Here is a 72089-nt window from a genome sequence, read left to right on the forward strand (position 1 = left end):
AACCACACACTTCACCAGTTCACATATACCAACATACTAAATGTCTAGGTTAGAAAAATCTCCAATCTCCAACCTACTAGGACACCACTACAGGATATCTAAGAGGTGTCTAGACCACAAAACTCCTCTGAAATACATGTTACCTGAACAGAAAAAACCAAACCCCTTATTTATAAAATATCTGACAAAGAGCACAAAAAAGAGGGAGAAAACCTCTAATATCAAGGAATTACTGAATTCCTGCAATCTGCATTCTTTATATAATTTTTAGAGAGCCTGAGTTTGGTGGAAAGAAGTAGCATGAAAAATAGTCATGTTGTTTGATGAGAATTTTTAGCCAAAGAATTCTCCAAAAGAATTGAATGCCTATATTACAACATTTTGAGCTTGATTAAGGTGCCTAAACATAAATGTCTAGGTTTCTTCAGAAGCCTTGGGATATAGAAAATATATGTGGGATCTGCACATATGGCAGAAACATAGATGAAACCAAGAAATACTTCTCAACCAGCAGCTGGAGGATGTGTAGGACACTACGAATGATATATAATAGATATTAAGTTACATTTAGGGTAATTATATTCTATCTATCTATCTGTCTATCTATACACACCATACTAGGTATAACTGAAAAATGTAATGAGTCTGTCTTGGGTTTTGTAACCAAAAATAAAAGTGTTTATTCTGTTTATTCTATTCCATTGGTTGAAACCCGATTGGGGAGATTTTTCTTTATCTGTTGTAACTCCAGCAGGGAGGGGGTAACTGCCTTCTCTGAAACAAGCCAGCTGTTAAAACCATGTGGGGCATTGTTGCTTATCTCTGCACAGTCTTCCACTACCCCCATGGGGATATCTTCTGTTAATGGGCCATTAAAGCTCACCAATGACATGACACATTACATCATCCTACTGTAAGGTGCTCTACCCAGGGAGGAGGAGCCAAACCATCTTCACCTAGATAAAAAGGAGTCACAAGTGTCACCAGACACGCAGTGTTCCCATGGGACTCCCAGAGGAAGACTGGACCCATCTCTGGACCCTTGTTTCCACAGGATCATCGCTGCTTCCATGAGGACCACATCAGCCATTCCAGGAGGGCTTCCTTTTGGACTGTTTCCAACACCCTGACCAACAGGGTGTCAGATTGTATGTCTGACTCTGTCAGAGTTTTCTAGGATTTCTTGTTTGTTTGTGTGTTTGCTTATTCTTTTGTACCACAACATTTGTATTTTTTATATCCCTAGTAAAGAACTGCTATACCTATTCCCCAAATCCTTGCCTGACAGCCTTTTAATTGCAAATTTATAATAATTTGGAAAAGGAGAGGAGGGTGCTTACATTCCAAGGGCGAGTCCAATCTTTCCTGGCAGATACCTGTCTACCTAAATCAAGACAGAGTCCTTTGTGTCCTGCTATACCTTTTGGTAAAATGAGGAAAACAAAAATATACAGATATGAAAGAAATATATATCTTTATAGACCTGTGGCTGAAACAAATTGAATTACTTCCTCAGATTTCAAAAAAAACCTTAGTCAGCCTCTAACATGGTTGAACAAATAATAAGTAGCATAAGTGGTTCTCTAGCCTTCTTTAACCATGCAGAATATCCATGTTTAAAATAAAAAAAAAAAATTACTGTGATTTTATTTAGCTAATGATAATTCATTTTAGCAACATAATTTTGATGTATGACATTGATGCTGGATATTCAGAACTTAACCTTCCCTGTGATGGGAAGAGCTGGATGACGTGTAGAGAAGTCAGCTAAGATATTAATCTTTTAGGCAAAGATTGGGGAGAGTAAATGCAGCAGAGAGGACTGGAGAATTTGAGCAGTATTTTTTTGCTTTCAGCTGTGAAGTGTGTTCAGAGACATGGTATTATGAATAGCTATGAATAGAAGGCTGGTTTAGAAAATAGTAAGAAAGTGTTGCCCAAGCAACAATAATCACCATTAAGTCCGAAAGAACTTTCCAGGTAGTTTAATTTAACTTTCTGAGGTCTGTGGTTGGGCTTGAGATGGTGTTTATTCCTGACAACTAAAACCTGAGCTGGCTCCTTTTCCCCTTTAGCAAAAGGACTACATATATATAATTTTTAAAATAAATACAGTACATGAGATACACTGTTAAAAGGGCTCTGGTTAGGAGGGGAAAATAAAAGAACTGTCTCCATATTCCTGTCCTGGCAAATGCACTCTGGGCCTGGTGGAAGCCTCTGAAGGAGGAAAGAGGAGGCAATTTCTTCTGGAAAAGAGCCCAGAGAAAGATCTGACAAAATCTTCTGCATCTGAAATGTGGATACAGGCTGAATATATGTGCAAAACAGCAGTCTTGGGAATTGGATTGTTTTGAACTTAGTGTTAAGATCTTAGCGCAGTGCCTGGCATGGTTTAATAGTTAGTCTGAGCCGGACACCACTCCAAACAAGCAGTTTATGTGTGGAAACTTTCCAATTTACAGACCAGGAGAAATGAGCCGAGCTGGGGTAGACCATAAGAAATGCTGAGTTTAGGCTGGGAATCCATCTTGTATGGTTTGTGGAATGGCCTCTTTTATGTTGATTCAACAAAGACAAGTCGACAAGGGATAAAAACTGATAAAAAGCAAGTAGCTATCACACCTTTCACAGAATGTGTGAGAGCTTGGGGTAGGGAGAGAAGAGTATATATGGTTATGTCTCTGCTTGTTTAATGAAAAATCCACAGAGTATAATAAACCTCATTTCCATGAAATTAGCATACGGGTAAGGCTTTGTAGGATCTAAGAAAGGCACTTTGTTTGAACACATAGGGTATCAAAATTCTCATTTTAAATCTTTAATTAACTTTTCCTCCTCTTCATTATCAATCACTTATTTCAACTATTCATAGCCTCAATAAGCTTCCTCTGGTGGCTAAGAGATAAGACATTTAAGAAATAAAAAGTCAAAGTCTGTGTTGCTTTTATTTGTATTGCATTTGAATTTGACCAGAATGCTTTGGGGTTTTTATCAAAGATTTGAGTGAAGGGAGTACTAAAGCTGATTTGGTTATATACTTCCTGGGGATGAGGAATATCAGTGTTCACATGTAGTCTCCTAATGAATGCTAGATAAACATGCGTACACTGAGATTTTAATGTCATACAATGCACATGAAATTTCTCTGGGTATTATTTTAACAGATTCACATGAAATCTCTCAGGGTCTTCTATTAACAGATACAGTCTTGGAATGAGATTTACTAAACGGGGGAATTTGTCATATGACTATCAGCGAATAGCAGTACCTGAAAAGACCCCAATGTTTGTGTTTAGTTTGGTAACTCATGCACACTCTATTAGCAAGTAAATATTGTAATCTTTTGTATGCAACCCCCCTCTTTCTCACTATATGATATTGTTAATTTATTTGTTCCGTGTCTATCACAATTTGATTTACTAGCTTACAGTGCAGACATGTAATATTTTTGGTCTTGAAAATCTTGAAGACCCCTTGGAGAACTGAACAAAACTGTAAATGTCAGAGTTAGACAACACCAAATATTTTGCCTTGGTAAAATCCTAGAAGACTACTGTAGTTTGATGGAGAAAAATGCAAGTACAGCAGCTGACTTCAGGGAGGTTAGGCATAAAGTGAGATATAGGATATGTCAGGAAAAATAATTCCAGGAAAAACTGAGAAGCATTTTTACCAGTGTAGTATTCATCATACACTGCAATTATGCAAATAAATTAAAGAGGACCTAGACATGGGCCAGTCAGAAATGCATGGTTATCTCTACTTTAAACTGCTATTGCAGCCCTTGCCTGGTTTTGGTTTAGGCCAATTAGGACTTTGCAGGCAGTGCCTGACCACAGCCTGGGGAAGGATGTGGCCTGGGAATGATTCTCAGGACAGCACTGAAACCCAGGGGAGTGTTTGCCTGTGCAGAAGTGAGTTATGTCACATCAACTAAAGCACCTTGCATACAGCTTATTTACCAATACACACGTGGCCATATCATGGAAATTCTTTCATGAATTTAAAATAAATGCTTCTGATTGTTACAGTCAGGAAAGTAGCATTCAGACACCCTGCAGATAAGAGACACTGGGATGACCAAGGAATTTCAGAATTTAGGGTTTTTTTTAAAAAAAAGACTAAAGGAGCTTGGATAGTCTAACTTCACAAGAGGTTTGCCTAAAAATAATGCATAGCAGAGAAGTAAAATATTCAAATTTCCATTTGAAATAGTAGACAGAAGGTAAACATTGGGTTCAAAACAGTAAAATCATGGCTAGGATCACACAGTTAATCTTGGTACTTGCAAAACATGTCTGGATTAAGTTGACTGAATGAGTTCTTTCAGTTTTCAGCTCCATGGTATTGGATATTAAAACAATTGGTCAGCATATGAATTTTTAAGGCTAATTTGTGAGGGAATATGTTGAATAATCTTTCACATTTAGACTCAAACCATCAGTTTAAATTTTGACTGCAGTTAAGTTTATAGTACCATGTAATTATTTTGGAAATGCAGTTACAATTTATGTAAACAAGATTTTTTAATTCTGCTTAACAATAAATTCTTTCCTTGTTTTAGTGACTGCTGAGAATTCAGTGTTCACCAAGTAAAACACACCAATAAAATTGCAACTGGCAATCTCTACACAATTTAAAAGTATCTATCTAAAAATCTCTTCCTTTTCAGTTTTGAATTCTGACTTAACAATCGATTTTGATTTACAGTGCAGACAGATATTGTAACCATGGATTATGGATTAATGAAATGGGATGAAAAGTAATTTTTAAAGTAAAATTCTTTGCCATGGCCTCCTCTTCCCTCAGATTTGAAGCACTGTTCATGACCAGAAAGTTTATTTATTTATTTGTTTGTTTATTTATTTATTTATTTATTCATAGGAGATTTTTAGGTAGTCAATTTACTCTCTGAGCTTGAACCTTAGGATAAACTCTACAGCACTATGAGATATGCAACAAAATTGTTCTAGACTGCAACCCACTTGTCTTGCAGTAACTTGGTGTAGGCATGGTAGATCACCTTAAGCCTCAGCAAATTTATTAGAACACGACTTTTCAGCTCAAATTCAGACATTCAGGAGAACATCTTTGCTTTGGAGGAAACCTCAGTTGAATCTGTTTCTTACAGACCTGTTATTGGAATGGAAGGACAATTTTGGCAAAGGGATAAATGATCACAGCTTTAAATTCAGATGAATAATGTATAGTTCTAGTCACAATTACCAAACGTGCTGATTGTTACAAAACAGAGAGTGCAATAATCCCTTGTTTATGGAAAATTGGCACATGCAGTGTATAGCTCACGACATAATTTATAGAGTTTTCTGTGGAGTCCTGGTAATTATTACTGAACTATTCATTATCGATCTCATTTGGAATGTTAATGAATTTAAGTCCAGCTTGTTGAAATGCAAAAACAACCACAAAAAAATCTATTGGTTTTTGGCAATTCTGTACTCACTGAAGCCAATGGAAATGTTCCCACTAATGTCAAGAAATGCTAGATCTATCTGAATGTGGCTCTGTGGTAGGTTTTATGCCTGCTGTGTTACTGTTTAACTCCGTGGTGTCTTTAGTAGCTTGTATGTGACATGGTCTGTGGCAGCATCCCTAGGCCTGCCCCATCCATAGGTCATACCTGAAAAAAGGATGCAACAAAAGGTGGAGAAACACTATTTACAAGGGCATGTAGTGCCAGGACAGGGGGGAATGGCTTCACACTGAAAGAGACTAGGCTCAGATTAGATACTAGAAAGAAATCCTTGACTGTGAGAGTGGTGAGGCAATGGCACAAGTTACCCAGAGAAGCTGTGGATGCTCCATCCCTGGAGACTTTCAAGGTCAGGTTGGATGGTGCTCTGAGCAACCTGGCCTAGTGGAAGGTGTCTCTGCCCACAGCAAAGAAGTGGAACTAAATCATCTTTAAGGTCCCTTTCAGCCCAAGCCATTCTGTGATTCTATGACTGTCAAAGCTTTAATAATGCAAACAATAGTGCTGACCCTTTTGGTCACTCTCAGAAGGGTCTCAAGTCCAGATGCTGGGGACAATGTAACAAGGGTATGGAGAATATCTCAATTTCTTAATCTCCCCCAAAATTAAAAGTATTGGTGATTTCTACAGCAACATTAAGTTAAGCTGGAGCATGTGAATGAAGTTATGGTCTAACACCTTAAATGGGTGGTATACATGCAGGTTTTTCAGTGGGTCTAGAGAACATGACAACTCTAGCAGCATAGTGAAAACCACGGTGGTTTTTTGTTTGTTTGTTTGGGTTTTGAGGGAGTGGGGTGTTATTATTATTAGTTTTGTTAATTTTGTTGGTTTTGTTAGCATCATCCTTGGATGCATAATGATAAAGTTTTAATGAAGGGCCCTGAGATGATAGAATAACAGGAGCTAAGCAAAATATTGATGACTGTAATATATTGCTGTTCTATCCTGCTTTCAATTCATTGCTGTAAAGAAAATATATTTTTAAAAGGCAATTCCTGTTCTCAATAAAAGACAAAAATATTTTATGGTAAAAATCCCTCCATTTATTTAGCTTGCACAAGAGGTATTTAAGAGGCAATTAATTACAAATACAAAGGGCCTCCATGAGGATAGGGTATCAGTTAGTAGGAGGCTGTTTGACCCTGCAGTCACAGAGAGTAAAATGTACTCTAAACAGATGAAAATTAGAAGTAAAGTAATTCAGGCTGAAAATAATGTGCATATTTTTAAATCAAGAATGTGCTTAACTATCAGGGCAGCTTGCCAATGGACAAGTAGATTTTTTCTTTCTTCATGTTGTCAAGTAAGGTGGCACATGTCCAAACACACATGCTAATTCAAGTTGCATATAGCTGGCACTGAACATGGAAATTGCTGAATGAGGTTTTATGGATTGTTTTACTCAGAATGACAGATCCTGTTGTGCTTTTTGCCCTTAACTCTAACACTCTGAGAATAAGCTTTTTTCATAATCTGGCTGATAACATTAGTCACATTTAGATCATTTGTCATAACGATCATCATACTTTTATAGCTTTGTAATAATGGAACTTGCCAAACAGATAAAAAAGGTAAGTAGCAAGAATACTCTTTCCTTCTCATTTTCTTTGTTACTCTGGGCTCAGCACTAAAGTATTCATATATTTTCCAGTGCAGTGAAAAACATGGCTGTCAGCCTTTAAACATCTGTTCTGAGCAGTTTATATTTATATTCTCTCTGCACCAGGAGAAGTGTGTTCAGAGTCTTGTTTTGTTAAGTAGTTTTTTTTTTAGTGGAAGGGGAGAGAAAGCGGAAGTTTCTTAGAGAGGAGGTGTTTTGAGGGCTTTTTGATTCTCTCAGCATTCCTGTTTCTTAACACTGGTGTGATGAATAATTTGAGGCTTATGCTTCACATGCTGAATAAAGCAGTTAGGTTTATAAAAGCCTAGACTTTGGCACTAAATGCCATCATCTCGGATTACTCCCTTCCCAAGAAAACTTGACTCTGACACAGAATTGCCTGCGTAATAAATTGAGACCTGGTATGAGTGGGATACATACCCCAGATCAGATGGGACACATTAGATAAAGAAATTTTGTAGAAACGGAGTGGTGGGCAAGAAGTGGAACATACGTCAGGGTGAGTGTTGTAGAACTTAAGGAAGACAGTGCATGGGCTGCACTAGAGAGAACACAGGCAGCCAGTCCAGGATGGTTATTATGCTCTTTTGTCTATCCGGTGTGTATGAGGTTGCACCTGAATTTACTTTGTCTGGTTTGGGGCTGCCTATCATAAGATGCTGAAGGAGCAAGAGGGTTTGACCCACTGAGAGAAGAATATGGGAGAAACATAACTGTGTTGTGTTTAGCTAAACTAATTGGGTGGGTACAGAAGTCAAATTTCTCAGAGACTTACACAATGAAAGGATGAGACTCAGCAGTTAAAAATTTCAAGAATTTAGGTACTATCTAATGATAACAAAAAATCACCTTGAGTGCTCAGAGACTCAACTAGGCAGCACAGAAGGGTTTTGCGATACTTGTTCTTGGAGAGACACAAAATTTGGCTGGACAAGAGGTGAGCCATGGACACAAATTTGAACCTGGATAAACTTTGACTTGAAGTCCCACTAGATGACCTTCTCAAGTATCTTCCAGCTTAAACCATTCTACAAATGTAAATGCAACAATGTCCAAACAAAGTAATAAGGTGAATCACAGTGGGCTGCAGTCTTTTTAGGGTAGGAGCATGTACAGAAGCAGCTTGGTCTGGCCCATAAAATGTCAGTTAGATATAGTTATAGGCAAGGGATAGGAACTCCATTATATTAGAGAAAACTGGTTTTCATCATAAAACTTTATGAAGATCTTTTAATTTCTGAGCTTCAGCTATGGTGTATCCTAAGGAAAAGAATCAGGACCTTGAACTTCTTCAGGTAGCCTATGGAAAGGTGAGAAAAAGCCTGGCAGATGTATCTGATATGTTGCCAGTGGACCGCACTTTTGAAATGAGATGTAGCCCTCTTTAAGAGCTGAATTTCTGAAAGCACTGAAACAGTATGACCATTTATACTGAACGCTGAATCACTGCAGCCTAAATGAGAAATGACAAAAGCATGAATAACTGAGGCCAGGTCATTGCCTTCCAGGAAAAACTCTTTTAGCCAGCTGGAAAGAAAGCTTTTTTACTGATGGTTGCTGTTATGTAAGCCCTGAGAATCAGTGAATAATTTCATGTGCTTGCAAAGATTTAAGGCCAGAGTGAGCCATCAGATCAAGTATTTTGAACTGCTACTGGCAGTTTTCCTCATAAAATTTGTTTGGGTATTTTAGTTTGCTTTTTATTATTATTATTTTATTTTATTATTTTAGAATGGCACAATATATTTAATTGAAAATATTAGGAAAAGTATTTAAACAATCCATCACAATAGTTGGCCCATTATCCATCCTATCCATTTTTATCGTCCACTCTTCAACCTCAGATTTCAATTTGTCTAACAGCAATTGTTTTACATCTTTCTTTGTTACAATCGAGAGCCACGTAATATTCATAATGGCCTTCTAACGTTACTTCCTCAAGTATTCTCTCAATCTTCTTTTCTTGAATCTTTCAACAGGACACTGTTTCTACAGTTCTCAAAAATATTCATAGCTTTTTTTGAACACTCTTCAGCTTTAAAAATCCTGTGATTATGGATATGAGATTATCTCATCTACTGATTGTATCTACTACCAATTTTACTCTAAACACTGTGTTTGCATAGTTTAAGTATCTCACTCACAGAAATAAAGTGTTCATAATTTCCACTTTTCATGACTCATGTCTATTTATGATGATAACATTTTAAGTATCATTTGCGTTGGATTGCTAATCTCAAATACTTTCTGTCTCATGAGACACCAGGTTGGAGCCCCTTATTCTGTGATTTCTCCGTGTTGCTTTATGACTTTGATTTCTATTAAAAAAAAGAAAATTGTTATGAAGGCAATTCCCCAAGAAATTCATTTAGCTCCACCTTTAGCATCTTGCCCATGTCATTTACAGAAATTTGTAAAAAAAAAAAAAAAGGAAATTTTCAACATATTTTTATAAACAAATATTTCAATGTCTTTGAGACCTTTACTGAAGGGGATCCTTAGTGTCCTCCATACTCCAGGTGGTGCCTTGTTGAAGTAAAAGCTTTTAATGGCTGTTTCTTGCCCACAACTGTGTGCTGACACTTCTCAACAATTAATGCTAAATGAATAAAATATTAATTAATTTAGCAGGTGTTACTGGTGTTATTCTGCATCATGTTAATATTTTGACTGAATGACATACATTCCAAAATGGCTACAAAACCTAAATGAGTGCTACTGGAGTGTGATGGGGTAGGGACCTCCTTAATCCAGCACTGAACAAGCAGGCTTCAGGGAAAAAAAGGCAGACTGCTGCTGTTCCTTGGCTGGTTTGTGTTTCTGAGAGGGAAGCTGATCTGCATGGCTGTGTAGCTGTACACAGGTACATTCCTGCAACTCTGGGGCATTAATGACTCACTGGCAATTCGGGATAAGCAAGGACATAATCTCTGCATGTGGCTTTTATCAATCAAAGTTTTAATACTATATAAGTTGGATAAATTGGAAAGAGGGTTTTGTTTTTGTTTTTTTCACACAGTCAGTTTAATCTGTTAAATCCTCAGTCAGATATTTTGGGATTTCTGCTGAGACTGAAGACCAACCAATTAATCAGGTTTTAATTATATCACTCTTCATTATTATTTGTTGTAATTGTCTTAGCTATTTTGAGGTTTCCTGGCATTTTATGAATGTAGGTATGAATAGATATATATGCAATCTTTATTATAATTTAATACGAATGAGCCACCAATTTTATTAAACAACATTTTTATGACCTTTTGATGCAAATGTTTTTGGCCTCCTGACTCAAAAGTGTTTATCCTAAGTAGATGTTGTCCAACTTCTTCTTAAGGCTTATTAATAGCTTCAAAATTGTCCCCCTGTCCTCATATGATATGAATGCAGCACTCTGCTCCTTTCCAAATATAGAGACACAGTATTTATTAAAAACTTTTGTTATTTCGATGTCATCATTGACAATTACACAATCTGCATTTGTTAATAGACCTTTCTATAATTTATTTTGTTCCCAATACACTTTCAATATTTTTTAGAATGCCTTTAATTCTGATAGACTGTATGACTGCTGCTCTAAGCTACTTTTGGCAATACATAGCTCCTATTTCGTTCATGATTTCACATTTTTTCCACCTACTGTCCTTAAAATGTTGTTCTTTTGTCCTTGCCAGTGAATGAAGACAAGATTCTAGCTAAGGTCATTGCCATTCTTCACAGTGACACTTGGACACTCCAGGGGTTTTAATTAATTTCTTTGTCTGTCAGCATTTTCCCTTATAATCAGTGTTTTCATTAGTTTATTCAGATTTTCAATATAAGCTAGTTTGCAATACTATGCATTTTCTTTATATATCTATGTTTGAGGCAGGGTTTGGTCTTACTAAATATGAGGTCATGACCTGCAGTTTCTAGGCAACTGCTAACTCCCAATACCATGGTCATTCTGCTTTATCTGGCAGAATTAAGTCCAAAATTATCATTTTTTTTCTGTAATTCCTTGTGCATTATAAAACCATCACACATATTTCTAGGGATTGTTTAGAAGTTTTATCACCAGCTATATGAAATCATCAATCTGCATTTCTCAATTTCAACTTCCTGTAAGAGCTTGATTTTTCTTGCACATAATCAACAGATACTTAGGAAGAAACACATTCTCATAATTCAGAGGCCGGTTAAATCAGTGGCAGGTTCTCTTTGTAAGCCATGTTAAGTAGAACATTGATCTATGTACCCATGTGATCTCTGGGTTTTGAATCATCAATAAAACTTAAACACATAACAGCACTTTTAATGGAGAGTTCAGCTCCTATAATCCCATTATCCATTATACCATTAGAAAACAAAATGTGTGAGTTTCATGTGCCATTTATGTGATGCATCTCAACAAATTGTGACAATGTCAGTTGTATCAAATTTCTTCTTCATCACCAAGTGCTTATAATTCCCTTACAGCATCCATTCTTATGTGGAGTCGGTAATAATAATTTCCAACTCAATTGTCAAAATTTGGAAACAAACAAATTTGTTTCCATATATGTTGCACCAGAGCAGAAAATTAGGCACCTATGTCACATACTTTGCTTTCCATTATGCCCATCCAGCTTGCCTTAGTGCTGAAAATGTCTAAAGCCAGATCATGGAAAGAATTTACTCATCATGTACATCTTCAAACATATTTAGAGTCAAGTCTAAATAGAGTCAAGTCTATGAGTCTCATATTTTTCCTGCTGCCAAGATTCAGCTACTTTGCTTTCAAACCCAGGATCCATTGCGCATGCCTGGATCTTCCATTTCCTTTCTGAGTGTCCTTTTCTATTTCAAAGTAGAGTTCTGATTTGTCTTTTATGGCTGAGCATCCATATTTCTCAGTGAATTTTCCCTTTTGGGGGAGTAGCTTAGGTACAAACTTGAGGCTGTGAAAACAGTCTTGAAAGGCCCAATCATCATTCTAGCCTATATATACCATCTGACTCTACTTGTTGCTGAATACTGCCATGATGAAACATTGTGAATCTACAATTCTAGGGTAAGGTTAGCACCGCAATGTATAACTAACACTTCAGCAGAGGCCTCCATGCAGGACTTCTGATCAGATGGACTGCCCATGTGGGGTGGGATGCTTATACACCATTAGCTACTGCAGTCCACCAAAATTGGTGAAATAATTGGTTGATTTCAAGAGGAGTGTGTTGAACACGACAGAGGATTTTAGTCAGAGATCAAATCATCAGCAAGGCTTTCTTGAAATAGTGCAGCTTGTACTACATTGAATAACACAGGAGTAAACTTGCAGCACACTTGTTGCTACTAATGACACAGAAATCTAACTACATTATTTGTAATGAGGACCCCAAACCAGTATTAACACTGAGAGATGGTGACTTGCCACAGATAGTAATAATTATTAAAAAGGAGAAACGAAAATCAATAGTTATGTTGCATTAAAGCACAGAAGATGGCACTGCAGACTAAATGCTTAAAATGTTCTATTTCTTCTGCCTTATAGCAATCACTGATGTTATGAAACCACAAGAATATCTTATTATTTCTCATTTCTAACCCACTGTTCATACAGAAGTGAATACCCCTACTCTGCACTTTTAGTAGATGCAGTCCTGAAAGGCAGGACTGGAACCTGTGAAGGTCTGGCACGATGGTTTTTGCTGCTAGTTGAAACTGAACAGCTATAAATAGTTGCGAGATAGTAGCTCATTTAAATAAATTTTATGCAAATGTTCATATGAAGTGTATTAATAATTTTTTCACTGTCCAGATCAATCTGAAAATGACTACAGTTTCTTTTAGCTGGATGACTTTTTCCTACAGAAAAATGATCAAAGGCTTCTTTGGAAATTAAAATTTGCTTCAGCAATATTATTGATAAATAATAATCTAGAATAAGTTGCTATTGAATGCTAGAATGAAAGCTGATTCTTTAATATAATATTAAAAGTTAATTTCCTGAGGGTATGAAGGAAGAAGTTTACACAATCACTAAATGAAGAAATTATAAAATCATCACATGGAACCAGTCTAATGATAGATGTAGTACATTAATGCAAAATGTCTTGATTAAAACCATCTCTGAAGTTTAATGAACATAAGATTTTAATCCTGTCTTTTCTGCTGGACATTTGGCTAAAAGAGTCCTTGAATTAAATGCTGATTGTGATATGGAGCACTTTTAAAAATATAAGTGCGCATTCTGTGAGAGGTGGGTAAATAAAGTGCATAATATAAAGATAGTAAATGTTGAGGAGTGTAATGGTATTGGATCCTATTGTCTTGCTGCCCTGAACTGTTTTTACTCTGATATAGAAACTCAGCCTACCATAGTGAAAAACCAATGATGGACAGTTACAGGGAAAAGAGTAGTTCTCTAATTTTTTAATACATTCCAATCTTGTGTAAATGTCATAATATAGAACAAAAATGGCAAGAATGTCTTACTGTAATCAGCCCCTGCAGATTTCTCCTCCAACAGCATGACTTGTGTTTCTTTGGAAGAGAAGACAAGACACTTTTATTCTCAAAGGGTTTTTTTTTCACACCCCACCTATAGCACTTGCACTCTGTGTTTCCCTCTGACTTGCACTCCTCTGCCACCCTCCATCTGTGCAGCCAGCAACCACAGCCTGGAGCTCCCTACTGTTGTGCCATTTCCATGGCCATGCTGGCTTCACTGTTCAGCAATGTAGGCAGTAGTCACACCACTTAAAGCTCACCTCATTTTCATGATTCACTAATGCTTTTTGTCCTGAAGATCACAGGTCTCACTTTCTTGGTTGAAAGATGGATGCCATAAGCATTGCTAGGTAATAGAAATCAGAACTGCTTTCAAAAGCCTCTCTGAAAGGTGAGGGTGAAGAGGCTGAGAACCAAAACAGTGATCTGAAACATTTCCAAGGCAATAATAAAACCCAGGGGAAAGCAATGCACAAAAGTTGTGCAGGTACTTGTCACCCTCCTTTCTCCATTACTGAAAGTCTGCTCATTTTCTGCATGAGATGATGTATTTATTGCTAACTATCTGTCAGACTGCAGCATAAAAATATCAGCCATAATTACATTCATGCTACCAGCCTTGACATTAAAGTTAATCTGAAAAACACTCATTTTCCTATACCACCTTATGTAACCAGGACTCAGATGCAGCAATGGTTCACTGTCAGGTTTTATTCTACTGTGTTTCAATGCAGAGAGTTACTTGACAGCTGTGAAAATGTTGGCTTGCCCTTTGTCTTACAAAGGGAAGTATTAGAAGAGCCTGACATTTGTCAAATGAAACTCTTATCGGTGTGACCTATTTTTAGGTACCCTTTGAAACCTCTTGATAAGTACCTGAAAACTAATGATCCTTTTGTTCAGGAGAGAACATTTAGGAATGGCTTATTAGAAGAGATAGACACAAGGCTAGAGAGACACTGGCAGGGTGTTGTGCTAGCTGTAAGCTCAAGATTCTATAAATTGGTTTCATTTTAGGAACAGTTTATCAAAAAAGATGCTGTAGGCTGATGGTAGACTGGTCAGGCTGCAGACTGGGAACTGGGTGAGTGGGGAAAATCTTGCCCTACAACTCAGTTTAGGTAAGCTTCTCAATAAATTTAAATTTATCTTCTATAGAAGCAATTAATTATTTTAATTACACAAACATTTGACTGTAGACATACAACTCCTAGATTTTGGGAGCCTGTAGATTAGGCAAGGAATCCAGCAGGGTGTTTTCACAGAACACCTCTGAGGAGGAGGTTCATATAAATTATCATAGCAATTCAATTACAAGCATATATAAAGACATATATATACATATAAAATAGTCAAGCTCACGTCATTCTGGGGAATGAGCAGCGTTGGATGTACAGTATTCTCCCTTTCCTGCTACCTGAGACCATGGCACCTTGTATATAGGATCAACAGGGGGAAAAGGATTTATTTTGTCAAAAGGAGTGGATAGCAGGGAGCAATTTACTAGGAGATAATCCAGGTTTAGTGCTAAGTACCAATACTCAGGGTGTCAGACCACTGTATGTACACTTGGGGAACTCCTGCTTCAGAGATCCCAAAACATACCAAATCGTGATCGGAGATCAGTGATCAGTTATATAAAGCAAACTGGAAATGTATGGTGTGCATGGTGCTGGTCACAGAATCACAAAACGGTTTGGGTCGGAAGGGACCTTAAAGATGATCCAGTTCCAACCCCCCTGCCATGAACAGGGACAGCTGCAGGACTTCAGGTGGGAATCACAAGGGCAGAGCAGTGGGGGATCAAAGAATCATGCAGTCAGGGAGACACCTGGTTGCTACACTGCAAATACCTAAGGTGCATACACCTTTTGAATAGAAGTAAGGCATTGAAGTCAGGTTCTGGGATTCAGTAAGACTTATACACAGACCATGTTATTTTTGGCAGGTCAGAATTTGCACTTGGCAGGAGATGGGGATTCTCTCCTGGCTTTACTTCCTCTCAGTGGAATATTCCTACTCACAAAAATACACTGATTTGATTTGATTTGATTTGAAGAGGCTGCACAAAGTCAGCTGAGTGTCACCTTGGAGTTTATGGGTAAACCTGTAATTTACAAAGTATGAGAAATGTGGCTACAAATAAGTAATAATTGTCCATAAATAGAAGAAAAGCTGAAGTTGTCTCACATTTGCAATGAGTATGATTTGTGATTCTCTCCATCCACTACAAGGCAGATGGGAACAAACTTCCAAAATATCTAGGTACAAATTTACATCCTGACAGGTGCATATTTCAAAGATAGATCCAATGTAGCCATGAAATGCCTCAAGGTTTCTCAGATATTCAGGCAAGATTCTGCTCTGATATCATGGATGATGGAATAGTTGTCTAGGGAGGAAAAAGTTTATGGGGGAGTTGCTGAAACTTTGGAGGAAATGTAGAGGAAGGCAATGGATGGAGACACTTGGTTCGTATAGCTGGCGGTTGTCAGAATGTAGTGGTAAGTTTGGTGTTATGGTTACAACAGAGAAAAAGGTTCTGCTTGGTGGGAGTGGGAAGGATCCTCAAGGGGAAGGGCTAGGTTGCAAAATAAATTCTCCCTGGAGAAGGTTACTATCTAGGCCACTGAGAGGAACCTGTGGAAAAGGCCATGGCTTAGTTTTGGAGTCGAGTTTTGGAAGACAAGGAAAGCCTAGAGACCCAGCTGAAGTGTGGTAGGAAAGGGCTTCCACAGGAAGGTGTAGACTGCAGATCTTGCAGTAAATCTCTTCTCCTATGAATTCCCCAGCTTCATCATACTTTCCCCTGGAATCAGGAATCATTTTCTTATTTTTTTCTTCCTTCTTCCTTCAGCCTTTCTTATTCACCTTCAGTGTTTTCTGGACTCTTAGAGGGCAGAATATTGGGGGGTGATTGCTGATGCTCCCTATTGCTGTCCACAACCCTATGGCCATCCCCTGGTTGCTCCTACCTATCCTGCTGCAATAACATCAAGAATGGAGAGCATCAGCAAGAAAGAAGGCTAGAACATTCTGTTTGTCTTTCTTTTACTAGACAGTTTCTACTTAGCTGTCTAATTTGTCTGTGCCTTGAGACAGCTCCCTTCTAGTCAGTTCAGACTGAGAAGCAAAATGTAGAAATAGCTGAGCTTGGTTTTCAGCCAGTCATTGGAAGAAGTCTGAACATGCAGTAAAGAGTCCCTGTGGGCCATTTTTTTCCTGTGTTTCAGATAACTTGCTGTGTCTAAAAGATTGCAGCAAACAAATGAACCTTCTTGTATATATATTCATTTTGGTTGTTCCAACTGTAATCCATACTCAGTGTGATCATACTTACCAGGTCGGTTTGCAATCTCAATTTAAAACATAAATTTATCAGGAAATTATGTCACATGCAAGTTCAAAATAATATTTGATCACAATTAATTCCCAAAGTAGGTACATCAACTCCTCTAGCTGTGATATGATATGGTTCATGCCATCAATACACATCTGAGATTAATGAGTCAAATCACAGACCATACAAAAGTAATTTGTCACCCCAGATGGCAATCTAATCAGTTGTAAAACTGACCAAGTGAACTTCCAGCATATGGAGGCCTTATTAGAATGATTTTCAAAGTATGACCTGAAGTTACAGAGTTTTAAATAAAACTTGTTTTCAGCCAGGTAATCTATTTAGGTCCTCTGTGGATGCACGAGGTACTTACTCTACTACAGACAAGGTGGATGCAATAGTATAGGATCCTCTGCCAATAATGTGCCATGCTTAGAATAATTTTCTTCTCTCTCTTTTATTGTTTGCCTTTCAACAAATAGGTTACTGAAAATTCCAACAGAAGATTGCTTTGGAAAGTTTTAAGTTTCTGTCAGGTTGACTAAACAGTAAATGATATTCCTGAAAATGATCCAGGTTATCCAGGGTGCTTAATTTCTACAATGGAAGAATTGTAGTGCCTTCAGGTGTGTTGGCTGGTTACATTTGGCTTGCTTTGCAGGTGCATAGGACTGAAGTAGAGCAAAGAGTCCTGTCCCCAGGCAGTATTTGCTCTGGTGAAACTATGTCCCATGTGGAGAAAATGACATTCATTCCACTCCACTTTGGCTATTACTACTGGTAGGACTGCTAGGGTCTCAGAAAATGGGAGCATAGCTGATTTTAAATTATAATAATACATTCACAATGATGTGGTAAACCTCATCAGTATCTCAAAAAAGTCTAGCTCAAAGTTTTGTAGTCTCTTGAAATATTTCCCGTTTAAACATAAGCAAAAGAAAGCTATACTGGAAAATTTTAGAAAGCAGGGCTATTTTTATAAAGCTTGTCAATTAATAGAAATTATTCACATACAACAGTATGTGAATAATTAGGGGTCTTCCCAGCACCAGAATAACTCTGAAATGGAATCTGAATCTCCTGTTCTAAAATTGCAACAATATTAGCCTCCTCAGCTCCCAAGGCTGTATTTCAGGAGGTTATGGTTTCATCCTCAATAGTGCTATACCTTCTAGTAATGGTTTGGACTCTTTTCTGTAGAGTGTTTGCATTAAATTGTTAGTATTTTAAGCCATGGTTATTGTGCTGGATTCTAGATTAATTTCACAGAAATGAGAGTAGCATGAGATGAAAATTAACAAAAATAACTTATGTGGTTGGATAGTCATTTTGACAACTGGTTGGAAACAAAACCACTAATCACAAGAGATTGTGAGGATGATCTGCTATGTTTCTGGGTTTTTTTTTTTATGGACTGGCTTTGTAGCCCCTCTAGGAAAGTTAAGTTTAAAATGACAAATGGACAGGAGTGCGATACGGTTTTGTACTTTACCCAGATTGTGGTACAGTCAGTAACACAAAGCTCTGACTACCTTGCCAGAGAGATGGACTGTTTATTGCCTGAAGAAAGAATGGCTTACATGGATAGCAATTCCTATTGCTTCTAAATGTTTCTGGCCATCTTTCCAGGCTCAAATAGAGCTACCTCAGATCTGTCTGCCCAGATAAAGGGGTACTATGTTGTATGAACCATTAGTGATTTATGAGTCATTTCAAGTTAGCAAGACCCAGGTTGTCAGTGAGTGCTGTTGCCACCCCTGGTAGTGGAAACCAGTTGCCATTGCTAGTGCTGCTTTTATTCATAGAAAGAAAGAAAGAAAAAAAAAAACCCACAAAAACAAAAACAAAAAACAACAACAACAACAAAAAAACCACCACAAAAAATCACCTCCAATAAAACAAACAAAACTCCAGGAAATCCTGAGCTACAGACTTCTACTCTAAGAGGAGAGGATAGGCTATGGTACTATACAGTACTCTATGATATTCAAACTTTTTAGTTTATATTGTGTTGTATTGTGATGCCTGACTTTGACCCCTGTATGACATGGATTAAACTGCCTTTGCATGTCACCTATATCACATTCTGCCCTGGGGCTGATTCACATACATCAGTCACCCACATAGCCTAAATGAAATTGCATATACATGTACTACATGTACATGCATATATACATGTAGTATATTTGCATATACTACAAATTCATATTGCTTAACCAGCCTTAGAAACAAAGATTTCATATCCATTCTATATAACATGTTCCTGTGCTAATCTGTCATTAAGGCCAGAAGTTTATCATACAACCTGTATCTTATCTACTAAATCTTAACCCATTTGGATAATAGTCAAGTCTGGTGGGTATGTCAATAGTTGATCGTCTTTAAGACACCTTTATGTATATTGTAAAACTTATACCCTGTGCAGTCTTGGAGGACTACATAATTTCAGCAAAAAATCTTACTTCAGGTTTTTTTACCTTGACTAGCCATTCCTACTTTGTGCTCAATGCTGACATACTGTTTGTATCATAAACACCAAAACCCCTCACGAAAAATTAAACCAATAGGGAAGTACAGATGCAAGGAAACAAAGGCTTTGACCTGGGAAAGCTAGTACTTCAGCCAAGAAAAGTCATGGAGAAAAAAGAGTGCATATTGCATTTTCTGGACTAATTGGATTTTTCAAGCTTTCCTCATTCTTTTCTCTAGGTATAAGTTTTTAGAACTTTCATTATGTGGGAATTTTAAATGATGACACAGTTCTCTAGGTGTGGCTCCACAATGAGCAGTTACTTCTTCTGTTTATTAAATATCACATGCCAGTCAATACAACCAAGAATAACTTAATTATTGTAACAGCACCAGCTGGTTGACTTAGTAATAAGGTTGTAACATATTAAGACTTTTTTGCAGTCTCCTGTCTACTCTTCCATTTTTCACTTAATGTTTAGGCATTTCTCTCACCTAAGAAAACATTTTATACTTCATTTAATTTCATTTATTGCATACTGTTCAAGCATTTCAAATTTTCATCTTCTCTGAAGTATTCATAATCCACCAAAACTTGTGTCATGTGCAGCTCAGTATTGGTGCTGGGTTAGAAGTTTTAATTGAGCATTTTCCCCTGGTTTTGTTCAGAAGTGAATAACTAGCAAGAACATTCGAGCTTTTCTGTACTGGCAGGGAAGTGGTGGCTCCACTGAAACTTCTGGTCTGGTTTCACATGAGTCTCATAGTTCTGATGCAGAGCTGTGCCAGAAGACAGTGCTCTCGTCCTGCTCCCTCGGATGCATGGAGTTACTAACGCTCTGTAGCTCATTGGTTGGCTTTTAAAAGTCTTTAATTATCTCCACCAAGAATAGTATTAACTTTAGAAAGCCTCCTTCAGCCCATTCTTTGTCTGCTACCAGCTGCTATAGATCTGTCTGTCCTACTGAATTAAATTAACACATCCAAAGCAATGTCTCTCAAGCGATTGACAAAAATTCTGTTGTTACTCATAAGGGAAATAGGAGTAGAAAAAAGGCTAAAAGCAGCCTTCAGTGACTGTATTTGTGAGACATGGAGACTGTACAGATCCTCAGCTGTTACATACTGTTATAACTTACTGAATATAAATATAATTGAGCAACACTAATGTTAAATCATTGAGAGCCTGGCCTGCAACAAAATTAAATATATTGAGGCTGGAGTAATTGGTCCACCACAAACCATTAATATAGTGGTTTACTTTTACCATGGGCTGCTCACTTGTACTAAGCCACTATAATTGTGTTCTTATTTAACCCTCATATCTCTGTCATCTATATAACTATTTTTTCAGACACTGTTAGGCAACCAGAGGTAGCTGGGTTTAATTTCTGGGTCTGCTTGCAAGAAGCCCAGTCAAAAGACAAACATTTTAAAATTTTAGTTAACACCAGTTTTAGCATCCACCTCCAGCCTTGGCAAACTTATACATTGTCTGAATCATGGTGCATTAGCTGTACATTTGCAATTTCAGGCAAAGACTTTAAACAGCAGGATTAAATCAAGGATTAATTTTACTGTGCTGTAACCAGCCAAATGTTAGCTTTAGGAACTGGAGATGAGGAGGCAGGATTTCTTAGGATGCCCTGTTAGCAGTGCAGGTTCACTAGAGGAAGATGCTATGTTCTGCTAGACAGTTACAACCTAGTTAATTGTCCTTGTGGTGTGAAGGGGTGTGCTAAACAAACCATTCTCTCATGCCCAAGGCATGGAGAGTTTGGGAAAGCTCTGCTTCCTATTACAGTGCTGTTTCATTTTGAATGGGGAATCAAGTGGTTTTGACTCCAGGACGCTGACATGAGGCTCATTGCCCACTGACTGCTCACATGTTTTCAGGGTTACTGAATAGTAGAGCCCTGTCTGCAGCCTGGACCATGGGGAAGTTGTTTCTGAGTTCCCCAGCAGTGGCAGCACTGGGATGTCTGCAGCACTCTGTATGCCTTGCTAGATATGTGTGCTCTTAGGTAAAGTACTAGCTGGGCCGTGAATTGAAAAACTGCAGCCCAAAAGGGTACTAGTGACCATCCCTCAGCTGTTGATGCCTGGTGTAGCATTTCAGCTCCCCTGGGACTCTCTCTGAATCTGTCCTGTGCCTCTGAGCACCTCACCTTCCCAAAGCAGTTTGAAGTGCTGACTTCATGCACTGTGAGCCTGTCATTTCCTTGCCTGTATCTTTGTACATGTGCTTTGACCTCCAATATGTGCTTCTCAGACGACTCCTTTCTGCAGTTTCCAGGACTCTGAAGAGCCTAAGGTTTCATAGTAAAATAACTTGATTTTCCTGATGGGTTTTGGAGAAAACCCAAGCTGTTTGGCATGCAAAGGTTGACATAAGTGGGTCATAGCCAGGGATTCCCCAGCTGTAGGGGAGACATGCAGAGGGGTTATGAGATTTTAGCAAACCTTCTGTTTCGGATGCAGAGACGTTGAAGGAATATGAGTGCAGCCCTCAGAGAAAAGAGAATCAAGAACTTTTTGGGGACCAGAGCAAGCCACAGGGGCTGCAGTGGGGATTTCTGAGGAAGGAAGCTGTTGCCTGACTATTTTTTTTCTGTTCAGAGAAACAGGACTGAGCAAAGACTGCGCAAACAAGACAATTACACAGAGAATATATTTGTCTTCTTATTCTAAGAGTTTTTGACTACAATGAGAATTATGAGTTGCATTCCTTTAAACATTATTAACCTGTGTGAGTATATCAGTGGTTATTTCTTGGAGATGGAAGGTGTTGTGCAGAAGTGTCAGGTGAGTGTTTTAGCATTGTATGTACCATTTTTGGCTCATTTAAGATGCACTGCTTTTTGTTATGGGATTGGATTACAATTAAAAACATTGGGCTTTCATGTAACAGGACATTTTAAGTTGAGAAAAGAGGTGAATCCCTTCTAAGCTGATCAAATAAAAACTTTTGTTGCAGATGAGCAGGAGCTGAAGATTTAGAAAGCAATAAGCTGTATCACATCCCAGTTTCAAATTCCTTTCACACATGCTGCAAGGAAACATTATAGATACTGAAAGAGAAGTAATGAGAATAATTTACAATAATGCATGCTTGTTTAGATCCTACTTATCTAATTATCTTTTCCTCCTGTCACATATCTGTAATGTAATGACACCTCTCCTGCCCTAAATATGTTATTTTAAACACTGTGGAAAGAACCAGTGAGAGCAACCATCTCTCCTATCTCGTGTGATTTAGTCACCTGCAATAGTCTCTCTGGTTCAGGTCATTAATGGAATCTCAGTGTAAGAAAATCAGGAAAAAATTGATTGGAATAGGAATTTTCAAAATGCTATCAGAAAGCAAGTTCTTGTGGTTTAGAAGCCTTGAAAGTGAAAAGAGAAAGGTTGAAGCACAGCAATGAGAGCCCATGAAAGCTGCTGGTGGAGCAGGAATGCCAGGCAGGGGATGAGAGAGAGCCATGCTGCTGGCACTGACACACAGCAGAAGGGCTCACCAGTCAGTCATGTCCTGTATGGAATCCAATAACCTGCTGGGTTAGACTGCTTAATATTTATACAGTTGAATTATGCTTGCTGCTCCTTTGGCAATCCACAGGTTTGACCAAAAATGAGTGCAGAGGATCTTGTGCTGTTTTAGTGTAAGCTTTTGGCCTAACACCTTCTATTTACTCAGTGTTTTCTGCAATTTATATGCATTTGTTTCCTGAATCTGTTAATAGTTAAAAGCCTCACTCAGCCAAGGACTGTAGGAAGAAACAAAATATTATCTTGTCTCATCTACCTGCACACAATTTCTTCTTCAGGCCAACATGTGTATGTATATGTATATGTATATGCATATGTTTATGTAGCTATTTTTAATATTCTTAGTTTGCTGACAAATGGCCCTCTCCTGTTTGTGCACTTATAACATCTCTGTTTTAGGAAAGGTGCTCCTCTGTATCTCTGCTGTGTGCTTTGAACTGTTCTGAATTTCTTCATAAGGCTTGTCTCCTCTAATGGATCATTTCATTTTCTGACAGGTTGGCTGGCAGGGTTTATGTATGCTAAAGGAAAAAGTACGTCTGGTAAGTGAGTCAATGTATGCCTGACTGGAAGTCCTTCAGTGGAAGAAATGCCCTTAATTAGTATTTGAAGTATTGACTTGTTTTTACCCTAACAATATGATTTTTTTGGTAGTTCATGCATGAAGAACTGTGTTTCCCAGTATTTCTTATGACGAGTGATTTCAAAACTATTTGAAACCCGTGTTTCAAATAGTATTTTTCCATTTTATAGGCATTATTTTTACACTAATTCATTATTATGTCAATTGGACATAAAATGCCATTTAACAGTGAAGTAGCTAAAATACTCTTTTCTGTTTTGCATTGAACATTTTATAAACAGTTAACCTTACCCTGAGACCAGACACACTGTAATACTTTGGTATGACATCACAGTGAGCACTACTATGTGTCATGAAATACAAAAAAGTAATCATCAGAGAAACATCAAGAGAATACCTTGAATCCAACCATATTCTATATTTTTTCTACTAAGCTCATATGAAAATAATTCACTACTTGAAATTATTAGAAATAAAATATTTTTATAAAATCGTGTGTTCTAAATTAGAAATTAAAATGCCAAATATTTTGTAAGGTGAACATTTATAACTTTGTTCCATCTCTCTTTAATAGCATTGATGGCCTTGGAAAAGTTGACAAGCTTAACATGAAACCAATACCATTAATAGACTTGCCTGTTAAAAGTCAATACATTGAGTAAGCAATATAGGTTTCAAATATCTTAAACAGAGAGAACTGAAAACCATACTTTGTCTGCTGCAAATTATGCATTATCAAAGACCTGCTCTTTCTTCTTACCTTTTTTTTTTATTTTATTTTATTTTTCCTAGAACTGCAAAGTTAAAAGGATAATAAAAAGTGTTCTCTCGGGGAGAGCTTATCCTGCTGTGAAGGAGCATGTCCAGATTTGGGGAATGCCTCACTGAAAGGCATTAGGGATCAGAAGAGGGACTAGCAAACATGCATCACAGCTGTGTTAGGAAAAAATTCCATTTCTTTCAGCTGTGCAGCTAAGGAGAGCCACTCATGTAATGAGGTCCTGACCAACTCTAGTTAAGACAGTCTGGCATTTGCTCTTCTTCCTTTTAACACCATTTTATGTAGGGAAACCTTTCACGGACTAAAATTCTTTAACTCTGAAATGCGTTTTACTTTGCTCACTACACATGAGATTTAAAGTTCTTGTCTGTGTGAACAGAAACTTTTACCAGGGTAATGGTAACAATGGTGTTTCTTGTCTTTAGCATGGTTTGAAACTCTAGACTGTGGGAACCTGTGAGTAAGAGACAAGGAATTTCCTATGAGACTGCATTGGGTTTGCATGGCAAGGTTTTGGTAGCAGGGTGGTTACAGGGGTGGCTTCCTTGAGAAGCTTCCAAAAGCTTCCCCATGTCCAACAGAGCCAATACCATCCACTTCCAAGATGAACCCACCACTGGCCAAGGGTGAGCCCATCAGCAGGGGTGGCAGCACCTTCTGAATAGTTTTGAAGGGAGAGTAAATCCAGCACAGTAGCAGTCGGAAGAGATAAATGAGAATATTGAGAGGAACAACCCTACTGGCAGTGAGGGGGAGGTGTCCCAGGTGTGGGAGCAGAGATTCCTCTGCAGCCCCTGGTGCAGCCCAAGGTGAGGCAGCTGAGCCCAGGGAGGGCACAGGGGAGCAGAGATCCACCTGCAGCCTGTGGGGGACTCCTCACTGGAACAGGGGGATACCCAAAGGAGAATGTGAGACCTTGCAGAAGGATTTTGGCAGGACCTGTGGCCTCATGGAGAGGGGAGCACATGATGGAACAGGTTTGCTGGCAGGACTCATGAACTTGTGGGGCACCCACACTGGAGAAGGGAAAGAGTGTGAAGGATTCGGCTCCTGAGAAGGAAGGAGCAGCAGAGAGCACGTGTGATGGACTGACAGCAGCCCCTGCTCCCCATCCCCTGCACTGCTTGGGGAAAGAAGGTACAGCAAATTGAGAGTGAAGTTAAGTCCTTAACCTGACCTATGAGCCTTTGCTCTATTTCCTCTGCCCCACTCAGCTGAGGAGGCCAGTGATAGAGCAGCTTTGGTGAGCACCTGGCATCCTGTCAGGGTAAACCCAGCAGAGAGACATCAAAGATACGTGTTTATCACAAAGCTTTCTTTAATGTGATGAAGGAGCTGAATGAAGAAACGTGACTGTTCATTTCTAGCAGAACATGAGGACCAGACAGGGGCCCTGTTGTCAGTGCTGTGTACTATGCCACCCAAAAGAAATCAGATGTGATAGCAACAGAAAACTAAGCAAAGCAGGTGGTAGGAATTCCAGTCATGGTCTCCCAGGACCTATTGGAGAAGGAGATGCCAGAGGAAATAAACATTGTGTTCCTCAGACTCTTTTCACATTGCCTTGGCTTTGCTCTGACAGTGAAGTCATTCTTGACAAATAAACTAGAAGCTTGTGGGCAAAATGTTTGTCTATTTCTGAACCTAACTTGAACCATGTGGGACACTTACTGCTCTGGGTTCACATCCCACTTTAATGTAAATGTGGAAAGACAGCTGTAGACCAGAAATTGATAAACAAGGGGATAGGAGAGAGACTTGGACAAGGGGAGAAGTCGAATTTACAAAAAAGGAATGCAGTATAAACTGGTATGTTATCTATAGGCCACCCATTTGTGCCAGCCAATTTTTTAACAAATAACACATGCTTCCTTTAGCAAGTAGGAAACACATCTTATTCTTAATTGAATTATACTCAGAGGATGAAGAAAAAAGAGGAGTGAGGTGGGGGAGGAACATGGTCTTGGTTACAGGGGAAATATGTTCAGAAATGGAGCCTACACATCCCCCCCACACACACACCCTTTGAAACAGCCGAAGACATTTGGAAAAACTTCGGGCGCTACTATGTTCTCACAGCTGTGTCATAACAGTTGTTAAACACCTTCTTGCCCTGATATTACATTGTCTCAGGCACCTGCCCCCTGCTCCCTGCAGGAAGCGCCAGCTCTGGTTTCGCTCGCGGTCGCACGTCCGCGGTTACCTTGCGGGATTGGGCTCTACAGAAGACGTGTGACAGTACACACTTGTCAATTAGGGCTGTGCAAACCCATTAAGACACTCCCAGCGGTCTAATGGTGTGGGGTAACAGGCCATCATCCCTTATATTTTCTGGAAATGAAAATTGTTGTATTTAAAATGGTTTTTAAATTAAATATAGTTTATTTGAACTGCTTCTGCATCTGTGCTATTTCTTGGTGGACATATTCCAAAGAAATATTTTGCCTTGAGGACTTGTATTGATGTAAAATGAAATTTTACATCTCATTCATTTTGGAGCAATTTTCCCCATCTTATTTCACGTTTCTTTCATCATTACCTTTGTTACTGGTGAAACATTTTTTTAAGATGGAATCTACTTCCCAACCTCTAAGCAAAGCCAGTATAAAACCTTCAAAATTTTGTTTTAAAATTTCATGAGGAAATCAGTTTTCTCCTGCGATAAAAATGTAACATAGAAATGTAATCATTATTGAAGAAATCTTTCTCACTCTACATTACTTTTTGTTAAGGATTCTGTAGAGGGCACCAGCAATGTACCAAGAAACTGTGGCAAGAGAATAAAGAAACCTAGCTGACTGTGCCCTATCTTTTGAATCAATTGGCAGCTACATGCAAAAAATAAACCTAAGGAAACACAAAGTATATGGAATAATATAAGTTAATTTTTAAAATAGTTCAGAAGCATGCTAAGATTTATTTTACTGTGACAAATATGTTTGTGCTGCAGTTGGAGAAAGGAGATTAGCTGTTTGGAAACAATTAACCAAATAGGAAGAGCCACTGAAAGAAAGACAGGAGAGCCAACAGAACAGGATGAGAGGGAGCCAGATGTGTCAGTGGCCAGAGTGGGCACCCCAAGGGAGAGGCAGCAAGTATCCAGCTGGCCTGGGGAGAGGGTACCCAGCAGACGCTACACAGTGCAACCAAAGTTCTGCCTTCAAAGTTCTCTGTGCTGTTGTACCACTGCTCTAGTTAAACACTTCTTCACAACCCATGTGTTAATAGCAAATGCAGCTTTCTGTATTGTCTGTTTTTGATAAGTTGGAAACAAAAAGATTTTTTTATAAGCTGCATTTATTTATGAAGTGTGACTTTCTTAATAGACAAAGTGGGAAGCAAGGGACTATTCCAACATTCAGCTAATACAGGATCTCTTACCTCAGAATAATAGAAATGTTTTTAAGAAAAAACAGACCCTAAGAGCAGTTTTTGGTTGTATTGTGACATAACAGCTGTATAAATCACGGAGAAAATAAATGGCAAACTATCTCCTTGCTGTATAACAGCTTATTTTTTTTTTATTTCATGCCATATATTGTTGCAATTAGAAACCTACTCATTTTTGCACTTTTAAAAAAAAACCCATGAGAGATATACTCATGTTACTTAACAAAAGTGCAATAGACATATCAAATATGTGACAGAATATATAATTTTTTTTTTCACCTGGAAAAGATTTAAAATAGATTTTTAATTTAATTTCTTACATTAAAAATAGAGTGACAACAGTCACTCTATTTTTAATGTAAAGAAATTAAGTGAATATTGAGCATATTTCACTTTGGAGAATGTTCATAATTCTACTTTTATTTATTTATAAGCAGTCAATAATTTATTATGTAAGTGACCAATTTAATTTATATTGATTATAACTGATTTTTAAAAAACCCTGAAAATTTATGGTTTTATATATACATACATATATATATATATATATACACATATTATATAAATATGTTCTTTCCTAAGTGGGTATATGGTTGCCTTTTTTCAGGACTGGAATTTTCATTATGTAGACAAATAATGGTCATGTGAAAGTTCAGTTACTATGGTTATGGTAAAGTTTAGCTTTGAGAAATATAACATCATATTTCTGAATGTAACAAGTGTCTGAAGACAATAGAAGGGCATCTTAATCTTTTGATGCTTTAGTAGAAATCACTGTGGTGCTGATGAAAAGTCCAGCACTGACTACAGCTGCCAATAGATGTTTTCCTGGCCTTTGCATAATCCTTACTCTTTGGGTGATTCTTGCATTTTCTACTTGTTATAAATTTTAAAGGCCAAATTTACCTCTACTGCTGCTCTAAATCAAGTCAGGATCAAAACTCCTATTGTTCTCAATGGTTCAAAAATTTCTTAGGGCTCTGTTTTGCAACTGTCTGATTTCATCTTGCAGAGATTCATGTGAATAATTTTAACAGGCTTGGGTGGGTTTACGGCCAATCATTTTGATTTGAATAAACCTCAAAGTCCAATAGAAATTTCATCTCAAACCTTAAGAACTGACTCAAGACTATGCATAATCCATTGTAAACCATATGTCAGCCTACTCTCCCTGCAAACCTCTCCTAGCATTGTGAGAAGATTTGGGAAGCTCAGCAAACCTTGAGCAGAATCTAGTTTCTTGGCTTGTGACCAAACCTCAAACCTTAGAAATTGATTTTCTTTTCCTTGCAAAGGTTTTACACAGTTGCTGTTGCCTTGCAATTGTGTTTAAGGCAATTCTTTGCTTTTCTGTGCCTGACTCCTGTGCTGCTTCTGAAGGGAAGAAAAACCCTCCCTGCAGTGAACAGAAAACTACCTCCTTCACGATTAGATATCTTCCCTAGAACAGTATCCATAAAACAGAACAAATTGTGGGGACAGATCTTTAAATGTATAATGTGTATAAATCTCACTATAAAGTTGTTTTAAGTTTTATACCTTGCCTTTATCTCTTCATATATCACTTATGATGACTTCAAGTTGCCTTCAAAGTAGACTGTATCTTTGCGTGCATGTAGTCCAAAACACAGCTGGAACATGATCCTGTGTGGGGCCTCTGGGTACCTCTGCAATATAAATAAATAGTAAAAATAATAATAGTAAAAATAGTCTCTTGTATAATTTATGTGAATTACAGCTATGGAGTAAACCTTCTATGAACAAAGTTTCTTGGTTCCAGACTAACTTTTGTTGGTCAGGAGCCTGCTCTTGCTCCAACAGCTCACATTGTGGGAGCAATTCCTCATGCCAGCCATCCCTCTTTGGGCTGTAAATTCTCCTCTTTGAACCTTATAAATCCATTGACCTCTATAACTTGGCACTTTGCATCAGAGTAAATGACCCACCTGCTAATGAATTTATTGAAACAAAGCATACATTTTGCTGACATGACCCCACATTTTTTCCAAATGCTGACTTAGAAATCTTTAGGGAAAGTCATCTGCTTAAAAAAAAAGAGGCTTTCTAAACTAATTCCTTGGCTTTATTTAAACATTTGAAATATATGTTGAAGTGCTGTATGAAATAGTGCCAAAAAGTGAATAATAGTGGATATTATTTTTAAATGCTCATCTGTAACTACATCTCTCTAAACCTAAAATTTATGTTTCGTGAGAGTTTTTTTTTCAGGGAGGAATGCATTATATTTTAAAAAGAAATTAATGACCTTAGGTAAAAGTAGAGATGGCTGGCAACTCTGCTTTGTGTGTAGTAATAAAAATGGTTTATTGGCCTAACACAGTTAAACACAGGAGCCAAATTATACTCGGGCTCAACTTCATATCTCCTGTGACTCTGGAGGCATCATTTCCAGACCTGGATTCCTCCCCTTCTCCAATCCCACTTCTTCTTCTGCCTGAAAGCAAAGCTTAGATGAAGGAAAGTAAATAGCTTTTCTTTCATTTAGCTGTATTTGTTTTCCATTGGCTCCTTTAAAGCAGCACCAGTAATGTCCCCAGAGCTCCCAAACCCATTTATTTTCTATCTACTACCTGCCAACTTGAAGCCGAAGCTAATTCACCCCAGAAGGTTTAACTCCTGTCAGCTGCAGCATCAGGGGCATATCAGTGCCACTGTGTAGATGAGGATCAATAGGCTCAGTAAGTGTAGAAAGGACATGACTGGAGCAAAACAGGGTTTAGAGGCTGATCATGAAGAAATCAGAGGGACCTGGTATCTGGATTTGGCAGGGGACCTTATTTGAAATAAAAAGGAATATTCCACAAGGAAAAAGGGAAACTCAAGCCTATGGTAAAAATTGAGCTGCACTTCAGTAGCTTTCTCTTTTCACTTGCAGCACTGTTAAGAAGTACACTGCACAGTCAGGTTTCAGAAGGATTTTCTTGGTTCTGATTGACTGAAACCGTAATTTTCAAAGTGCACCTTAGCATCTTGAAGCTTCTCTTCCTCAGTCTCTTTCATGGAAATAATCAATGTGTACAGGCACTTCACTCTATGGACTCTAGACTGAACACTCATGTAATGTCAAAGGTGGCAGGAACTAGTCAGGAAGATCCAAATCCATATATGTTATTTATAAAAGTGTAAAACCATCCCCAAAGGAAAGTTACATGCAACATGTGCCATAATTCTGAGTGGTTACGTAAGAGGAGAATTTTGTCTGGAATCCTTATGTTGTGATCCCTGATGAAATTTTTTGGCAAAGTTTTGAGATAGAGTTTATATTTCCACAATCTCAAATTTAGCTCATAACCTTTAGCAGTTCTCCTAACCTTGCTGCTAAGCCCTTATTAAAACTGTCTGTATGCTTTCATTATATTAATTTTAAAGGCTACAAGATCATCTAATCTGTATGGCACTAATTTTTACTTCTAAAAGTACAGATTTTATATTAGCTAAAGCATTTCTGGGTTGGGGAAAATAAACTCTATGGTACTGACACAGAAGAGGATAATCCATGATGCTACTCTTGCCTGAACTGTTCCTTTTGCAGGAAAATGAATGAACACAGCAGATACAGGGAATCCAAATGACACCCTCTCTACAGAGGAAGGCAACTTGCATTGTCTTTGAAAATCTTGGATTTAGAAAACAATTTCCTCCAAAATTTTCAAAATCAAGAAAATTTGCATGACCCTTGAAATCAGCATGGCACAAGAGCAAAACAGGTACCATCTGGACATCTGAGAAGCAGAATTCTCTACATTGATTTTTTTTCTTTTCTTTATCTGTGTGGATATAATTTGGCCTATATCCTCTCTTCAAACGGGAGGATTTCTTAGATGAAGGTAGAAAACAGCACAGTGAATGCAAGACAGACAATTGTATGCTCACATAAAAAAAAATTCTATCAATTTAAGGTGACTCTTTGAAGCTTGAAAGATGACATTTGCCCATGCTATGAATACCAGGCAAAATACCAGCAAACCCATCCTTTTCAAGGCCAAGGAAGAAGGGATAAATGGGCATATGTACATCCTGTTGGAAGGGGAAAAGGATAGGCTACCCTGATCATCCAGTTTGATACAAACGTATATCACTCACAATCCAGTCCTTAGCCACCATTACACCACCATGAGAAAGACTGAGAAATCCTTGAAACTGTCAGATGTGTTTTCCTCCACATACTATGGTCCAGTACACCTCAAGTTCTCTTCAGTTAACTGACCACCTGTGTTCCACAAACCTTAGAGACACCTCTCCAGCAGTATGCTACCAAAATGCCCATATTGACCTGGCGTGCTGAGAGAGTTGGGATTGTTCAGCCTGGAGAAGAAAAGGCTTCAGGAAAACCTTGGAGCACATTGATGTACCTAAACGGGCCTACAAGAAAGCTGGAGAGGGAATTTCTGCAAGGTAGTGATGGGACAAAGGAAAATGCTTTAACTGAAAGAGAATATGTTTAGTTTAGATATAAGGAAGAAGTTCTTTGCTGTGGGGTGGTGAGGCACTGACACAGGTTCCACAGAGAAGCTGTGGATGCCCCATCCCTGAAAGTGTTCGAGCCCAGTCTGGATGGGGCTCTGAGCAACCTGGTGTAGGGCAAAGTGTCCTGCCCCATAGCATGGAGCGTTGGAGTTTTTAAGTTATTTTCCAACCCAGGCCATTCTATGATTCTGTGGTATATTCTTATCATGTAGACTCTAGAATGTGTTTGTTCCTCTTAAGTTAGACACTTAAGTGAGGCATCAAATTTAGGAAAATATATACCTTGGATGCTTGGTATAAAAGTAAGGGTACACATTCTTTGTATATGTCCACACATTCTATATGTTTCGTAAGTTGTTTAAGTACTACAGGATTAGAACAATTATTAAGGTAGAAGGGTGAATTCAGATCAAGAACTGAACAGTGACACTCACAAGGAAGCCTTGGTATGATATGCGGGATGTAAGCTCACTTCCATCTATGTGATATTCCTCCTCTAACATTTACATTCGTTCCCTATGCTAAGACACCTTTATGCTCACACTCTGTATGCACCAGCCGGCTTGCCTGTGCTTCCTCAGGCTCAGTTTCTCAATAAATTGTGAATCTCTCACTCGGTTTCTGTATCTGACAAAAGGGATGAGATCTCAAACATTATTCAAGCCCCGTATATAATTTTTTATGAAAGCAGGTGAGCAGGAAAAGAAATGGGTTGCAGTATCTTCTTCAGCTAATGAATAGGTTGCCAAATAGATTTACCACTTTTTGATACCAAAAAATGCATTCATGAAAGAAGTTGTAAATTACAATTGGCTTGGCAAAACTTCAGATGGATGTCAATCATTCATGCATATTACTAGTAAATAGGCTGAAATTAATAATCCCTTATCTTTAAAAAATAGTCTACATGGACTTCTATGACTACATATAATTTATTACTATAATCTTTGTACAAATGTATATTTATCAAAGAGTGAAAATGTAAAAGTGTTTTTCTAAATGTTATTAAATTGGCACAAAAAACCTTAGAAGTTTAGTGGGGAAAGGCATATTTTGTGTGCATATTTTTTATGTTCAGTCTATGTTACTGAAAACAGGAGAATGAGTAATTATTTAATCAAATTTCAGCCACCAACCAGATAGTATTAGCAAGAATGTGTTTGGCTATGATTTTTTCTTCTGTGAATGTTTGACAAACCACCCACTTCTGCACATACACAGATCTCACCCCTAACATTGAATTCCTCTTAATCAAAAACTGAAGAGCTTTTGTTAAGTTTTGACCTTTTTGATGTTTAATTCTTACCAGTCAAAAAGCCACTTTGTTACTGGAAAAAAAAAATACGTCTTGAAAACATTTTGACCAAAGTGTTATTCATATGAAAACTGTATTCAAGTTTAAGCTAATTATGGAAAAGATAGATATTCTTGATTTCAGGCTCATGGTCCAAATGAGGAGAGAGTGCTAAAATGAGAGAGGATTAACAGTGAGACAGCTTTAGTAAACTGCTGCTGCTGCCACTGTCTTCTGCTCTGGCATGTAAGACATTTGAAATTATGACCATGACCAGGGTTATGAGACTGAGAAGCACAGATTCCTAAATTCATGTGAAACTGGGTGATATTTGGGATTCTATTTTATGATTCAATGCACATGAGACAGGCAGCTGGTGAAGGTTTGGAACCTTTTTAAGAATAAGTTCTGGGGTACTTTAAAACTGAAACCTGCTTTGAGTCCTTGAAGAAACTTGAACTGGTGTGCCACATTAAACTCTTTAAATGGTGTAAGAATTTAAATCACTATAAGAGTTTAACATGTAGTTGGTAGAAAAAAAACATCCTATCCTTGGGCTTTGAAGGGGAAGAGGTGAGTAATGCAAAGCCATTCATGAGACACCGTGACAGCATGGACACGTGAACTAGTGCCAGAATTTGGGGTGACTATTTTGGTCTGACTTCATGTCAGGACAATGTCACTGAGATCAGCTGATTTTTTGGAAGTGGTCCTCACAACATCAGTTTATTCCCATTCAAATTGTCACACCTCTGTGCTGCATTAGATGTCACTGGTTGCAGAAACAGTTCATGTTGCTGAAGGAAGCGTCTGGGCATTGCTTTAGTTATTTCTATGAGACTGAATACAGAATTCTTACTTACTTCTCCTATCCCCAAGGAAAAGTATGTTTCCAAGCACAAAGTGCTCTCCTTTGCTCTCAGAGATTTGGTAACTGGAAGAAAATGTTTCTCCATCTAAATCTCATAAGGATGAAGAGTAAGTGGAATGGAGGAAGGGATTGCTTTGAGGAATAGAGTTTAACAACCAACACTAGGAGGCTTCTTTCTGGAGAATGGGGAATAATTCACTGAAATCAAAACAGTTTTTTGAAGCAAGAATTTGAACCCAGGGTCCTACTCTTTTTTGGTGACTATGCAGATCTAACCTGTACCAGATATTTTTGATGGACCTGTATTTGAACCTGAAAAGTACAAACTATCTTCTAAAAACATTCCTGCCTGAGCTGGGCTCCATGGGCTGCATCCTAATTCAAAGGCAGCTCTTATATAGGTGTGGATGCATTTTGCATGAGGCAGAATGAAGCTATTTATGTACTTTACAAAGTGCAATAGTTTCTTCTCCCAAGCAACAGACTCACAGGGCAAAATGTCAGACACAGACGACCTACTGAACACAAGTTAACAAGATCTTGAACAATTTTCTACAGAGGAGTGTGATGAACCCATTATAAGGAATGATGTGGGCCCTCTGCGGGCTCTCAGTGTTTCAACTGTATCATTATTTGTCATATTTACAGTATATGACAAATGAGCTGAGGGGAGAAAAACCTGGACTGGAAAGAGATTAGATCATCTAGGATGGAAGAACTGCCAACACTGAAGCTTTACACCAAAAGAAAAATAACAATCATGCCTTACATAAGGCATATGTAATCTCTGCAGCTATCTTGAAAAAATGCCCCCCTTCAGGACATTTCTTACCCTTTCTTCAAATACAGTTCCTCTGTCTCATTTATCTTTGAGGCAAAGATACATTTTACATCTTCGTTGTCCTCTCCTGCAGAAAACACTGCATGCATCATATGCAGAAATATGAGCAAACTGTGGTTTGAATCCCTTCCACCTTTCAGAAATTATTAAGCATCCAACCTACAAGAAGCCATGATTCTGATCACTTTTATGTGTTATTGAACAAGCTCTTTTCCCAACATCACTGTCATTTAATACTGAATACTAATCAACCCTGACTTTGTTAGAAGGGTTTCTTATTCACCTCTTTTTTTTACTCTTGAGGTGCATTTCTGCTTCACCTTTGACATCTGTGCATGTCAGATGCTCCATACTAATGCAACCATTTTAGAAAAATTTGTCCTTACATGGCTCTTCTCAGATTTCCAGATGCTGTTTTGCAGATACTCTGAATGATACAGAGGTTAGGTAGCCCTTTAAAATGTGACCTGAACAAAACATATTTATGATAATTCAATGGCAGAGTGTAATGTACAATATGTAAGCATTTAAAGTTTATAGTACAGAATGGGACATTTTACTGGCTGAAATCACATTCTTTAACTTGTGGCTATGACCTCCTACAGTGCAACATATTTTTTGTGTGCACATAGACATTACATGGAAGAAAAAAAACATACTATAGGCAGTTCTAACAAGACCCAGGTATTCAATGAAATTCAATTCCTGTTTTCTGTAGCACTCCTTTTACCACTGAATAGCTTCTTTTTCTTTATTTTTTTTTCCTCCTCTCCTGAGCTCCTTTACTTGCAGAGTTCAGGGCTATAGTGTTGGTTCCTCTCCCGACACATCCATCCTACACTGACCATAAAGAGCAGGAGGCTGACAGATAATGCTGAACAGCTTTCCATGGGAACTCGGATTATGCAAGGGCAGTTTGATCTCTGCAATGGTTCAGAACCATTCAGATATACATTGTGCACTGCTGCTGAAAGTTTGTCTCCAGGCTACTAGGAGAGATATTTAAGGCACTGTGATGTTTAAACAAAAAAATATGTCTTTTATTAATCATATTTGCACAACTGATCAGGAAAATTCATTTCTTATGTTTCAGAATTAATTTTGTGGAGTAAAGTGAAGTAAGATTAACCTACAGACCTAAGCAAAACTATGGCTTCTTTGTTTCAGGCTGGAGAAAGGCCAGATCACATTATAGCATACTTTACTGGTAAGGTTATATATTAGGAAAGTCCCAAAAGGGTTTGAGAAGGAACCAGTATGTAAGAGTTAGTGACTGGCTATACAGCTCTGTCTTGTACTGTTTCCAGATTCTTACATTATAAACCACACAGTTATCAGTTTTATTGTCACTGTGATTCCAGATAGACAAATATATCACATGGGCACTGTGCTAATACTTTGACAAATGAAAGGGTTACTTTTTGCCCAGACCATCCATGCAAAGAGGTGGGAGAAAATCTAGGTAAGGCTCTTGGAATACATCAGCTTCTATTTTTTCATTGTGCATTACTTGCTTTTCTATTGTTTTTTGTTAGTTTTGTTGTTGTTTTGGGGGTTTTTTGTGTGTGTGTTTTTATTCTCTAGGATTTTTTTTTCTCTATTCCACTGGTTTTCAATGTGATTAATCTAAACTTATTGAATACAAATTTTATCCAGACTTGGTTTCTAGCCAACAGTCCATTGTCTATTATATGTAAGGAATTGGGGCAAAATTTTAAAATCTGCTCACATATTTAGCTAGGCTATTTTAGTTACTCCACGAATCTTTTCTGTGTTTACAGAGGTGTCGAGAACAGCAGTGCCTACTGAAGTTACTGGAAACTGCCTGCTCAGTGTGTCTAGAAACTGGACTTTATTTAACTTTTGATTGATTATTAAGCTTTCTACATGTTCACACAGCAGCACAAAATTCTAGTGACTTCAATTTTCTGACCACTTTCAATTGGTGTGTAAAAATAACAATAATGGGATGGTGTGATAAGTAAGTTGTTGCTTTTATTGTAAATTCATACTCTACATGTCTATCAACCCTAATTATGTTCTGTTGCTTAAACAAAGTTTATTTTATATATGGTATCCAAACAAGATAACATGTAAGAATTTAAAAAATAATTTCTTTAACTACACTTTCCAGTCAGAAAGACTAACTAAACCTATATCCTCACAGTCAAGTACAACAGCTCTACCTTCTAGCTGTCACTTGCCTCTTTGAGGAAAAGGCATAGGAAAAAGATGTTTCCTGCGTGCCCTGCCAGTCACAATGATATCAAAAGCATTGATTTTATACACAGTGATCTCTATGTGAAAGTGGAGACAATATCTAATTTCCTTAATAATTAGAAATCTATGTAATTTTATATTCTTTTAGAGACTGGAAGAGAAACTTCAAGGTCTTTATTTCATGTCATTCATCACATGCTAATACACTTCCTTTACATTTATACAACATAGCCATTTGATTATTTTAATATCAAGGGACTAAAACAAAAAAATTTTGGGCTAGTGACCTTCATATATTTTGTTTATATTTTATTTAGAATTGCCTTAGCTCCACTGTGCCTAATCTTATTCAAAATAATGTGGAAGCAAAATAGTGTTTGGATGTAAAAGGCATGTGTATATATTAACATTGGATTATCTAATTATTGCAGGGTTCCCTGTTCATCAGAAATAGGTGGAACTATTGCAATTCAATTCTGATTACTATTTTGAGCATATGGAAGTCTGAATGCATTTGGGTTTTTTTTAATTTCATACCTAATTTCAGGAAGGTTTGGTCCCACAAAGCATTGAATCCTTATCACTTGCAATGAAATCAGGAGCTAGCAGTTGGCTGGGATCCCTCATTTTAAACTTGTCCAAAAGAATCAGCCAAATGACTTGCAGTGGAAACTTCCAGAATTAAAAACCAAACCACAATAGCAACAACAACAAAATCCACAAAATCCTCAAGCCTACAGCCATCCATCTCAATGGATATTTTTCATATCCAAACAATAAAAGCATCAGGCTTAAGTATCAGACTTAAAGATGTCAACTTATGGGCCAAAAGAGATGTTAGTGTTTCACATAGTCTAATGTATACATTTAGACAGTTTCATGGTTCACTCAGTTCCTCCTGGTGTTTTTTTTGTTTTTTTTTTTTTTTTTTTTTTTTTTTTTCATTTGGGATCCATTCCAGTCCCTGTCACAGAGGCCTTGACTCTTTTTCAGGCTGTGAAGGCTCCATAGCAGCATAGCCTGGATTGTGTTGAACATCAGGATACTCAGGCAAGTCTGGGTGATCCAGGAATGAAAATCTCTGAAGCTCTTAAGGTACAGTGTAATTTCAGGGACAATAAATTGGCTGTAGGAAAGACCTCAAGAAGGTATTATTAATGTTAAGTTTAAAAGCCTCCCTTCTCAGCATTTCCAAACCAACATAAACATGAATTCTGCTTTATTTCTTGGTATTATAAAACTTTAACAGCACTGAACTGTAAAAATAACTAAATCTATCTTTTTCTTTACTCTCCAGAGTACTTCCAAATCCTTCTGCTAAATTTCTACACTTTGTCACAGACATATTTTTATATTTCTCTGTCATTTCTTTGTCTCAGCTCTGTGGAAAAGAGAAATGATCCAATTACCTTGAGGAGAGGATTTCTAATAAAAATTTATAAAGAAACAGTAAGTGCTGTCACCCTCAGTCTCTCTTTTTACTTTCTTTCCCCTTCTCTGTTGTTGGTCAGGAAAGAAATGCGTACATTGACATGAACATTTTTGTACGTAAATACAGGCAAAGCGAGGCAAGGAAAGATTTTATACTGATTCCTCTAAAATCCATTACTGGGTCAGATGTGGTAGTAGTTGTATCTGGGCAGAGTTTTCCTCAGATTGTTGTCTTGGAGCAGATATGGGATTCATCCAATAGGGAATTTGGTCCAGGAACCCCCAGGGGAGCAGTCACTGATGGGACAGACTGCTCTGATGGCTGCCAGCTCCTCACCCACAGCTGAGCTCCCTTTCCCCTGACCATTCCTGTTCCTGAGAAGGTTTTGTAAAAGAGAAGAGTCAATGCAAAAATAAATGCAGTGCTTAGTTTCAAACTGCATTAACATCTGGATACATCTGAATATGATTACTGGATGGGATGTTGCATTTTTCTTGGCATGATGTTTTCCTTGCTCCCAGTGTTTTTCTGCTGCTCATCACTCACTGGCTGATCCCTTGATGCACAGGTAAATGCAATCATACTTGCATATTTGACTTTTCTGCCAGTGTTAGAAGTCAAGAATAATCATTCTTATTTTCACGTATGAGTCAATGGGTCTGAACTTTTTGCAGTGTTATTCTGGTGTTTTATCTCTTCCTGTGGAGCTTTCCTGTCCCAGTGCCTGTCCATCAGAATGTCTTCCTGACTTATTTTTTACCTCAAAATTCTTTTCTTCTACAAGGCTTCCATAAAGCACAGAAAGGACTTTGTAGTGAACGTGCTACATGTCTAACTTTATTCATTCCTTTCTGATGATTAACAGAATGAATTTTTTGTATACGGTTGATGAATACAGCTTTGCATTGATTTAATTTATTAATTTAAAAATCCATTGCTGTTATTAAAAGTATATTAAATAAATTAATTAAATTATTAATACTTTTGTCCTTTACTTGACACACTGACTGAAACAGTTTCAGATTTTATGAAGGGACTCTTGGATAGTTTTGAACATGTTTTTGTGCCTCTTGACAGTTTCACTGGTCATTTCAAGAGAGGCCTTAAGGTCTTACTGTTAAACCAGTTTTTTAAATGATACTCCAATGAAAATTACTGATTTCATAATCACTCTAAAAGCAACTTGCTGATCAAATAAAAAACATCTTTTACCAAGAGCTGGATTGTACTTAGTCTCCTCTTGAGAGAAGAAGTAATTCCTGTTCCAACTTTCATAATTTCTTGATAAGAAATGTAGCCCAGTTGTTCTATAACTTTATTTATGGGTATGTTTATACACAGAAAAAGGCTGACTTTATTTTATTTGAATATTGCCAGTTTTGGGAATGAATGAAGGATTTTTTTTTGCCCCTGTGTGGTTTAACAAAAAAAAAAAAAAATAGGTGGTCATTCAGGTCATTCTGCATTTCTTACTTTTATGTAATAGACAATGTTTAAACCTATGTTAAAGTTTCTACCTTTTTGTTTGGGGCACATTGATTCTGTATAATAAGTACATATTGCAAGCAGAGGAAAATTAATTGATTCTAAGATAAAAGACACAAACGCAATAGCCATCAGACACAGCAGCTTAGAGTGAATCATAACAGGCAGAACAAGGTTAATGCACAAAATGTAATGTATTCTCTTATAGGCAGTTCTAAGTAGGGGTTGTATACTCCAGTTGTATATACCACGTCGGGTGATTGAAATTCCTGCTCTAAGTTCTTATATATAAATGTTTAGTTACTTATCAGCAGAATGAAAAAGGTCTGGGGTTTGGTGACATCTGAAATAAAAAGCAGCTGCCTGGTGTTTTGGGATCTGCCTTTCACTAGCCAGTTTATAACTGCTGCCTCACTTCTGCAAGGCTCAGAAGTCTTTGTATCCCCAAGGGCATCCAGAAATTAAATTTGCCTGTTAAAAACATTGTGCACTTGAAAAGTATACAGAAAAAAATGCTTTGTATTTTTTCTTACCTGTTTGCTTTTCTGTTTTTCAAACAAGGTTTCAAAGAAATGTGGTAGAACAAGTGTTTAATTAGTGTAATTTGCATGTACCTCTTCAAAAGTGAAGTACACTCCCAAATTGCTTTGAGTGCTCATCTGATTTGTAGGTTCATAAATTAAATACAATAAATTAAGCACTTTTTTAAAATCATATTTTTTATATTTTAGTAGTTGCTCTGCAGTCAGCTCTCTGCACAGATATCTTCTGCTATAACACTGTTTCTTGCTAGTTTGGAACAACATTTTTCTGCATATGCATTACATACAGCAAATAGCATCCTTATGTCTTTGGTGAGCTCAGGGGAGGAATAGTTTTGCACATATTTCCACTGGACCTACAAATGTTGTATATGTCTTGCATAGGTATTAAGCCATATCTGCATTCATGAATCAGCTGGAAAATTTAGACTTCTGTTGTGTTGTGCACTTTGAAGGAGGCCATCCTTGATTAAAAAAACTAGGTGCTAAATTAACAAAACAAACTTCAGTTTTAATCTGTCTGCGCATTTTTCAATTTTCTTAAATCTTGTTCCCTCTGCTTTTTATAAATTCCAGCCCTTATTCTCTACAAAGTAATGACTTTAATTTGCTTCGTATTTTAAAGCAAGGAATGAGAAACTATTATATCGTGAAAAGAGAACCCAAAAATCCACCCAAACCCAGTTTATGTGAATTTTGCATCCTTTTGCTGCAGAAAAAAAGAAATAGACAATTTTGTTTGTTTGTTTGTTTGTTTGTAAAATATATTAAGGACAAAGTAAATAAAAATCAAATAAACCTACTGGAAATGGTAAACTTGAAACTATCTGCTAGAACAGAGTTCTAGTAAAAGAGGTTTTCTTGAAGGTTTTCTTAATGCAACCATTGCCAACACAATAATCTCTTCCAGTGCCTTCCACTCTCATACCTGTGTGTGTGCCCTAGTATGTAATGAGATACAGCAATGTAATTAGAATACCTTCATTTTTTTCCCTTGCTCCTAAAGGTACTATGGATGGACAGAGTGATCTGGGAATTTGGATGTTACACTCATCAGCCGGTAGCAGCTCCTCACCTTTTGTAAAGCAGTCTCATCCTTGGACCTTGAAGGGTTTCTCACCTGCACAGCTTGTGACACAAGACTTATTTTCCTGATGAGTCTATTCTTTTACAGCTTATCTGGAAATGGGAATATCTTCCCAGGACTGATTTGCCTCCAGTCAATTATTTTGAAGCTAGGAGACAATGTGAATGAAGGGATGAAAACTCATGCTGTTGCCAGAAGAAAGACTGAAGTAATTTTCAAATTATACAACTGTGTCTAGTGATGACACTAATGAGCTCCTTAAAAATGCAGATAGCAGCTCACGCGATGATTAGCTTGTGTTATTGATGCACTAATATTGAGTTCAAAAATATAACACACTGAGTCTTTCACATCATTTCACTATGCACATTTACAAGTTTCACGGTAATTATAAATGAAGATGAGACGGTGTTTAAAATAGAATTTCTCTGGTTGGAAACAGACACACGTTTCCACATTTCCCAAATGGAGCTGTGATTACGGACATAACATAGGAAAGGTTTTAAAACCAATAAGTTTCTGGGCAGTGTTATAGCTTCCTTGTCTATTGGATATTGCCTATGTACAAATGACAATGAAAAGTGAAGTGTGCTATTATTTGTCATGCCTACAACAGCTACTCTATTTTCTGTCAGATTGCATTGTATGCATTGTGCATCTTTTAACAGCACTTAGACATGCTGACATAAAATACAAAGATGATCCCATTACATTTTCTGCAACTGCATCTCATTTTGCTAATGCTTACAAATTAAGGGTGTCTATCACTCTGTACATGAGACGGAACACAGATAGCATTTTAAATCCCTTGAATTTTGTAGTGTACACCACTTAAATACAGAAGCAGCCCTACTTGTAAACAATTGACATGTAGCTCATAAACTAGTCTAGTCAATATGAAAATGCAGCCATGTAGTACATATTGAAATTATTCCTCCTAACTGTTATTTCTTAGTTGTAATATTATTTATTTGCAGCAAATTGCTTTTGGAAACTTATTTAAAAGAGACAGTTTCAATATATAGCACTAACACTTATCTGTCCACAAATCTCAGTGATTATGTCTTTCCATGGTCAACAAACCCTAGAAAATCTAATGGACCTTTACAGAAGTCAGGATGCTAGAGGACAGTCTTTCAGAAGGATGCTATTTAGTCACAGATTGTATGAAATAGAAGAATCTCAGAGAGTAGAGGGGACTCATATTGACATTGCCAGGAGTGACCAAATGGAGTGGCAAATCTTAGTGCTATGAGCTGAGTTTCATTAGATGTAAAGTTGCAGTTGAAATCCATGCTCTGTGGTGGGACACATTATGCAGGACTTCACTGAAGCAGTTCTACTCTAGAAACAAAACAAGATCTGAGCTGTATAAGGTGTTTCTGTTTCCACCTTGTACTTCCTTGCTGCCTGGATATTGCCTGCTAGTTTCCTGGGGTTGTTATCATTCTCATTCCCACCTCATAGCTATGGCCACTGAACTGAAGGAGTGTTTGCTTTTTATCAAGGCTGGGGCTGAGATAACCAGTCGAAGCTTTTTTTGCAATACATCCCTGGAACCCCTCAGGATGAGCATGATTTGGGGAACGAGGCACAGACTTCCACATCTATCAAGCTGTACTCCTTTTTCTAGCAACATTTTTTTTATTAGTGGTGAATGGCTGCAGATGGACAGTCCTGCTGACTTCCCAGGTCACTGCTGTCTTCCTGGCACAACTTCACAGGAGAAAAAAAAAAAAAGGAGCGTAAGAACAAATGCCCCAAAGTGCTTTTTACACAATAGTGTGGCCAAGAGCCGTGGAAGTCTCCATGAGTGGCAGTTGCTGTGACCTTATTCAGCTGCTTTTAATAATTTTTGCACCAGATGCTGGAAGATTTTAAGCATGATAGGCTGGAAGATTTTGTTTCCCTGTTTGTCTTTGTTCTTGAAACTGCCTGTTTAAGTGGAGCTAATAATCTATAAGACCTTTTCATAGAAAGCAGTCATTAGACACTCTGTGACAGGTTCAGTTTTTTAGCTGAAGAGTTGTTTATGCTTTTCTTGTGATTTTCATGGGAAGTGTATGGCTTTCTATTTCATTTGCCTTTGAAGAGGAATCTGAATTACCTTAGTGTCAAACAGCTCAACTGTCTGTTTTACTTTTTTGTTTTCATCTTTATTTTTGTTGCCATTAACATGGTTACATATGGGTAACCGTATGGTGGGATACAAGTATCAGATGGTTGCCCAGAAGTCTGGCATCTGCAGAAATTATTTTATTTCCAAATGGGAAACTGAATCTTTAGCAAATAAGTAATTATGGAATACATGGAAATCATAGTTGGACAAATAACCCAATGCTTCTCCCCATTACAGAGCACACCAAACTCACTCAGATATTTTGAGGGGTGATGTGTCACTCAGCCTGTACCATTAGGAGTTTGCTGCATAGAAATTTCTGGGTCTGTGAAAAAAACAGTATTACAAACAGATTATAGTTGAGTTGACTTCTTGGTGTTACTTCTGTGCCGTAGAGTCACAGTCATAACCAGTAGCCCCAAGAGGCCCCAGCCCAACAATAAAGACATTGTTATAATAAACACAGCACAGATGCTCAGAACTGTTTACAATGCACACAGTGGTATATTCTTTAGTCAAAAGTTTTTCTGCTAGAGGATTGATTTTTTTTCAATATTTTTGTGCTTATTTGCAGTATCCCAAGAGCTGTTTCTTTCCTCTTTTTCTTCAATTCTTCTTTCTAATCTTTGTCTTATATTTCTCAATTTTTACCAACATAATAGTGGCAATAAAAACACTCATTACCTCTACTCAGACTCCCTTCTGTATAATTCCTCTTCAATATTTATTCCTCTTCATTTTTTGGACAAGGAGTAAGAAATGTTTAGTTCTTTTATTTATATAATAAACTCCCATCATTCAGTCTGTCTTTGCTGCAGAAATGTTTTCTCTTTAGCAGCAGTTTCAGCACTAGAAATAAACCCAAATGAATAGAGAACCAAAAAACCCTCATGGATCCCAGACAAAGAGCAGCTTTGGATGTACAAAGCTGAGATACAAGGAGATGCAGGAGGTATGTGATTTTCCAGAGAGAACACTGTTCACACCTTTACCTAGACCATCTCCATTTCTCTGCAGATGCGATTCTCTAGTGACCAAGACACAAAAGTGAGGGGTTTGCACAGTTTTGTGCAGCACAGTTTTGGTGGCTCCTCTCTGTATTACTTTCACTGTTATAAACAGATGAAGGATACTGGAAATTTGCTTTGCTGTACTATGTATAGTAATGAAGAGAGGAAAAAATATTAATAGTTTTGATGGAAAGCTGTGCCCAGAGTGTTTATAAAGCCAAATCTGACTTGATGTTTTCAGACTGGATACAAACAGTGTTCTTCCCAGGCACTATTTCTGGATGAAATTATCATATTTTCTGAGACTTGCACCGCTATCTATCTTTAAATGATATTGGAAAAATTGTCCTAATTTGAAAGGTCTGCTGTATGTATGATATCAAAGCTGTTCAGTCTTTGGGGTGTAAGGATGGAGACCATCAGGTCTCCCCAGGCCCAGCCCATCACCAGGAAAGCTGGTTGTCCTGGACATTAAGAAGTGCTGGAATTAATCATCCTGGATGGTTTTCACAGTAGCTGTGGGTCCGAACTATCCAGTGCACCCAGCTTAGACACATAGCTTCCACTCCATAGTCAAAGATCTGAAAAGTCAATTGCAAAACTTTCAAACCTGCCTCATGGTAACAAGGCTCAAGTGTCATTGAAACAGGAAGCTGCTCCTAGAAAGTTTTGCTTTTACAAAAAAAACAAAGTCTAGGGTAAATCTTGCTGTTGTTTTTTTTTTTTTTTTTTTTTCAATATGCTTCGAGATATCCAGAACTGTGCATATGCAGCTTTCTCCACTGTATAGTAGTTTTCACTTTTTGCCTCTTAAAGTTGGACTAGAGCGGGTGAAAATTAAAATAATTTGGAAGACCTGGATCAAGATTTATCTTGTACTTTTTTAGTTACTAACAGAAAGATGATCTTGAACTGATCCCTGTTTTATGATCAACTATTAAACTACTCTGTTTTATGATCAGCTTTAGAGTATTTTCATTATAACCATTTATTTTTTACTGAAAACAGTCTGATCAAACCAAGTGTCAGGTCTAAAATTGAATTTTTTTCTGTTACAAGGATTGGGGAAAAAAATTGTCGAGGATTCTTTGTCTATCAGGAGATGAGTCTTTCAGGCTTTTTAAAAATTTCATTGTCTAAATTTCCTGTAGTTGAAGAGGAGAGTTGAAATGTTACTACATCTACCCATGCCAGATTGCCATTTTCTGCAGCAGTGAAGCAGTGCAAAGGCTGAGAATTCATGCAGTGAGAGACGTTCAGTGGTGTGCAGCAATGTGTTGTAAGGCTAAAGTTGAAAGCAGAGGGCTTTATATGTGAAAGAGATCGTGATGGATCAGAAGCTGAACTCTGACTTGACAGAGTGGTATCCTTCCAAAACCAACAAAGGCAAATGTCATTCAGAGCAAATTAACAGGAATATTAAATGCAAGACATAGGAGGCAACCAGCCATCTGCTCAGCACTGATCAGTTGTCTGCTGGAGTCCACCAGGGCGCCAAACCACCACGTTTAACAAGTGATGTAAGAGATCTGAACAAAAGAAAGCAAACACTGCAGGACATTTAAACATGCGGCCTATAATGAAATGTTGAATGAACTGGGCTTGCTCAATACATAAAGGAAAAGACTATGGCAGAACATGTTTAGAATTTTGTAATGTTTAAAATTTTGGTCAGGTAATCATGTCAGCTAATGGGCTAAAAGGGTATAACTGCAGCAATGCAAAATTGACTTATTGGGTGTTTTGGGGTTTTTTAATTGCCTTTGTAAAGGATTAATAAAATGCTGGAACAGCTTACAAGTTGAGATAATAGACTTTTCCATCTGAGTAGGTTGTAGAGATATCTTCCATGGATGATTTCTGTGGGAGTAGAGGACAAATTACAGAGAACAATCTGAGACCAGCTGTATCGAGAAGAGCCAGGACTGAGAGCTCCAGAGCTGCCTCACTCTGTCAGGGACTCTGTTGGCAAAAAGGTGTGAAGGAAAAAGAGAGGAAAAAAAAAAAAAAAAAAAAAAAGATGGAGGGCTGCAAGTTCTGTATCTTACCAGGTGGTAACAAAACCCCAGTATTATACAACATTCTGCAGATCCTAAGGATTGACTCAAGAGTCCTTTTGTACCAGGCCAAACATGGATCTAGGCCTACATCTTGCTCCTGCTGCCTCTCCACAGTTCTTCTGGAGGACACAAGTGGAGCAGCTGGAAGCTGGCTGACCTCCTTAGCTAAACCAATGCTATTTTAATTGAATCCTAATGTCTCCCCTAAGTTTTTGGCAGCTGTCTATGTATCCACAACCTCCCGCACCCAGTTCTTTTTCATTCTGGCCAAGCAGAGAAATTATTTTTTCTGAGGGGAAAAATACAAAACAAAACAAACAAACAACCAAAACCAAACCAAACCAAAAAATCTCACAAACAAACAACCCCCCCAAAAAAAAAACCCTAAAACCCCTGACATTGGGATGCAGCAGTCAGAATTCAGCTTTTCGTCCTTACCTCTCTGCTTTGTAATAGAAAGGTTGAAGGTCTGACCTTCCAGTCCCAGCTCTGGTAGAAAATTGAAATCAAATCTTCAGTGCACCAAATATCCAGTAAAAAAAGAAATGCACAGTGTTTATTTCACACCGTTGTGCATAAACATGCAGCTGGGAACTTACTAGGAGATTTGGGGATCTGGTCACTTGAGACTAATTTGTTTGTGTCTTCCTTTTCAGAATCAGAGCAGAACCGTGCTACGCCATGAGCCAGAGGACCAGGCAGAGGCCCTATCACTAGTCATATATCAACTCCTATCCCTCCTGAAATGTGACAGGTAGACACCTATGACAGATGGATGTGCCTCCCTTAGAGTTTCAGCCTCACAGTGGAGGAGTGCTGATTTTCCATATTTCAATACAATGAATAATTTTTTTTTCCCCTGAGCATTTGGATACTGAACAGCAGTGATTAAAAAAATCCTTCCTAGCAAGAAAGTGGACATTTTATGAAATACTTAATATTTGCTAAACTGAGGAAGAATATAACGCTTAGTCGGTTTAGCTGTTAATGATTAAAAGAGTGGAATTCCCTACATGAGGTATACTTTTATCTTTCTTCCTTATTGGACTTCGATCTGTTAACCACTGTGCATGAAAGAGCAGTTTTCATAGAAGCTGTGAAGCTGGAGTTAAGTTCTGATGATGGCACTGCAAGTCAAAGGTTTCCAAACTACTGTGTGCATCATTAGTGTGCTCCCAGTTATGCAGAGCTGCGTGGCAGCGAGCCAGGAGCGCCGGGTGCTGCCTGGTGGTGTTCCTGACTGCTGCTGCTGCTACCCATCAGTGCTGATGATGGCATTCACATTGAACACTACTGCTGATGAAAGTACCTGCAATTACTACAACTGCTGATGGCAGAAAGAGTTTGTTAGCCCTGCTGTAAATTACTTCCTGAGGCTTCCTTGCCAGCTTATTTCGTATTGTGAGCAAAATGCAGTCTCTTGGCACTTAGAAAGAGCTACATTAAGCAAAAGTTGTTTAAAAAGGAAGATATTATGAGACTAAGCCATATTGATGCCATAAACAGAAATTCAGCATTTCCCTCTTATGGCTGATACTGTGTGAGCCAGCCTGAACCAGGAAGCAACATAGGTTGATGCAGTGCCCAAGCTAATCTGCTTTTTTGGCAGAGCTGACAGCAGAAGGCTATCCTGATCCTGGGTTGAATCTGATTTATCTGAATGGTTCTATTCTCCACCACAGGAAGCTATGAGGTTGGATTTGCATTAGGTTGAGAATGTCTACATCATGCTCAGTACATTTCACAATGCAGATAGACTAGAATATTTATAACAAATATTGACCTAAGGCCAACAACAAAAAAATATTTCTTAAAAACAAGACCAGAAACCAGGTCTTCATACCACATTAAAGTCTTTTTTTATAATGCATTAAATACTGCTCCTCTTTCACTAATTCAACATTCTGTATTTTTTTATGCTCAAATTTCAATAATTAACATCCTTGTCCAGATTCACAAAAGTATTCTCCAGAAACTGGCCAGGCAAAATGTGTTCCCAGGTTGGAGTGATCCCTACACCTGCCTCTAGTGAGGTCAAAACATAAGGATGGCTATATCAGTCAGATCCAAAGATGCATTTCAGCCAGTGTCCTGTTTCCCATAGTGGCTATAGTCTTGCTTGGGAAGATGATGTAAATGGGGATTGTAGGCTTACTGCCACTGTCTGTGACTTGCTCCACAGGCTCAGGTGCCCATTCTGTTCAAAAGCACATTCTAACCTGTTGATGTTGCACAGTCAAGGAAGAAGACAGGTTTAGGCTCAAAGTGAAACTTCTGAATCTTATTCATTATTGGAATGTTTCTTTCATATTTTTGCACCAATTCATTTTCTGTCTGTACTTCTCATTGGATCCAGTGTTTCATGAGGGCATTGGCCTCTGCTGCTCCTCCCAGACCTCCCATACCTTCTGAATGTAATCCTGAAGCTGTGAAGTTATTTACCTCAAAGGACAAGCTGGACTTGCTGTGATAAGGGAGGGAAGGTGAGGCAAAGACAGAACCTGCACATTGGTTTCCTCATGTCCTGCTCAGTACTGGTTCAGTGTTTTCATGGTTGATTTTTGGTTTGTTCTTTTACTAGAAAAGGCATGTCAGAGTATTTTGTGTTCCCCCCACCCATCCCTTCCCAAAATGTTGTGAGAATGAGAATGTCAGACCAAGGAACATCTATGCTTTTTTGTACATTTGTATGAAGCAAACAGAAAGAAAATTGGAATTTTAATTCTTACCCTTAGACTGACACAAATAGCCTAAGCTGTATTCACTTTACAGGGAAGAAAGCAATTAGAAAGCAATTTAAAAGTCAGAGGAAATGTCCACTTGGATCCTCTCAACAAAAACAGGGATCAGGATTATTTCTCCTTATTGACCACTGCAAAGGGAAAAGATTTATAAGGAACAAAAGATACAGGATAACAAGAAATTTTAGCCCATCAGATGTCCTCCCACACTATTTTTTCTGCCATTTAACAGATCATCTGGAGCTTAACAGTAAACCAATAATTGTGACATATGGGGACAAGTTTTTTGAGCCAGTGTGCAGTGAGCAGAAAACTGTAGGTTGTTAATGCAAGAACATGTACATTTTATTGTCTATGTGAGTGACCAAGCAACTAATTTGCAGCTTTGTGTGTTTTTCTTAACACATAAATACAGTCACACTTGAGACACCAGAGCAAAGTTAAATCCCTGCCAGCAGGTGCTGTCTTCTTGGAAGAAAAAGGGCATACACTGCTAAAAGATTCTTGTACTATAAATTTGATGTTTAAAAGCACAAAAATGTCTCCTTGTTGCATATTTTTGGTTATAAGTCTTTTGTGTTTGGAGGCTGGCTAGGAATTGAAATAGCTGTTTGGATAATCACAGCTTTCTTTGGATAGTAATTTAGGATTCATGCTATTAACCCCCTGCATCTCTTTGTATACACGACATTAACAACTCCTTGCCAGAAGCAGTTAACTATTAGATGAATGGGCCAGCAAAAGGAGTGCTTACAAATAAATGCTGGGATTAAACTGCACAGAAAGACAGGCTAAGATTTCCTTTTCATTCTTTGAGCTCTTTTGAGCAGTTTTACTTTTTCCCAAATGATCATCTTTCAGCTTGAATTTTGGCATCTCTTAAGTAAACTGGAAAAAAATAAACCAAAACAACTGAAAAAGAATGAGTATGGGAAATATCAAGAAAACACTTTAGGCACTGGTATAATAGGAAAGTAGCTGAGAAGTAATTTCTTTCATTACTGCTTATGGGTTTTTATTTATCTTCAAACAATGTTATTTCTTAAGTAATTTTTTTCAAAACTTGAAATCTGACAAGTGTATAGACACCAGTTCAGCAAAACATTTTGTCCTACACATATTCAGAAAACTACTTAGCTGTGTTGAAATCCTGTTGTTGTTTCACATACATGCCTACATTACATGTGCATACACATTGCTCTAAATAGCCTTTTGCATTGATGGCATAAGGTAACACACACTCTATTCTCCCTACAGATGCCTAATTTAAGCCATATGACTCTGATGTCTTAGGAGTTATTTTTCCTTCATCACTTTTGCTACTGCACTGCCAGACTGTATATATGTCTGTTCTATAAATGTCAGTTCAGAGAAACAGTTGCGTTTGCTACATTGGCACCTAAACTGGACAGTCTGAAGATAATGCTGAGATTTTCAGTTGGTGCATTGCTCAAATAATTTTCTGACCTAGGTGAGTTTCAAGAATTTGTAAACTTGTTTTGTGTGTGCATTTTCCTGCTTTAAAATAACAGACAGATTTATATTTTACTCTATAGATTTCAAACATGAATGCAGCATGAAGTTCAAAGCATGCTGGAAGATTGAGAGTAAAAATATCAGACGGCTTCACTTGCTTGAATGCAAATGTACACAAGGTAGAGGCCTCTATCTGAACAAATCATTCTAGACTTACTTTATTGGGAAGAAACAAGCAATTTGAGAATATTGTTTTTGAGGTTCTGCTTTAGACATTTGCTGTATGTGGACCTGAATTTTTTACTGTGTTATTACACCTACATGAGTTAAGCAAAGTTTCATACCTGAAAAAATTCTCCAGCATTTTGTATACATGAGGTAGAGATGAATTTTCTCTAAAATATACAATGATCTGTATAAGTAAACAAGATGGGGCCAGAGGAGCTGCCCCCAATAGTGAACTAAAGCTGACATACTCTGTGGGTACCTGGGAGTGTCCCCATTGCTGCTCTAGTTTGTCCTGGCTTAGGTATGTTTTGTCTGTTATTATTCGCAGTGTGAGGTCTGAATGAGATCAAGCATCCTAAAAATTAATGTACTGCAGACAAGAGCAAGGTCTTGTCTTATTATTTCAGTCTTCTACTGCTGCAAAATTCAGATTCAAGCCCATCGGACATATCCTTAGTAAAGTCTGAATCACTGACATGGTAAATTTAGAAGGGTGACAGTGCCAAACTCAAGACTAAACTACTTTCCTTAATTCTTATCAAAATCTTGGGCCTCACCATGAGACTGTGTCCAAAAGTTCGTGTCTTTAATGAATTTGAGTTCAAGATCAGATGACCAACTCATCTAACATCCAACAAGTAAAGACTGAGCAGGTCATCTAGTCTGTTTTCCCATACATGATCATCACAGCATTTAATCTCACTGATTCTGCACTCACCCCAGCTACTCTAGTTGTAAGAAATAAACCCAGTCCTTAAAACTCTGAGTCTCTGGCAGAGTAAGAGCAACAGTGCTACCAGCAGCAGTGGGGATGTTACAGGATGCTGATCAGGTGAGACATGCCCACCATCCCAGCTGGAGGTAGGCATTGCTTGCCGTGCAGGCTGGCACAGACACCCAGTGTCCCTGCCAGTTCCCAAACATGAGAAAACAGCGCTGAGTTTGTGAGCAAGAAGTGTCCTCAGGTTTTTAAAGCATTTTCTGCTCTATCCTAAAGCAATGGTGCAGTTGTCTGGGTGTTTTGGCCAAATCTCCAAAGAATGAAGAAAACAAGCCATTCTGAACATGCATGACCAGCTCACATTGGTGTTAAACTTGGAGGAATTAAAATCTTTCTCTGCCACTCTTTTTGGCAGGCTTAGAATCTAAAGCTGGAGATTTGCTTAGAGTCAAGGTTTTAATGGAAAACCAAAGCTGTGAGGAGTGCATTGAGAGTAGTAGGCCTTCTGTTCTCTTTCCAGTCTAGAAAGTAGGACTATGAACATGGAAATTTGAGTGGAATAGGGAAGATTTACTTAGCAGGCTCAGTTAATATTAATATTTTAGAAGACCCTGTCTTTGTATTTGTGGGCCAATAAGAAGCAACCTCAGCCTCAGTCTTTAATTGCCACCCAAGTTACCACCATTCCACAACCTAGTATGCATCCAGTTTCCCATATGTGTAAGATGGAGGTGTCTTCTCATTTCTCTAGGGTTATAGGAGGATAAAATGCATTTTTATGTGTGAAATATTTAGGTATTACATTTCTGTAATCCTCTGAAATACCAGCTAGGGAGAATCCTAAACAGAGGAGCAAAATAGTGGGATAAAAGCTCTTGCTGTTCCTACAATTCAGATTCTTGGTAGGGCACCTTTAACCAGTAAATTTCCACTCCTCTGTCTCTGCAGGTGCTCAGAACCATGCCATTTTCCTCTTGCTCTCACTTGTTTTCTATTTGTCATACAGAAAGTAATAAAATAAAAATATATATTAAAAAAAGCCTACATGAAAAATGCACAAACAAATTGACAACAAAAGGAAGATAAAACAGAAGTCAAGGCTATCAACTTTTAATTCTCTCTTGAATGTTAAACAGTGACCAGCAAATGAATGGAGAGTGCTGAGTAGTTAAAATACTCAGCTTTTAACAGCTGAGACATATTATCTGAGATGAAATCTGTTTTTAAAATGAGGCCAGAGTTCATAAATCTTAAAAAGTAGCATGCATTTAAAGATTAGATCTGATAATGCACAAAGGGGGAATAGATGTACACGTTATTTTGGGCAGGTGGGTTGCAATATTTTTAATTTTTTTCATTTTTTACTCTGAGTTTCCCTGTGCCACTTTCAGCCTGTAAGGGAAGTTATCTATACATTTTCAGGTGAATCAAGGTTGAGGGTGAATATCCACATCCACAATATTACTTCCTGTGGCACTGTCAAAGGCAATTCCTTATTAGTTCAAGAGAATTATGCTTGAATTATTTTATCTGTTTTATCTACAGATACAGACAGAGGTTCATAGGCTGAAAGCATTTTAACAAGATTTGAGATGTTTTATTCTTTCTCAGATTCTTCTCTTTTTCTCTTTCCTTTTTTCAGATTTTTTAAATGGTTCTCCTCTTTCTTTTTTTCTTTCTCTCTCTTTCTCTTTCTTTCTTTCTTTTCTTTCTACTTTTAGAAAGTAGATAGACAAGAAGTTAAAGTATTAATTGTGAAAGAATAACAGAAGTTATCAACAGAAGAACTGTATATGGAAATCTGATAAATGAAAAATGGGCACAACATCAAACTTAATCGCATTTGTATTCACAAATTGTTGAGAGCTGACATTGATTTATGATCTATCAACAGTCACCAGATTCTATGGCTACTTTATCCAGACACAAAGAGATGGATGGATGGATAGATAAACAGACAGTGAAATAATGTTGCAAATTGAGTAGCAACAGACTTAGTTATAAAAGACAACTCATCCAATTAAATTTTTTAAAATATGGAGATTTTTAAAGAGCAGATCTTTGGGAAATTTTCTGCAATATGGGAAACTTTGAGAAAGCTAAACTATCCTGTTACTGTTCTTTGTTCAAATGTTATTACTCCAGTGCTACAACAAAACAATCCCACTTTACAGAGAGTACCCCCAGTGCCCAACAGATTGGAGAGACAGAGTTTCACACTAATATTTTTTGCCAAAGCATCACACATAACATTACATAAAAAAAGACCCTCTTCCTCTAATTCATACAGTGAGTTCACCAGGGCACATGCTTGTGAGCTTTAAGAAAACAAGACCTCCAGCAACATGAATGATGGAGTGAGGTGGAACCTGAGGAGGTGAGGAAAAGTAGAAAGAGTAATGTAAATGGCACTGAAAATGACAGGACCACAATGCATGGCCACAGCCAATCACAAAAGATTAGTCTTTTTACTGACAGTTTGTCCTGGTTGTAGTAATGGATAAATTAATTGAGGTGTCATAAATGAAGTAAGGGTCCCAAGTGGCAGTTTCCATATTAACAAAGAGGGAAGCAGTTCTTAATGTCTGTCCTGACCCATTTTGCTCTATAAAGAGAGTCTTATGCCCACACAGAGGCTGGGGTCACCACTGGCCATGCTTGTCCCTGGTGACACAGCCTGGGCATGAGGCTCAGCCGTGGGCTCACCCTGATGCTGCCCTGGAGAAACCCCTGCCTCTCGGGGATACAAGTGCAAGCAGGTCCTGGGATCATGAGGATGGTCCTTGTCAGTGGGAATTAATTCCCATGGAGTCTTGTGGGACCATGATTTTGGAAGCAGTCTGTCCAGAGATGGAATTTTTTGCATCTCTGCTGAGTCCAGACTTTCAGAGAACAGCACCTACTGCAGCGTTTTTGTCCAGGCAGCAAAGTGATTGATTCTTTTGGCACCTTTTCTTCAATTACCCTAGTTTCCTCATCTGTGATATCAAAATTTTCCTAATTTATCGACCAAAGTCACTAATAGTACCTCAATACTGTGATAATAGCTCTCTATAATATAATAATAGGTGATATTAATTTAACTTAATTTGTGATTAATATTAATTTCTGCAGCCATTATATGACTAGCCTCGATGATCTCTTTCCATAAATAATGTCATATTTTCTTCCTAAGTGTTGCAATATCATATCTTCTTGACTGATTATGGATTTCAATATATTTTCTTGATCTACAGAAATAATGACTGTATCTGTCCTTCATATTTGTCCTTCTTTTTTAGACTCAAAACCAAATATCATAACAGTGTTGAGGTTCTCCACTCATTTTTTGCTAGTGATTTCACTGCTAGTTTTGTCAGTCTAGACATTATCCCTCTCAAGATAACACAAATTCAGTCACTGCAGCTTACATGTCTGGAAAAGTATGACAAACCAATAAACACAGTTTCTGTAAATTTCTGAAAACATGTATTTGACTTCTATTTTTTTGTAATTAAGTACAGTTTATTTAAATCAATGGTTCTACTAGCTCAAAACATTTGTTGTTATTTACTATTCAGATTTCTGTTAAAAGGGAGAAACTCTGCAAAAAAATTTATCAGTAACCTGACCTTTAAAGAGGGAAAGACTACCTTATAGAATTTATGTTTTAACTTGAAAAAAGAGATTAATAGCTTGAGATGTCTACATATGCATTATTCATATGTTTCCAACATAAACTGCCCATAAATTCACCCAAGAAGGCATTAGACACATCTAAACAGTCAGGAAAGAGCAGCTCCCTGCCTGCTGTTAAGGCTTGTCTTCAATTGTCCATATTGTTTATATGCAAAGACTTGCTCAGCAGAGACCTCACCTGTCCTCCCAGAGAGAAATCTCGAACCCACTTAGCATGACTTGACAGCTTGGATGGATCAAGTCCTTGTGGACTGAATTTGTGCACCTTGGACCACAGACAAATGGCTTCAATTCAGACCTTCCTATGAATTTTATGCATACCCTGTGTCCAAACTGCAGCCTGTCTAATCTGGAAACCTATGAGCCAGACTGCTCATGTTGTGCTTAAACTTACATTTTAAATAACCCATGAACAGCACAAAATTTATACACTTACACCTATCAAGCACATCCTCTAAACATTTGTGATAGCCATTTATGGCTATTATCAACTAGATTTCACTTATATTTCATTAAGGAAGGTAAAAGATTTATTTTTAAAAATGTTATGACTTCTGAAAGCTTTTGTTGATTCTGCAGTGTAGCAATGGCAAGTCTTGCCCTGCCCTTTGTGACCATTCCAGCTAGTAAGGACAAACTGCTCTTTGGTGAACACTGAGAAGGAGAAATGTATTTAGGCTGTACAAGACAAAAACCAGGAAACATTAAGTCCTGAACAGAGACATATGAGAGGAGATAAGCAACGAAGTACTGCTAGGGGCAGGAGCAACAGAAAGAACCAGCTCTACATGAGAGGAGAAGCTAAAAGATGAAAAAATTAGTCTGTAATTTGATAAATTTCAATATAGACAAAATTTGAACATTTCTCTCGAAGTTCTCACTGAATCACACCCTATCAAACAAACAGGGTACCTTTCTGGCCTTGCTGTACTTAACAGGGGAAAAGCTGATCAGTTCTTGGTCAGAAAAATGCTTTGAAATAACAGTATCAGTAAAATCTCTTACAGTATAAAGCACCTCATGATTCCCAAGTGAATGAGGCCCTGGTCATTGACCTTCACTCATGCCCCTGAAGAACAGTTGAAAATTACAAAAAAGCAAATTTAGATGACATTTGAAAAAGTTTTGGACAACTGTTCTGCATTTTCCTGTGTTTCATCATTCTTTTATGAGTAGAAAATAAAAGTAGAAAATAAAATATAAACAAATTTAAAGGTAGAGCTGCAATGTGGCTGCTTATTTGTTAATTTCATTTTTCAAAAGGCTTTGCAGAAATTGAAGACAGTTCCTTCAAATGATTCTACAGGAGGCTGACGAAAAGCCAATTTATTCTTTGCATATGAGCTGCCCTCTGTCTGCATATAAACCATGTGATTTGCCAATAAGAAAGAGCAGCTGGAGGCTTAGTGACATCTGAGGGACAGGGAAAAATGCAGAGAACAGCCAGTGGCTGTTCAATGTCTCTCAAACTTCTGAAAAAGACAATACTCCACAAATAAAATTGCCATGTATTGTTTGCCAATGAATCTCCTGTAAATAAAGAACACAGTTTATAATCTCATCATGCATAAACCTTAGCCTGTTGGCAAACTGTTTGCAGTGCATGGTAGCCCAGTATCTCCTTGTACCTGAGTGTTTCCTGCCACTGCCTCACTGTCAGGCTAAAAATGAAATGTTACCTACTCCTACTCTAGGGGAGGAGTCTGCTTCAATGTTAAGTAATTTTAGTCAAGGAAATATTCTCAACACTTGGTCGATTGTAGCACAAAATTAATTTATTTTTTTTTTCTTATGTGGGCTTGTTTTTTGTTTGTTTGGACAACTTGGAAAGATCATCTAATCCTTTCTCCTGCCCCGTGGCAGAATCAAAAATACTCGTCTGCTCCTCTGGGTCATCTGTTTAACCTGTGTTAAAATAGCTTGCTTGGCAAAAATTCAGTCCAGCATTCTCTATCCTACAGTTAAAAATAGTGTATTTTGATTTCTATTTTCTAACCACAATAGCTCTTGATCAAAATTGTTCCTAACACTTCTTGTCTGGTTCACTCTGTGAAGAGAGATTATTCCCTCTTTATGGACCAAAGTCACTAATAGCACCTAAATTTATTTATACATATATTTATTTGGTTGTTGCTTGTCAGATGTTGCTTTTTCCTTTTTTTTTTCCCCATCAGGCTTTTCTGTTTGAAGCCCATTTGTGTGTCTTCCTTTAGCTTTGTTAAACTTGGTTGTTCTTGAGACACCTGAGTTCCTCCAACAATTGATCTCAGCCTTTTAACAAGATTGAAACAGACACAAAGGAGTGAGGAAGACATGCAAAAAATTAGTAAAATTAATCAGGATCTGAGGAAGAAAGACTCATTACTCAGCAAGTTCTTGGTGACCTAGTGAAGAATTTGTAATCTCAAACCTCAGTACAGTCAAGTTCACAAAATGTAGCTAAATAAAGAAAACAACACTGTATTTTTTTTTGTTAAAAAGACACAGGCCTCAATATTTTAATTGCATCTTTACAGAAAGAAGTATACTTTTGCCAAAATATTTCAATATTTCACAGTGTCAATCAGCAAAAAATACGTTGATATATATGCTTTTCTTAAAAAAAACCAAACCAAACCAAACAAACAAAACCACAAAACAACAACAACAAAACAAAAAAAAGGCAAAAAACCAAAAAAAAACAAACAACAAAAAACCAAACCAAAACAAAACAACAAAAAAAAACCCCAAAACCCCACCAAAACAAAACAAACAAACAAACAAAAAAAACCCCAGAAAATAAATAGTAAATATATAAAACACAATAATCTTTCTGGAGAAGCTAGTTTTCTTTAGACTGTGTAAGAAAGCCCCAATAGTACAAATTTAAATTAGTTTTCCTTTTCTTGGGATACCATCAAAGTCAGAAGGTAGGGATATATTTCACAAGAACCTGCAGGAGAAAATAGGAAGAAAAAAGGGCAAATTGAAATACAAAAGGTAATGAAAACCACAGTCCAACAGTGTAATGTCCACAACAACCAGTTTCAGGTCTTAAATTTTCATACAGTTAAAACTACTCTGTACAAACTGGTGTCCTGGAGTTAAAATAATCATTGTAGAAGCTGCTAATTTGGATACAATCTTTACACCAGGGGACAAAAAAACCAACCTGAAGACATACTGGAATTCAAAACAAATGTTGCAGAAGATAGTACCTGGCTCTAACACTTCCTTGAAGAATATATTCTTCCCAGAAAACATTTTTTTTTTCATTGGGCTATTAATCAAAAACACACTTTCTGATGATGCTTGCCCACATTGAATATTACTTCTGAGCTGAGAATCTAGCCACTGGCTTCCTCTTATGAATGAATGTACTCAAACGCAATACACTGGTGAGGCTTATTTTATAGTGGAAAAAATTTGCTTTGGATCAAATTTTTCTAGTTTGAGACAAAGAAGTATCATTTGCAAAGATTTACATCTTTGAGTTTATACAATTCTCGTAAAAAATGAATAGAAAAATTCAAACCAACTCAATAATGTAACATCACTGATTAGTAAAATACTTCTGAAAACAAGACCTTCACAAGGAAGGATGAAATCTCATTTCAGCTGGTGTCTTTGTGAGGGAATGAATTTTGCCCCCAGAAAGCTTAAATCTTTCAGTTCACCATCTTCTCTTGAATTTTCAGGGAATCTTTGATCTGTAAATAAAATCTGCTCATGTTCACACCTTATTTTTTTATTCCTCATGATGGGGCTTTTTTTACCTTGCTCCTTAGGAACAGTAATTTTCCTTCCATGTTTTCTCCACAGACTTAATTTACTACTGTATCTACATCCTAAAATGAAGTTTTGTGTTCACCTCAGTCAGTGTAAATAGACATGCTGTGACAGGCTGATGAGTGGCAGCAGGAATCCACCTATGACAAGAGCTTGAAGCTGCAGGGAAGTTTTCTTCCTGTAGGATGCATTTTGCATGAGCTGTCCTTTTTGGGCTGTAGTGGGGGAACCCATCCTTTGCACACTGCATAGGAGAAGAGACCTAATATCCTGTTTCTTGCCTTTTCTCCTGTTTTAAAATTATGTTTAGCTTGGCAGAGTATCAGAACCATAGACCAACAGAAAAATCTGACTATCAGGGAAGGAAAAGATGTAAAGCTAGGTGGAGAGATACAGATAGGCCAGAGTGACCTCGAGATTTGAGTAGCCTTGATGGTGAGCAGTAATTATGTAGGTTATGTACTTGATTAAGGAAAAACAAGGCAAATTGAAATGAGGATTTGTATATGGGTGGTGAAATGAACTAGGTTAGATTTTGCTGGGTAATTAGCTAGTTACACTCGACTGTATCGCCTCCTTGCAGCAGGGCATTAACAGATGGCGTGCAGAGCTGTCAGAACCAAAAGCGTTGCCTTCCCCCATCGAGGGCTGCTGCTGCTGAAGGATCAATTCTTCAGTGCAAGCACTGGGGGGCTAATAAAGACTCCAACCCTGGGAACAGGAGTGATTTACAATTGAACTTAATCTATTTGAAAAATTCTAGCAACCACATTAAAAAAACCCCAAATCTCATCACGCACCACCTGAATTTCCTCAGTGCCATCTGTCTGCTGCATTAAACAAAACCCCAGAGACCCTCAGAGGGAGAGAGGCAGAGTTTTAATGATTAACCTAACCTGGCTGTCAGAATGGATAGCTTGATATATAGGCCCTGGGTTCGCAGTTTCTGACTCTGCAGAGGAGATTCAGGCCAGCAGGAATTCCCCTCTGGTGTGTAAACCAGTGTGCTCTCACAGGACGCAGCACCAGCATTCCTGTGGCACTCCCAGCTTTGTGGGGACATTCCCAGGGCACTGGCCATGGGGAAACACTGCCTATAGCTTACACCTGCCAGGACAGCACCTGGCCATCAACTGAGTCCTCTGTAGTGACATGGCACAGACAGCCTGGCTCCATTTCTGTTAAACAGTTTACCTGCTGAAAAACCTTGAAGTGTTTTAAATTTGGCACCTGAGTCAGTACCTTGCAGTACAGGAGTTGCTGAAGAGTATGAAATTGCCAGCCTCAATTTCATGAGCTGAGACTGTAGTTTTATGATATTGCTATAAGATTCAGAAGTGAATGTGGCATTCTGGTAATGTCCATTTGATCAAGACAAACACCTTTCTTGGCATCAGTCTCAAACTTGGATTTATGGCAGATGCCAAAAGTGAGAGCTTTTAGTTTTATGAGAGCAAAATTATTTTAATCTCTCAGTAAACAATTTTCCTCTGAATAGAAAGGACAGCTTTTCACCATAAAAATAATTCTAAATTATAGGGGGTTTTAATCACTCACTCACTCACTCATTCACTCACTCACTCACACTTTTCATCTCATGTTAATGTACTTGAAATATTTAAATTAAATTGTTACTTCCATGTATTTGTAGAGAGGATGTAAACAATGCAGCTTTACTGTTAAAAATGTTTAAGAGTCATCAAGATATTTCTGGGTGTTATTTAGTGAGCAATCATTTTATTTCTTTTACAGTAAAATTAATGGTTGCACTTTGCAGGTAAAGAAAATGAAACCTAAGCTATCATTTTACAATAGATTTTACCAGAGCTAGCAATTTACATGTGAGGAAAGTGAATATAAATGGTGAAAACATATTCATAAATTATATATGTCTGAAGGCTTAAGGGAGCAAAACATCATTTGACAAGCAACAACCAAATGTATAAACTAATTCAGTGAAAGATTCATAATTAAAATAAGATTTCCTAGAATTAGTTGAATTTTGTATTCATCCAGATGCTTATACATAGCTACGATTATCTAAATTATGAAATGATCTGTGTTTTATGCTCATTGCTAAGTTTCCCTTGGAAATCTCTCCATCTGTACAACCTTCCTGAAAATCTTTAATAAAAATCTGCAGTCTTAAAATGTATGTGAACTCTACATAGATAAAGAACACAAATTAATAATGTAGATATCTATTATTTTATTTGATATTAATCATTTTTATTAATTAAAATTCAGTTCTGTTGCAAATTAACTTTCTGAAAAAAAGCAATTTTCTGCCTTTTTTACACTTGGTCCCCATAGTCAATCCCCAGGGTCCAGGGATGAAGAGGACTGATCTCCTGGTAATTACTGAAGGACTCTGGCTCTCCCAGCCAGAGAGGGGAGCAGGGCTCAGGTCTCAGCAATGTCAGAATAATCCTTCATCACACAAGTTATATACATTTCTCATAGCTGGCCCCACTCTATCAATCCTTCTGAAATATGAGAATCCCACTGAGGTCCATTTATTCATCCTGCTTCCTATTGTTAATGAATATGACAAAGCAGGACAGATCCTAATGCCAGCATCTCCAGGCAGGCTGGCAGCCCTCTTCTTTTCATTTTCATGCCCTACTAACACTGATCAGTGCCATTTGATGATTGCTCTGAAATACGTTTCACACGCAGGCAGCAGGGTTCACATCAGAGCAAATCTAAATTCTGGGTATAAAGTTTCATGGGAAACTGTTCCCATGATTTACTGGGAATTTATATGTACATATAATGTTTTATAAGTCTCTCTTTATAAGTCTCTCTTTTCAGGTAACAATAATAAAATAATAATAAAATGAAAAATTAGTTCCTATTTTAGTAGTTCAAGACTCTTCTGATCCTCCTGCCCCTTAGGTGCTTACCAAGGATGTCTGCTGCACTCTGCTGAACCAGAAAGAATTTCACCTTGGCCTGTTTTAGAACACAGGGACACCACAGGTTTGTGCATCTTTTGGACTGGACTATCAGGCACAATAAAAAAAAATAATCAAGCAGTGAAAAAATTATTCTATGTCATTTTTCCACACCCTTGTTCCTAAGATTGCTGGAAATTTGTCCCGCTGTGTCACTGGTGCTCGGGTGCAGAAATAGCACATATTCTGCATCTATCATCCATGTGGTGTCCATGTACTGTGCTACACTGGAAAGGGAATTCTATTGCTAAGAAAAGGGCTGGGGGGGTTTTGACTAGTCCAGAACATCTGTTATTTTCTACTTACATTTCCTGTAGCTCAAAGGGTATTATGAACATGACGCTGTCTTCTAATGAAGTAACCACAGAATGGGTGACAGCAGGGATTAATGAGATTGAAAGAAAAGGAGCATGTCTTTTATGCTTTCCCTTCCTTGATTCTCCCTATTCCTTGTCAGTTATTTACATTATGAATTTAGGCCATCACTCTAACAAGAATCACCGTGATATCTCTTAGAATAAGCAAGGATTGCTTCTCAGCCACAAGTTTTGAAAAATACGTATAAGAGAGTTTTAAATGGTTAGCATGCAAAGGTTTTTGTGTGCACATTTTCTGTCAGATAAAGTTTTTGATCAAAAAACAATAAAAAGTAAGTAGTCTGAATTAATTTTCATTAAAATATCTTAAATGAAACTAAGAGTCTTTAGTTAGATAAAAAATACTATGCATATTTTTTACCAATATCTGTTTTATTACAAGAAAGAATAAAGTTCTCTACCTCAGAGCAGTATTTACATCTACTCTGTTCAAACATTCTTTCTACAAAACTCTAATGTACAAATGCAGAAGATAGACTCCTTCCTAGCTTTATAAAAAAAAAGTATTGTGAGAACTTTTCTCCATCTAAATTTTTTTTTCACATAATTTTTTTTCATAATAGTCAAAGGTGTTATAATGCTGGTACACCTTATTTCTCCTTATTTTATGCCTTTAAACTTCATCTAGAATACTAAAAATTAAATAATCCTTCTTTACACAAGTATTGCTTTTCTGTAATTGCCCTGCATATTACATGTTAAAAGGCTTTAGTGTTGTCTTCAGTGGGCTTGGGCAATGAAGATCACCTGGCTAAGCTGGGTTTTGTCAGGCAGCTGAAAAAATCCCACCTTAGTTAAGAAAGATAACCCCACGATAACAAGGCTCCTTATCATCTTCTAATATCACATTTATATGTTCCAGTGTTTCATTTAAATCCTACTGCTCAAAGGTTAATGCATCGTTGTTGGGGTAGAGCTTATTGTATCCAGCAAAGAGAAAAGGGCAGCAGGAGCCCAGCACAACCTCTAGAAACTCCAGAGAGGAAACTGTGACCTAAGGATTCCTTTTAGCCTCTTCTCCTTTTGACATCCAATCAGTGCCTCAGAAGAACCCTTTGCATATTCTCATCTCACTGCCTCCTCTCTGTCTATGTGATTCTGGCAGTGGCTGAGATTCTGGATCTGTTCTGTTAACAGGAATTTTAACGGGTGCAAACTTTCCACATCCAGTTGTGCCAGCCTGTAGTAAACTGCTGCTTCATTAGCATTATGTTAATGCTAGTCAAAACTTAGCCAATGCCATCTGTAAAGATGCTCCTTTCTCTTCCAACAGTTTTGGAAAGGGCTTAACCTGTGAACTGCCCTCAGGTGTCCTCATAGGGTTTCTTGTTGAATAGTTTAGATGAATTACCTTTAAACCATGACTTGTTCATTAATTTTTCCCTTGTTACTATATATTTTTCATAAAGGAAAAATTGATATTTCCCCCTGCCAGGTGACTGATGAGAAAACTGCAGATAGTGTAACTCCGATCAGAAATTTTGGACTAGTCTTCATGCCTGAAATGTCTGAGATTCATAAGGCAAGAGGTTTCCTATGCAGACTTCTGAATATCAATGAGTAACAAAAAAATGGTGTGAATTCAAGCTCCTATGTTTTGGTGTTTTTACTCACAAAAGATGTATTTAGATAATATTTTAAAAGTTCATGATCTAATATCCTTGGAAATTTCTGATTTTAAGTATGATTTTTTTTCTTTTATTGATGTCACCATTACAGCTGTTACTTGAAATGATTTGGAACGCCCTAATTTTTAAGTCATTTTCTGTCTTGTGTCTTGGTTTAACCCAGCAGTAGCACAGACTCTACAGCTTCTCTCTCCTTTCTCTGTCGTGGGATGGGGGAGAGAATAGGAAAAAAGGCAGAGCTCATGGGCTGACATGAAGACAATGCAGAAGGAGAGAAATGGAAGGGAAAGTAAGAATAATGATAAAAGAACACACAAAACAAGTGACACACGATGCAGTTGCTTACCACCCACTGATCAATGCCCAGCTAGTCCCCAAGAAAGTGGCTGCCATCCCCAGCCAACTCCCCCCAGTTTGCTGCTCAGCTGATGCCATATGGTCTGGGATGTCCCTTTGGCCACTCGGGGTCGGCTGTCCCAGCTCTGCCCCTCCCATTTTCCCATCACCCCCAGCCTTCTCCCTGTCAGGGCCACAGGAGAAGCTGAAAAGCCCTTGACTTTGTGCAAGCCCTGCTCAGCAACAACTGAAACATAAGTGTGTTATCAACATTATTCTCAGTCTAAATCCCAAACACAGCACTGTTCCAGCTACTAGGGAAATAATTAACTCCATCCCTGCCAAAACCAGGATAGCTGGACATAAAAGCTTTTCCTCTGTCCTTGTCATGTACCTTTCTCTCAGGGAATTTAAACCTCCTTTCAACCACCAAAATCACTACATTATTTTTGTGTTGGAAGAATTTTAAGAATTAATATTTTTCCCTTCACTTGTCTGAAAATTTAGGGTCTCGTTTCATGGTTAAAAAGATTCTACATTTTATTTTACTTTAGTTCCATTTCTGCCTCCTTAGCTGCATGCTGACAGAGAGCATACTGAGAAAAAAAAGGGGCCATGCCATTTAGAACTGCTTCTCATTGACCTCTTTCTATCCTTGTATTTTCAGTGCATTCTTCTGGTTGCTTTTCTATGTTAAAATCTGGGTGAGAAGCTTTGAATGCTGAATCTCAAATGTTTAGTCACATTAGCTGGATTTCACTGGAGTAGTTTAGGTTCAAAGTGATGAAGTATGTGCTTATTTTTGCTCTCAGCTGAATAGCTCTGTTCTTTGACATCTTTGTTGAAACTGTTTTGAATGAAAAGTAACTACATTACATGGAAATAGAGACTCATAGAATCACATGATCATGAAATACCAGGTTGGAAAGAACCACAAGGGTAATCTGGTCCAACCTTTCTTGGCAAAAGCACAGTCTGGACAAGATTGCCCAGCACCCTGTTTAGCTGAATTTTAAAAAGTGTACAAAGTTGAAGAATCTACCACTTCTCTAGGGCCATTATTCTAGTGGCTGAGTTTTCTCTACATGAAATTTTTTTCCTTTTGTATCCAGTCACAATATTCCTAGGAGTAACTTGTACCCAATGCACCTTGTTTTTTCCTATAACTCCTTGGAAAAATAGAGGCTTTTTTTTTTTTTTTTTTTTTTTTTTTTTTTTTTTTTTTTTTTTTTTTTGTGGTGGTGTTGTTGTTGTTGTAGCCACCCTTTAAATACTGGAATGTGGTGATAAGTTCTCCCCTAAGCTTTCTTTTCTCAAAGCTGAATAAACCCATTTCCCTCAACCTTTCCTCATATGGCAGCCTTCCCAGACCTTTGATCATTTCTGTGGCCTTTCTCTGGACCCTCTCCAGCCTGTCCACATCTTATTGTTAAACATATCTGTAAAAGTTGGGGTAGGTTTTGAGTTTTTTCAATATAATGAAACTTCTGGATTTCCAACATCATCTTTTGGTCATCTTAAACATGTAGAGCTTTGGTTTGGTTAAATAGAGGCTTGCCACCAATCTGAGGGAAAGCAGATTTGATTTGTTGTCTTTTTTTTTTTTTTTTTTTTTTTTTTTTTCCCTCAAAAGTAATCAGTGATTTTGAAGCCAGGATATATATGATTGTTTTCAGAGGTGTAGGTGCAGTTCATTTGACCAAAGGTTAACAAGTTTTTCATAGAAAACAAGTGTTTGCCATCCCTTTTCAATAAGTAGGAGGAAAGATATATTCTTGGGGAGTAAATCATCTCATCTTGCATAAGATATCTGAAGACAGATGAATCATTCCCTGACTCACTATGGACTATAAGGGGAACCTGAAGTGTTTAGATTACATGCAGGATGTACATGAAAACACAAGAAATCCAGTGGGATTCAGAGTATGCCATAATCCTCTCCTCTCCTCTCCTCTCCTCTCCTCTCCTCTCCTCTCCTCTCCTCTCCTCTCCTCTCCTCTCCTCTCCTCTCCTCTCCTCTCCTCTCCTCTCCTCTCCTCTCCTCTCCTCTCCTCTCCTCTCCTCTCCTCTCCTCTCCTCTCCTCTCCTCTCCTCTCCTCTCCTCTCCTCTCCTCTCCTCTCCTCTCCTCTCCTCTCCTCTCCTCTCCTCTCCTCTCCTCTCCTCTCCTCTCCTCTCCTCTCCTCTCCTCTCCTCTCCTCTCCTCTCTTCTCCTCTCTGTACTTACTGTGCAGAGTTTAGTGTTAACAAACCTGACTGACCTCAGCCTCTAAAGTCTGACGGAACCCTTGTCAAATTCAATAATTTCTGTAGTCTAGTAACAAAGTTATGCTCTTTATTACCCAAATCTCTCCAACAAACAAGGCAGAAGTTCCCAAATAGTACATAATTCACTAGTGCAATGAGACAGATGATTTTTTGGGAAGGGAAATTGGTTTCTGAACAGAAATAGTCACAAACAGCATTTTAGGCAATTATCTTTTTCAGGTATTTCAGCCAAAATGCCGTTATCAGGTTTTCAGGAAGCAAACCTGATAATAACCTGTCTTGTGAAATTAGTCTGTTTAGAAAGATTCAAGATCTTTTTTAAGAAAAACACTCAGATCAAAAACCTAATAGCAATATATTTTTTTCCAGAAGTGAATGATGCTTATACCCTTAGGGTTTATCTTCATGGAGAAACTGATAAGAAACAGATGAAAAAACTGTTAGAGAGTCCAAAGTCCAAAGGAAGGCTACAAAGATGGTGAAGGGCCTTGAGAGGAAGCTGAATGACGAGTGGCTGAGATCATTTGCTCTGTTCAGCCTGGAGAGGAGGAGACTGAGTGGAGACCTCACTGCAGTTACAACTTCTTTGTGAGAGGAAGAGGAAAGACAGACACAGTTCTCTTCTCTGTTGTGACCAGTGACAGGACCTGAGGGAACAGTCTGAAACTGTGTCAAGGCAGGTTTAGGTTGGATATTAGAAAAAGGCTCTTCACCCAGAGGGTGTTTGGGCACTGAACAGGCTCGTGAGGGAAGTGGTCACAGCAGCAGCCTAACAGAGCTCAAGAAATGTTTGGACAATGCTCTCAGGCATGTGATGTGACTCTTGGGGATAGTTCCATGCGAGGACTGGAGTTGGACTTGAAGATCTTTGTGGGTCCCTTCCAATTCATCTGATTCTGTGATTCTGCAAGACAAAAATTTAAAATGCAGCAACAATTCAACAGGGATTTACACTGCAATTCTTCACTAAGAAATGCACTCTATCTTAGCACCTGCACTGAAGCCAGTCACCTATGTTCTGGATCTCCAAGTCTCATTTAAGAATCAAGCTGTCTCTGGCAACAGAAACAAGAAGCAAAAGACAGAGAAACAGGAACACAGAACTGCAAAGTCCCAGCTGCTGAGGTCTATGATGTACAGAGAAGATCCAAGAATATTTGACAAGTTGATATTTCAGGTTCCTTCACAGATCTTGGTATTCAGGTAGGAACTGGATGTGTACTTGAAGAGTTACAGAATGCTGAGCTTAGGTGCTTTCAGGAGAGGTGCTTGGAAACTGGCTTACATATGACCTTCAACATGTGCATAGACATACAGAAAATAAAAGTATTCCTTCTGGCTTCATTTTTATTATTATTATTTTTAAATTACTATTTTAGACTATTCCTGCATGTGAACAAGCCCTTAGGAAAAGAACTTGCAAGAAACACATCAGAGTGACACCTGGTAGCTCCTGTCAAAACTGTGCTCATCAATTCCTGCCAGGGAACCTAATTTCATTAGAGATGAAGTTGAAATTGTCACTCAGCAAGTTTATTAATTCTCAAATACCAAGAGTGAAAAATGCACCAGCTGGGTGATAATCACTGAACATGTATAAACAAGCCCCATGCTTAGCTAATCTTCACTCTACTGCTGGTTACGGGCCCCAAGCTTTTAAAATAATGTTTAATAGAGCAGATTGTTCCTGAAGGTACAGGACAACAACTCGCTCCCCATCCCACCTTGTGCAACACATGTGGACATCCTACCTGATCATTAGGCTCATCTGAAGCTCTCCAGGTTCAGCCTCCATGGGGCATCCAGATACATGACTCTCAGTACTCAGGTGTTTCTGAACAGGAGGCCCACCTGAGCAAGGTGGTCTCTCAGGTTTGGGAGACCCTGGAAAGGGTAGGGATGTACCTGACTGTGCAGAGCTAATCCATCACACCAGCACCTGTGCCAAGCAGCTCTGCACCTCACCCAAGCACAGGGAGAGGAGACTCTGAGGTGTAGAGCTGTCTCATTGCACAGCAGAGGTATTATTGCCTTGCAATACATCCTGATAATTCTGTAAATTAACAGAATAGCACAGAAAAGGTAGGCCAGAGTGATCCATATTAGATACACAGTGAGCACTAGCTCAAAGAGGGCATTTCCGGGGTGGTGGCTGCTTTTGGAAAAGTATCACTGGTTGCAAGAAAAAAGAGATGCACTGCATTTTCTCTAGAGTGGGGCAGCACCTTTGTGGCCAACATGGATGAGAACCTTCCCTTTAGTTCTGCTGCTACAGAGTGAGTCTGAAAGACACACAGCTTTCAATCTGCAGTGGGGTTTAGTGACAGGATCCTCTGCCACTTGCTGTGTGCAGTTAAATGCACAGAGCTGCAGATAGGCACCAGCCATGTGTAGTTCAGTACATAATGCTATTAATAATTACTTGGTTCCTCCATGGCCAATGATTTCTAGTAATCCCTCTGTTTTCTCCCTTGTTAGATTTAGATATATCAAAGGCTTTTTGCCTGTAGCAAGGCCACACAGAAAGAAGCACCATTCTGTAGTCAGGGGTTCTTCACAATCACTTGCTTTGCACAGGTTTTTCAAACTTGCTGCTGGATAAAACCATCAGAATTTTTAACATGCAAGCGTCCAGCAGCGGGACACCATCTCATTAACTCTTATAGCTCCATTTTCTGAATACTGCTGTGCAGCTCATTTATATTCATGTATTCTTCCTCCTGCTGTTCTGAGCATACAAGGACCGAGAGCCCTCACAAGGGATGTTTGCATTAAAGCTGCACATTAGTTTCCAATGCCCTGAGGATCCTTTATGTTTTAAGGTAGATACAGCATTTTGTCTTTTACAAAAGGTTCTGCTTGAAAGGTTCAGGGTAGGAAACCCAGCTTTGTCCCAGGGCTGACAGATGTACTAGCCAATTTAACAGAAATATTAGCTGCCAAGAGGCTTGGCAAAATACATGTAGTGTCCCAGCTTGATGAGAAAAAAACAGGATATACATTGCTTATCTGTAGAAAGCTTGTTAGTAAGGTCTGGCTGAAAGTACTTAGAGAAAAAGTCATTTTGTCAAATACCCTGCAGTACCAAAGATAAAATATTTTGCACAGACATTACAGTTTTGATAAGTTTTTCACCTTGAAGGTTTCTGTGAGAATCAGTATTTTTCTGATTATTACTGAAACAGCAGAGACAGGTGAGGGTGAAAGGCAGAGGAGAGAATGGAATGATTTTGAAAAATCTGAAGACAAACTGTCTCAACAAAAGTCTATTTTTACAAAACTGGCTGAAGAGTCTTCTTTCCCAGAATGGAATTTGAAACCTTGCAAGTCCTTACCAAAAGCCACTGCCATCATTTAGCAGGTTTCAGTGCTAACTATATTGATCACATTACCTGTAACACTACTCAAACAAAGGGACAGATTTCAAATATAGACTTGAAAGCTATTCAGGGTCCCAAAGCATTTCAACAGCACTAAAATCAATAGTATAATAGACAGAAGAGTGGCAGTTGGTGAGCTAAAATGAATTTATTTTTCTGAATTGAAAGTTTGAATTCCACAGGTTAGTTTCTACCTAACATAAAGGAAAGATAGTGAAAAAGATGGAGAGAATCCAAGTTCCACAGCCTGCTGGCAAGTCTGGCCCTTGGACCAGAAACATTCTTCCTCTGACAGCATCTGCCCCAGGTACAGCCTACCAGCTCCCCTAACAAACCCTTGAACATCCCTCCAGAGCTTTCTTGTGCCCAGCTATGAAAACACAGTTTTTCCATTTGAGCAGTCAGTTGCAGTGTCTACCCCCTTTACTTCTGTTAGAATTAGATAAATTGCTCTTGCATCAGAACTTTTTACACTGATCTTGTTCTCCATGTTATTCTATGGACTAGGTAGGAATATAACTGTTCGTATTTCCTGTATTTACATATACTATTCCTTAATATTTTATTTTTTACAAGACTTGCTCAAATGCTCTTCATGGCTTTGACTGTACTTTATACAAGGAATGATATTCAGATAATTTTAATATAACAGAAGAATGCAAAATTCTTTATTATCAAGGCAGAATTTAGTTCCAGTAGGAAACAGAGAGGAAAGAAGAAATGCTTGGAATTCATAGGATGGTAATAATCTAGTAATAAAACCACCTAAGCAGTGGACAGGAACACAGATTAGGCTTTGTCAGTGGTACATATGGCCTAAACCCAAAGTCAGTTAGTCATAATAGCACATAGATGTGTTCCAGATATTGTTACAAGGCAGAATGGTCTATAAACGGCCTTCTAAAACATCAATCTTTTGCCTTCAAAACTGCTTATTAACTGAGCTGAGGAATACATCAAATATGCTAATAACGTAGTAACCAGCAGCTAAGGAAAAAAAAATAAACCACCAAATGTTCATTTACATTAGGATCACAGCAGCAACAGCATACTGATAATTTAACCCCCTCTGCTCTGGATAACAACCTCAATGTGACACTAAGCACAGACTGTATAGAGAATACCGTAATTGAATGACCTCATTGTCAGCTTTAAACAATTAAAAATATTGAGATAATTTGAAAGGACAAGTGGAAGCCTGTTTGCTTCATATAAAGCTACTTAATAATCAGTTTTATGCACTGAGATAATGAGACATATTAGCCCCAGAGTTGAGGGGGGAGGGTCAATGAAAAAGCTCAAACTCTCTTAAAGCCTAAGGTCAGAGGGAACACATGGCTTTTCTCACTTAGAAGGAGGAATGTCACACTGAAGCAAATAATA

The sequence above is a fragment of the Sylvia atricapilla genome, chromosome 3 (genome assembly GCF_009819655.1).
Source record: "Sylvia atricapilla isolate bSylAtr1 chromosome 3, bSylAtr1.pri, whole genome shotgun sequence".
Lineage (NCBI taxonomy): Eukaryota > Metazoa > Chordata > Aves > Passeriformes > Sylviidae > Sylvia > Sylvia atricapilla.